The 72,089-nt window shown below is 37.9% G+C and overlaps 2 protein-coding genes across 4 annotated transcripts; both read left to right on the top strand.

The window, feature by feature from the left end:
* The first annotated feature begins 11,509 nt into the window (after positions 1-11,509).
* Positions 11,510-27,754, top strand: LOC117027254 (guanylate-binding protein 6-like). Of its 3 annotated transcripts, none has more exons than XM_033114811.1 (11): positions 11,510-11,756; positions 17,380-17,596; positions 18,257-18,384; positions 20,141-20,250; positions 20,447-20,643; positions 22,007-22,252; positions 23,031-23,311; positions 24,015-24,227; positions 25,195-25,297; positions 25,632-25,825; positions 26,842-27,754. In XM_033114811.1, the coding sequence occupies exons 2-11, from the start codon at positions 17,407-17,409 to the stop codon at positions 27,067-27,069; spliced, it is 1,890 nt and encodes a 629-aa protein (XP_032970702.1). In that variant the 5' UTR covers positions 11,510-11,756; positions 17,380-17,406; the 3' UTR covers positions 27,070-27,754. The 3 variants fall into 3 exon arrangements, with proteins under 3 accessions (XP_032970702.1, XP_032970703.1, XP_032970701.1); XM_033114812.1 differs by having other exon boundaries at positions 11,511-11,756; positions 17,401-17,596; XM_033114810.1 differs by lacking the exon at positions 11,510-11,756 and adding an exon at positions 13,333-13,365.
* An 8,682-nt stretch (positions 27,755-36,436) lies between these two features.
* Positions 36,437-69,649, top strand: LOC117027256 (guanylate-binding protein 6-like). Its single transcript, XM_033114816.1, has 11 exons — positions 36,437-36,688; positions 42,359-42,554; positions 45,564-45,691; positions 47,028-47,137; positions 47,337-47,533; positions 58,388-58,633; positions 64,877-65,157; positions 65,833-66,045; positions 67,098-67,200; positions 67,552-67,745; positions 68,760-69,649. The coding sequence occupies exons 2-11, from the start codon at positions 42,365-42,367 to the stop codon at positions 68,979-68,981; spliced, it is 1,884 nt and encodes a 627-aa protein (XP_032970707.1). The 5' UTR covers positions 36,437-36,688; positions 42,359-42,364; the 3' UTR covers positions 68,982-69,649.
* Positions 69,650-72,089: the final 2,440 nt, after the last annotated feature.

Raw genomic sequence — 72,089 nt, 5'->3', positions numbered from 1 at the left:
TAAGATCTGAAACCATAAAATTCCTAGAAGAAAATAAAGGAAGAAACTTTACAGACATTACCCAGAGTAAGATATTTACTGATATATCCCTTCGGGTAAGGGAAGTAAGAGAAAAAATAAACATGTGTGATTACATCAAACTAAAAAGTTTTTTCACAGCAAAGGAAACCAATAAAACAAAAAGGGATCCTACTGAATGGGAGAAGATATTTGCCAATGATATATCCAATAAGGGGTTAATATGCACATTTATAAAAAACTCACTCAACTCCAAAAAAACAAAGAACCCAATTGAAAAATGGGCAGAGGACATGAAGAGACATTTTTCTAAAGAGGACATACAGATGGCAAACAGACATATGAAAAAATGCTCAACCTCACTAATCATTAGAGAAATGCAAATTAAACCACAATTAGATACCACCTCACCTCAGTCAAAATGGCTAGCATCAATAAATAAACAAACAACAAGTGCTGGCGAGGATGTGGAGAAAAGGGAACCCTTGTGCACTGTTGGTGGGACTGCAGACTGGTGCAGCCACTATGGAAAACAGTATGGAGGCATCTCAAAAATCTGAAAATGGAACTACCTTGTGACCCAGCAATTCCACTCCTAGGTAGCTATCCGGAGAAATCCAAAACTCTTAATTTGAAAAAATTTATGCACCCCTATGTTTATTGGAGCACTATACATAATAGCCAAGACATGGAAACAACTGAAATGCCCATCGGTAGACGACTGGATTAAGAAACCGTGGTACATTTATACAATGGAGTATTACGCAGCCATAACGAAGAATGAAATCTTACCATTTGCAACGATATGGATGGACCTAGAGAACATTATGTTAAGTGAAATAAGGCAGACAGAGAAAGGCAAATACCATATAATCTCACTTATATGTGGAATCTAAAGAAAATAATAAATGAATGAACTAACCAGAAACAGTCTCAGAGACATAGAGGAAAAACTGAGGGTTGCTAGATGGGGAGGGTGGGTGGGAATAAGGGGGAAGATGAGGGGATTAGAAAGCACAATCGGTAACCACAAGATTGCCACAGGGATACGATAGTCAATTTGGGGAACGGAATCAATAATGTTGTAAAGATTTTGTAGGGTATCCGATGGACACTTGTCTCATTAGGGAGACCACCTCAGGGATGATGTAGATGCCTGACCACTGCACTGTACACCTGAAGCTGAAGCTGAACAATAATGAATGTCAACTACAAGTTTATATATATATATATATATATATATATATATATATATATATGTATATATATGTGTATATATAAATATGTATATATATGTGTATATATATATATGTATATAGTTAAAATATGTGGAGTACAGCGTTAGGAATAGAGACAGTGGAAATGTAATGGCTTTATGCTATGTCAGAGGGATAGTAGATAGGGGAGGGGTATTATCACTGTGTGAGGAATATGAATGATAAATGTCTAACTATTACATTTTTTTGTACACCTGAAACTAATAAAAAAACCGTTAAAAATAAAATTTTAAAAAATATGAAAAACAAGTAAAATTAATAGGAGTTTTAAAATTTATATAGAAAATATCAAAAGAGAGAGAGAGAAAAAGAGAAAGAGAAAGGAAACTCTGAACTGAAATTTAAATGCACAAGGAATAATTCCTTTTTGGGAGGGAGGGAAAAAATGGTAATTTAATAAAAAGTTATGCAAATAATCTAAGATTTCGAGTGACTACCATTTCTAGCATTAATGCTCTTTTTTACTCTCTCCAACTGTAGGAGCTCCATCAATGTCAACAGTAGTGACATTTGATATCTGATTCAGATCCAGCCCTATGGGCCTGCCTTGCTCTTCAAGGCTTATGTAAAGGCATTTTGGTTTATTCCTACACTTAAGAGAGAGAAAGGACTTTATATCAGAATTCCAACTGTATCCTTCTATCTTATGATGCACTTCCCTCAAAGACATTTAATAACTAAATTCACATTTGCAACCAGAAACTTGGTATTGCACGAACTCTGCCTAGTATATTCTCCACTCCTGACTTCCACCTACTCAGTCAGCTATTTTCCATGTGCTCTCAGTTTACGTGCTACCTCACAGAGAAATCCTGTCTACCTGTTTCAAGTCTCTGCAATTTTTCCCCTAAGAGGCTAACGGTCATGTTCAAATATGAATGTATCCTTCCATGTGCAGAAGCAGATGTGTGTATGAGAGCAATGGTGAAGAAAAAAGTGTAAAACGTGTGGGGCCATTCTGTGCAAAATTCTCCCAAATACCAGATGTGAAATTTTAAGGAGTTTGGTTGTTATATTTGTTCATCTGCATTTTCTGATTATTTTATAAATACACTGATTATGTATTAAACTGAATACTTTAAAAAAAAGAACAAGTAAAACAACTTAACTCTCCCTGATGTTAGTACTCACAAAATTCCTCCTAAAATAAGCTGTTGAAATAATTTGAATTCATTCTCCACCATGTGTGGCAAGGACTCTTCTCAATAGTAAGAACTGCATGAAGAAATGTTTCTGTGAAATTCTCCAGGATCAGAGTTAGAGGAGAGAAAGGAAAGTGATGGCCTTGGGATTCCTGAAAGCTGAGTAGTGAGAAAAATGTGCTTTTCATCCCTTTTCATTCATCTACATTCTGCAGTCCACTAATATCCACGGGACTGTCCAGAGTAGTTCAGAACAGCAAGGATTACTTTTACCTCTGGCTCTGGTATTCTCCTCAGGCTCCCTAAGTGTATGATTATAAAATCCAGGGTAGATCCTGTTTCAAGAAGCATCTAGTGCCTCTGTTGGCTTTGTCAAGTAGAGACTCAATACCAGTCCTGGATAAGTTACCACTAGATTTACATGTAAGGGGAAAGAAAAAAATATTACAAACAAAACTTTCATTTTCTTTATGCCATAGTTTGCTGGATAGGCTCTATTATCACAGATGAGTAATAGCAAACCAAACTTTAGATGAACATAGACTAGCTGTTATAGTTCCTAAGGAACTTTGAAGGCAAGGCTTATCTTATTTGTATTTGTATCCCCAGAACCGAGCACAATATCTGACCATATAATATGTGCTCATCAAACATCTGATGAGCAGTAAAGATAATAAGTAGGACCATGGATGTCACAAACTGTGAGACAAAATAAATTGCCGGATGGGACATTTAACAGAACAATGTTGAGTGTGCCCTGGAGACCCAAGAGTTAACTCATGAAAGGCCAAACCAACTCATCCTGATAAAGAAAATGTGTCTAGAAACAATTTAGTGGTTGTGGGATGAATGGTAGACACCGCAGAATAATCACATCTGTTCAGTTCATGAGAATATAAAGCTGAGGGGTGATAATCAATATAGACCACCCATACTTCATTTATAAAGGATAAAAAATTCTTGAGAAGAAAGTGAATTTCAAGTAAGTTTTTCCAGCAGGAAGTGTAGTGAGAAACAAAGACACAAGTGTTTACTTCTGGATGCCACATCTCACTACATCATCTTTGATAAATTCGTCCGCCTTACTCTACTGCATTTGCTTTATCTATAGAGGAGGAACAAATACCTTTAACATTTAGGGTTCTTGTAAGGGCCAATAAAACTTTGTAATTAAGGTATTTGGAGCAGGGCTGGATAAAGTGAGTAATTCAATAAATGGTATGCAGCAGTAGAATGTTATTACAGAAGTAAATCTTTGGAAACTGGAACTACATAATGACTTATCAGTATCGAAAGGCATGATGAAGAAAGAGCTGTGCCATCTGCCAATGCTAGATAGCCTTCTTACTGAGAAATCACATGGTATCTCATTCTCCATTATGTCGGGGTGACCCTGTGCCGAGAAGTGACTTGTGGTCTGGTAGAGTCTTGATAAGCAATTCTGGGTTTACTGGAGTCTGGACCCCTCAGGTTGGATCCCATGTTTCTGGTAAAACACTAAAATCGGCAGCTGTTAGTGAATTAGGAAGCATTAAAGAATACCTACAAGATTCTCAGCCTGTAGTGGTGCTAGTCATTGTAGGGATGTATTAGATGGGAAAATACAACCTGATGAACCAGCTGGCAGAACAGAACAATGGTGAGTGTGCCCTGGTGAACCATGAGTTAACTCATGAAGGGCCGAACCAACTTGTCTGGTAAAGAAAATTTATGTTTGCATTTTCATCTCCTCCTTCCCTCCCTCCCTTCCTCCCTTCCTCCTTTCCTCCTTTCCTCTCCTCTCTCCCTCCAAATAAAAATCCACCCTGTTAGTCCTGTGGCACCTACTCAGGAGCTCAGCACCTGAAATTATTCCCTTTATTTTTCCTGTATGATCAGTTTTACCCTCCTTCTATCATTCTTATCAGGACAGTTGTCAGTTTCTGGTAGAAGGCATGTTTTGGGTTATGCTTTTTCTATTCACTCAGCACACCGCTGTCTTTAATTGGTGTGTTTAGGAAATTTATATTTAATGCAATTATTAACATATTAGGGCTTTACTCTGTCATTTTATTTGCTGTTTTCTTCCTTTAGTGATGTAATCTTAGTCCAGCTTGTGAGCACAGTATTTATTTACGTGGCCAACCCCCAAGCCAGTTCCATTGCTTACATCTTGCATAATTCTGAAAGCCTAGTCTTTTACTGTGTCTATTTCAATGCCTGGCAATAACCAAGTGCATTTATATTTATTTATTTACTAATCCAGCATAGTGTATTTTCACAGGCATCTTAGAATTAGAATGTTGATTACAATTAGGAAAGAAGTCAAGTTCACATTAGAAATCATTTGTAATAAAATCCCAGGATTTTGAATTCGTTTAAAATTATGTAACTTGCTGAAAGATTCTTTTAATCTGTATTGAGGTTTCCTCTTCATGAAGACTATTTAAACCTCTATTACAGTAGCCTTTCTTGAGCATCTCACCAACTGCAGCACCAGCTCTAAAGCCAGGGGGTGGGGAAACAAGGATCCTAGTCAAAGACTTATGACCGACCTACGGCACTGTGAACAGGAGGGTGATAACCACGAGTCTGAGATAGTCCATCACAAAGGTCCCATGATGGAGCAGTGCTGCAATTCTTTACAGTTGATAGAATATCACTCAAAAAATCTGCACCAATCCAATTTCCCATATACAACAGTTGTCCTCGTGTATTGAATTTGAAAAAATGAAGAACAACATTCCTTGACTATATAGTGCAGTGGTTTGAATGTCCCAGTTTTGTCGTTCTTTATTCTTGAAGCAGACCTATCGGTCATCTTCTCCAATTCTAGTGTTGTAACCGTCAGGGTCAGTCCTAGGAAGGAAGAAACTGAGGGATACAACTTCCTTCTTATGCAGATACTTCACACCTTTATTTATATTTGTACTTTTATTTATTATTCTTATATGAAGTGGGAAACTGGGACAAATAGGAAATAAAAACAGGTCATTAAAGTTACAGGGAAACTCAAACTCTCCTTAAACCTACTCCCTCAAGAGAGGGTATAAGATTCATTTCTTATTTTATGCCTTGGGAAGAGGATTAATTTATAATGCTGGGACAAGGGGGAAATGAAATGATCTCGAATCTTTTTTAAAAGTACTTATTTTCTTTAGGATTCTGAAAAGAACTCAGGTATAACTTTACTAACAATTGTCACCGCAATAAACTTGCATTATAAAAAATAAAATAAATAAATAAATAAGAGCTGCTATGCAAATTAAAAAGAGAAAAGAGCTCAGGATTCTGCGAGTCTGGCTAACGAATGACAAGGAAGGAGCATTACCTTGTGCGACAATGTTTTCAATACAGATGGCTAGAGAACACCAGAGGGATAGTTCAGAAGAAAAACCCCGTATCTTACTAACAAATGACAAAAAGAAAACCCAACAATGGTTAGAAATGGGGGCGGTGATAGTGGTACCCTCCCCAAGAACAGTAGGCACCACCCCATCTCCCAGGTATATGCAAATAAAATAGAAAGTGGGACAATTTCAACAAAGTACTAACAATGAAGAATGCAAATGAATCTCTAGCCAAAGGGAAAAGAAAATGAGAGAAATAAGAAATGAGAAGTCTCCACTTGGTCAATATCAGGAGACATTACTCAAAATGATGAAATTATATGGCTTCCATTCGAAGAGAAGTTAGCGAAAATTAAGCCAACTAAACACCTGAGTGAAATACGCATGAAGTTTGGAAACCATTGCTCCAGTGTGAGTCTCACTACAGCCTAATGGGAGTAAGTTGGAAGCCATCCCACTCCTGGGTTTAGTGTTAAAAGTCTCCGAGTTGCTTTGCTTTTACTACTTCTTTAGTCTTGAGGATCTCAGCATAAAAGCACCTGTCTCTTCGACAGACAAGATCTCAACTAATAAGAAAAATGACATAGAGAAGACTATAAAATTGAACACAAGGGAAATCTACAGTAACTTCAACTTGCTACAGGCTTCTGTGGGGCTGCACTTCATTTAAGCCCATACACCTTAGCAGGCCAGATCTCTGAGCCTTAGCATCACCTTGCTTAGTGCCCTCTGTTCTGGAAGGCTTCCACTTTCTGGACCTTGAGAAGATCTGGCAGACGTAGCTTAGGAAATGACCAAAGCAGTGTGGTGATGATGGCAACTATGTCACCGCAGAAGAGGGCCCAGGCTCCTGGGACGCTGAGAGCTCACAGGGTTGGATCTGACATTCCTGATGCATCACACAAGCACCCGCATCCTGCTCATTCTGTAATCTGTGCTCATGGAGAAGGGCAGGATCGTCTTCCAGGGCACTGAGTAGGGTCGGCTCTGTATCTACTGCCTCATCTTCTTCACTTTGTGGTGGTACCAAAGGTGTTGGAAGAATGGTGGGGTAGTGGGGCTCCCCCACCTTTTTCTTCCTCTTTCTCATTCTCTTTGCCCTTATGACCTTCCTAAAATGTCTATGCTTTTGGGGGCGTGGATCTAGCTTTTTCTTCCAGACTGAAGCTATGATAGGATCTTGTGAAACATCACCCACATGACTCTCAGATGTCCCCTCCAATGGCTCTGATGATGATTCCAAACTTCTCTTCAGAGGGTCATTCTTCCATTGGTAGAATCTATCCTCTGTATCTTTAGTATCTGGTGACATGTTCAAGTCATCAGTGACATGTTTTGAAAGTGAGACGGGAGATTACCAGCCTCTCTCATTGAGGATTTTTTGTTTTTTTGACCTACTATGCTGATACCAGCCAGCTTTGCAGAACAAGGAGCTCACAACAAAAGGACCAAGAGTCAAATGCTAAAGGAAGTAGTTAGTAGACTGACTCTTTCCAATGATTTATCCTCAGTTATAATAGACACAACATTTCGGTTGTTTCCATGTCTTGGCTATTGTGTATAGTGCTGCAATAAACATAGGGGTGCATACATTTTTTTGAATTAGAGTTTTGGATTTCTCTGGATAGATACCTAGGAGTGGAATTGCTGGATCGTAAGGTAGTTCTATTTTCAGATTTTTGAGATACATCCATACTGTTTTCCATAGTGGCTGCACCAATCTGCAATCCCACCAACAGTGCACTAGCGTTCCCTTTTCTCCACATAGTTGTCAGCACTTGTGTTTGTTGATTTATTGATATTAGTCATTTTGACTGGGGTGAGGTGGTATCTCATTGTTGTTTTTATTTGGATTTCTCTAATGATTAGTGAGGTTGAGCATTTTTTCATATGTCTGTTTGCCATCTGTATGCCCTTTTTAGAAAAATGTCTCTTCATGTCCTCTGCCCATTTTTTAATTGGGTTGTTTGTTTTTTTGGAGTTGAGTTGAGTGAGTTTTTTATAAATTTGGGATATTAACCCCTTATTGGATATATCATTGGCAAATATCTTCTCCCATTCAGTAGGATCCCCTTACTTGTCTCCTTAGGGAGACCACCTCAGGGATGATGTAGATGCCTAATCACAGTACTGAACACCTGAAGCTGAAGTTGAACAATAATGAATGTCAACTGTAATTTATATATATATATATACACATACAAGAAGCGGAGTACAGCATTAGGAATAGAGACAGTGGAAATGTAATGGCTGTGTGCGATGTCAGAGGGATAGTGGATGGGGGAGGGGTGTTGTCACTATGTGCGGGATATAAATGGTAAATGTCTAACTATTACATTGTTTTGTACACCTGAAACTAATTTTAAAAAGTGAAAAATTAAAAAAAGAAAAAAATAGACACAACAGCTGTACCGATCTCAGATTCCTTCTCTGGACTTATCTAAAAAAGTTCAATGCCCTTCAAAAATAGAGTCTTCAGGTTGTTCTTGGCCTGGGAGATTTCAGATTCCCCAGTACAGCAAGGAGGAACAGGCCTCAATTTTTACAGCCTTAGAGGTGAGCACTCCAGAGATGAGCAGAAGGAGCAGAACCAGGCATGCCCAGTTCTACCCCTCCAAGGTGCTTTTGATTTTGCTTTGTTTTTACTGTTTTGTTATAGTGGGCTACTCTCTCCAATTCTAGAATTCCTCAAACCTACTTCAGGGGCCATTATTCCTTTGTACCTACATTTTCCTCAGCTGAAGAATTGTACTAAAAAAAATTTGAAGTGAAACTGCTTCAAGTTTGTGCTTCCCTGGAAAAGCTGATATATCTGCAGTTTTATGGTCTTCCACCAAGTTCTGTGCACAGCCTGTTAAAATGAAACTGCTCCTGTCTAAGAATTTTTACTGTTCCCAAAGCTGAGTATGCTTGGTGCCAAATAAACACACTTTCTACAACAAGATGGTTGGTCATCTTTTCCGGAGTTAAATTAATAGAATGTGAAAATTTCCATTTCAGTTGAATGAAGTCTCACAAACCTCCATACCTTAGGAAATCATTTTAATAATTCTTCCTTTACCAATATTACACTTCTGTGACTTAGACTTACAGAATATATATTTTAAAGATATTTCTATGCAAGAATTTCCACCATACAAGCTGAGAAAAAGACTCCAAACGTATTTTTCTCCAATAATAATAATAATAATAATAATAATAATAATAATAAATTAAAAATAAGTTAAACATTGAAATATGAAAAATAAAAATAAAATAGTAACTTAAATACTAAAAGAACTATCTAGCCTTATATTCTTCATCTCTAGCCTCACATTTTTATATTAGCCTCATGGAACAAAATAAAAAATAATAATGAGAAAGAAACAGAAGAGAGACGGGTAGGGAAGTCTTCTTTGATCCAGTTGATGAGGGAGAACTCTCCCTCTTTGCATTTGGGTCAGTGCCCAACTCTCATCCTGCATCAATCTCTGTCTCAGTAAGGATAGGATCACTACAGTAAACTCAGCTTACATTCAACTCTAGAATTAGCCAAGTTAAATTAATCTTTTAATAAAGCTGTCTCTGACACTGGTGCATATACTTTTAGAGCTATGACAGAATTTGTGGATCCAGATAGTATATTATTGTATAATATAAGATGAGCTCATGGCAACCAAGTAGTGATTATATTTTTCTACTTGCTCTTCCATCTAGGTGTGGCACTGTGCACATGGAATATGAGCAGAAGTGTATGGATGTTACCTGTGGGTCTGGGCCAGAGAGCTTTGAGCACGTTCTCCACCAGTCACTCTTTCCCATCTTACTGTCTGGATATCAGATGTAGCAACACTCAATCTTTGACCTTGCAGATGTGTAAAACACTTCAGTGTGTACAGAACAACAGAATGGAAGGAACCTCAATCTCTGAATGACTCTGTGGAACCTAGAGTGGTGGGACTGCAATATGTCTTCTGAGCTATAGCACCAGTGGTATCGCCAGTATTCTTAATTTATTCTCTTCTCCTCCTGCCTCCAGAGAAATGGATTCAAACATGGCTCTGAGCACGCCTAGTAACCTTCAAAGTCTCTACCTGAATGTGGAACATAGCCCATGATCTATGTCCCAATTGATCTTCTAATTTTATTTTCACTGGCTGCATTGGACCTGGCTCATTCTTAGGATCTAGCCCCGACTTCTCCATATTTGTCATTCCGTTCGTTTGCTTTAAATATCTTTGTCCAATCATTCTTACTTCAAAAGTAAGTCATTCTTAATGATCCAACAGAAATGGGACCTCCTCTGTGAAGCCATCTATAACCCTTCCTAACATGATTTACTGCTGCTTTTGTAGAGACTAAGAACTTTATTTGTAACATCATTTTAACACCCATTACTTCTTGCTTTATTTGATAATATTTGCCACCAACAAGGTATATATTGTCCAAAGGTGAGAACCTTGCTTTGTTCATCTTTAAATATGCAAAGGTAGTGGGCCTCAAAATTGTATTACATGTAGCAGTAAAATGTACCACCAAGTGTTGTAGGCAAACAATAGCATTGCCCAATTTAAAAAAATCCGAGGAAAGACAATTTATAAAAATTGACCAACTAATATCACAAAATAAGAATATATTTTAACTTTAAAACCAGGAAGTTTAGCCTATAAACTCACTTTAAAAGATAAACATTCTAATACAAATATGACTGGTTGATTTACACTGCATACTAAAGGAAATGAAGCATTTCAATTTTTCAGTTTTTAATGCATTTTCTGATATTGTATTCAATATAACAGGTTTCTAGAAACAAGTTTGTCATTTTAGTAGTCTATTTTTGATAACACTATGAAAACGAACCTCTATAATCTAGCTATTGGTATTTAGTTTTTAATATATTGACAGAACCTGTATCACAGAAACACACTGGTGAAAGTGGAATAAACACTTTTAATGTTTTTGAGACCAACTAGAATATTCTAGGCAGGCATAAGTAGGCAATGCAACCAACCCAAATTATTCAAGAACACAGCTCTTGGGCATCCCGAGGGCAAAAGATGTAGCGAAAGACTAATTTGATTATGCAACTTTTGGTCTATAGTTTAATATAGTGAAATGCTTTAAAATTACATATTTTTTTTCTGGAATTAATGCTCATACTAAAATTCAAATATGAAGGGAAAAGCTTAATAGAAGATAAAACCTGAAAACTGAGGGAAAATACTTGTGGCATTTGTCAGTTTTAAAAATGTGTTTTTGGTTATGATTTGTTTGACATTTTGAATATTCACTTTCGAATTTGTATTTTTATATCATTTCATTTAAAGAAAACACTCAAAATATATAAATGCCAGTCCCTCACTATCCCCCATAGATCCACCACAAAAAAATAAGTGGAAGCATATGCTACAAAATAATAACGATTATCTCTGGACTGTAAATTTAGGAGTTTTAACACTCACTTATTGTTAATGAGAAAGGACTTGTGTTAATAACAAAAGTACTTAAAGTGAGAGAGAGGAATGAAATAGCCTACGCAAAAAATGAAAACAACAATAAAAGACAACTGCCTCCCAAAAAAGCACCCCGGAGATTCAGGCTGCTGAGCTTTCAGCCTGCTGTTTCTGGCTCACAGTCAGCCTGCAGCTCTGGGGTCACTGTGGGACCAAGAACGTAAGTGAACTGAGGAGGAGGAGGGACCAGCCTGGGATTGCGAAGTCGGGTGTGGGGGAACCGTGCATCCTCCACCCCGTTTCGCACCCCCGCTCTAGGGCCTTTTGACTCAGTCAAAAGAAGATTAAAAACCCTAAACAGTAAAGCCATGGGAAGTGCATGTCCTTTCGATTTCGGTTTTGCACAACCCGACCCTATATAGCTTGACTGTAACACCCTCATGATTTTCAGCTGCCAAAGAGAACAGTCGGTGTTCAGAGGTGCCAGACGCAGGAGGAGCAGAGCAGAGGCAGCAAGGACAGCTGAGAACTTGTGCCCTCGCTGCAGCACGGAGACAAGTAAGCTCACTCCTAAACTCGGCTTTCCTTTCACATGCTCCTTAAACAACAACAACAGCAACAACAGCAACAGCAACAACAGGTGCCCAAGCGCACATCCCACTCTGGGGGTTCAGGCTCCGCACTGGCAGGCGGGAGGAAGCTGGCAGAGGGCGGCGACCCGATGGTGTTTGTCAAGCCCCATGCTTGGCTCCAGGAAGCTTAGCGTCTCAGTTTTGATCCGAAGGGGCTGCGAGTTGACAGCGGCACAAGGTGTCCCTGGGGTGCGGCTCCTCCTCAGGCACCCACCCTGGCTGCACAAAGATCCCTGCGTGGGAGAAGGGAGCACATCCTACATTGTCTGCTGGAAGGGGCTGGAGTCCATTCTCTGAGGGACCAAGCCTGGCCCCCTCGCAGAGGCGCTGGGTGGGGTTGCTTCCTCCATCCCCCTTCTGCCTGCCCCAGACTTCTTGGGGCCCTTGCTACACATTGGAGAAACAGAGAGAAAACATGGTCCTCAGCATACTATATTATCTTTAAAATTTCTTTTTGTATTTGCCATACTAATATTCAAAGAATTCCAGCAAGCTGTGTTTATATAAAATAACCCATTCTCGCTCCCTTTAATCAAATGTTAAAAGTAACTATGAAGTCTAAGCCTGTTTTTTATCCTGCACTGTTTCCAAATGTGTGGTCTCTACCAACAACAACAACAACAACAACAACAACAACAAAAGATGAATTACTTTTATTTTCAGGTTCAGATTTTTGCTTTTCTGCTCTTTCTCACTTCTTTAAAAGAGCAACAGAAGTGGGCGTTGGAAAGGAAGCAAGGAGGAATGAGAAACAACAGAGGAGCTTCTTCTTGACACAATGAGCTGAGGAGATGTGGGGCAGAAATGTTCATTCATCAACTTTCTTTGGCATGCAGCTGAGTCTTAAGCTTAAACCTCTCAATTTCTAATTCACAGAGGTCTCTGAGGAAGGGAGAGGTCTCTGAGGAAGGGACAGAGGTCTCTGAGGAAGGGACCATGTAGCCTGATAGTCTGTAGGATTCAGTTGCTGGCTTTAGTTCTGGGAAAACTCAGCTTCTCCAATTGGAGCCCTGGTAGCTGTGAGGTGATAGCGTCACAGCATGTCACATCCTGGGACAGCAGCAAGTGGAGTGGAAAAGACGCATGCATGGAGATATGAGAGATTAGCCTTCTCCTTGCTCTTTGAGGTGAGGGCAGATGTTGGAGGGAATTTCATCCGTGGGCTCAATGTTCCACGTTGTAATGTGCAATAGCCTGGACTTCTCACCTCTTCTACACCCTGGCTTCACGTTAGATTCACCCCTTAGGCAATAATAATAATAATAATAATAATAATAATAATAATAATAATAATATTGGATCAAGAGCAGACTTGGATCAGAGTGCTCTGGCTGCATTTATTTACTGGATGGGAGAGAGAGAGACACAGAGAGAGAGAGAATCAAATGGGCTGCCTAAAAATTGTGGCCTCACTCCCACCTCCAGCTGCACCCTTACAACTTGAAATACAAGCATTGCTGTCTCTGGGTCTTGGCTGGAAATTACTGCTCAGGCCCAAACTTGCTTTGGAAACGTCCTGGGCACCTTATTTCATGGTATGTTCTGAAAACTGGGAAGGACCAGCACAGCACTACCTGGAAAGTAAACTGTTCTTTCTTCTCCCTAATGAAGTCCTATGGTAGACATATTAAAGAGTTATGCCTACCCACCTGAGGGCAGAGCTTGGTTTTGGGTCTTTTCATTAGGATATTCTTCAAAATTTATTTTAAAATTATAGTTGACATACAATATTATTTAGTTTTCATTGCACAATACAGTGATTGGACGTTTATATACCTTATGAAGTAATCATCACAAGCCCATTTGGCACAATACATTGTTATTACAGTAGTATGGACTATATTGCCTATGCTATACTTTACATTCCTGTGATTGTTTTTATAACTGAAAGTTTGTACTTCTTCATCCCCTTCATCGTTTTCACCCATTCCCCACCTCCTCCCACTGGCAACCAATAGTTTGTTCTCTGTATCTATGTGTTTGTTACTGTTTTATTTTGTTTGTTCATTTATTTTGGTCTTTGATTCCACATATTATTTGATATCATACTATATTTGTGTTTCTTTGATTTATTTCATTTAGCATAATGCCCTCTCTGTCCATACGTATGGCCACATGGCAAAATTTCATTCTGTTTTATGGCTATGGAATATGGTAATATCCCATTGTATATATGTATCACATCTTCTTTATCCATTCATCTATTAATGGACACCTAAGTTGTTTACATATCTTGGCTATTGTAAGTAATGCTTCAGTGAACATCGGGGTGCTTGTATCATTTTGAATTTATGTTTTTGACTTCTTCAAATATATACCCAGAAGTAGAATTGCTGGGTCATATGGTAGTTCTATTTTTAAATTTTTGAGGTATCTCCATACTGTTTTCCATAGTGGCTGCACCAGTTTACTATCACACCAATGGTGCACAAAGGTTCCTTTTTCTCCACATCCTCACCAACATTCATTCTTTGTTGAGTGTTTGACAATATCCATTCTGACCGGTGTGATGTGATATCTCATTGTGATTTTTTTTGTTTTGTTTTTTTCCCAAATTATTTTTTGGGGAAGGTGAACAGGACTTTTATTGGGGAACAGTGTGTACTTCCAGTATGTACTTTTTCCAAGTCAAGTTGTTGTCCTTTCAATCTTAGATGTGGAGGGCACACCTCAGCTCAAGGTGCTGTGTTCAATCTTAGTTGCAGAGGGAGGAGCCCACCATCCGTTTTTGGAGTCGAGGAGTCCAACCAGCAACCCTGTGGTTGAGAGCCTGCGCTTCAACCAACTGAGCCATCTGGCACTGGCCCATGTGGGAATCGAACCAGCAGCCTTCAGCATTAGGAGCACCGAGCTCCAACCGCCTGAGCCACTGGGCCGGCCCTCATTGTAGTTTTGATATGCATTTCCCTGATGATTAGTGATGTTGAGCATTTTTTCATGTGTCTGTTGGCCACTTGGAAAAATATGTATTCAGGTCCTCTGCTCATTTTTCCATCAGATTTTTTTTTATTTTTTGAGTTGTGTGAGTTCTTTATATATTTTGGATATCAACCCCTTATCAGATATATCATTTGCAAATATCTCCTCCCATTTAGTAGGTTGCCTTTTTCTTTTGTTGATGGCTTTTTTCTTTTTGTGGTGTAAAGCTTTTTAGTTAGCCGTAATCCCATTTGTTTATTTTGGCTTTTGTTTTTGCTCTAGGAGAAATATTCCAAGAAATATTGCTAAGATCAATGTCAAAGAGTTTATTGCCTATGTTTTCTTCTGGCAGTTTTATGGTTTCAGGACTTACATTTTGAGTTCACTTTTGTATATGGTATAAGAAAGTGGTCTAGTTTCATTTTTTTGCATGCATCTGTTCAGTTTTCCCAACATCATTTATTAAAAAGACTTTCTTTACTCCATTCTATATTCTTGCTTCCTTTGTCACAGCTTAATTGACCATATACGAGATCTGACAATTAAGTTCGCGAACTTATTGCAACAACTTTGTTAACCTTTTTTGATATCAGAGGGATTATTCATTATGAATTGGTACCAACTGGACAAAGAGGTAGCCAAGTTTACTATTTCAAAGTGCTGAATTGGCTACGTGAAAAAGTTAGACGACCTAAACTTTTCGCCAACAATTCATGGCTCTTGCATCATGACAATGCACTAGCTCACACGGCACTGTCTGTGAGGGAGCTTTTAGCCAGTATACAAATAACCGTATTGGAACACCCTCTCTACTCACATGATCTGGCCCCCAGTGACTTCTTTCTTTACCCAAAGAGAAAGGAAATATTGAAAGGAAAATATTTTGATGACATTCAGAACATCAAGGGTAATACGATGACAGCTCTGATGGTCATTCCAGGAAAAGAGTTCCAAAATTGCTTTGAAGGGTGGTATAGGTGCTGGCACTGGTGCATAGCTTTCCAAGGGGAGTACTTCGAAGGTGACTATATTGATATTCAGCAATGAGGTAGTGGCACTTTTTCTATGATGAGTTCGTGAGCATAATTGTCAGACCTGCAAGTGTGGGTTTATTTCTGCGCTCTCTATTCTGTTCCGTTGATCTATGTATATGTTTGTGTGCTGATATCGTACTATTTTAATTACTATAGCCTTATAGTATAGTTTGAAATAAAATAGTATGATACCTTCAACTTTGTTCTTTGTAAGATTGCTTTGGCTGTTTGTGGTCTTTTGTGGTTCCCTATAAATTTTAGAAATATTTGTTCTAGTTTGGTAAAAATTCCATTTGTATTTTGATAGGGATTGCATTGAATATGTATATTGCTTCGGTCATGTGGACATTATAATGATATTAATTCTTCCAATCCATGAATACTGTATTTTCTGCCATTTATTTGTATCTACTTCAATTTCTGTCATCAACGTCTTACAGTTTTCAGAGTACAGGTCTTTTACTTCTTTAGTTAAATTTGTTCCTAGGTATTTTATTCTTCCTGATGCAATTGTAAATGGAATTGTTTTCTTAATTTCTCTTTCTGATAGTTTGATATTGGTGTATAAAGATGCAACTGATTTCTGAATATTAATTTTGTGTCCTACTATTTTACTAAATTCATTTATTAGTGTTAATAGTTTTTTTGTGGAATCTTTAAGGTTTTCTATATATAGTATGTCATATGCAAAAGGTGGCAACATGGATATTTTTGAACACTTATGTGGAGGGTGCATAAATTTGGAGGTCTTCTTGTTATTCTTCATTGAATTTTATTAATATACAGTTTTTGTTGGCTTAAATATACATCCATTTCTTAATATTGATGCACATTTCTAGTTTGAAAAACAAATCAATCTCTCAGTGATTCAATTTTCCTTCACATGGGATGATTCTCCCACTTTGTGGTCAAAGGATTTTGATGATTTTTAAAAAAGGAGAAAAATCAAAAACTCATTCCCTTCTGGGACCTACAACTTCTTCTGTCCCTTGAATATCATAAATGTTTTATAGATATTGCATTTCATTTGTGTCTCGTATGTGAAACCGAATTAACAATTTAAAAATCTCAGGTTTTGATGAACATTTGTCATATTTATCACTAGTTCTATAGCTGTTCTCAACAACTAGGACCATGAAAGAAGAGATTCATGAAATCTGTGGCTTAACAATTCATGGCTTGTGTTCCTGTGGTCATTCTAGTCCCAGGTCATCCCTCATCATCAGTCTCACTGCACACTTAATAGCTGGTTAAGCCTTAGGACTTGGGAGAGGACTCGGGTGAGGTGACGACTTTGCTTCTCAGTGATGATAACCCCTGCATTGGGTAGAGCCACGCTACTGCATTATATGACGTGAGTGTGCTGTGGCGGCAACAACATCCAGTCTGAGTTCCTCACACAGCATTGGGGGCACTTTGGCCCTCGTAGACATTCACTGTAAGGACAGAACCAAAAATACATGAATTTTTCATTGCAGGGCTTAGCCTATGCATACTGTGCCAAAAACAAAGCAGGAAACTCACAGTACCCTAAGATGATGGGTGCTTTGGATAACTCTGAGCCAGAGAATAAATTTGCCATCTTATTTCTACTAGGAGGCTCTTCTATGTTGGCAGGTTGCCATGGCATCTGGACACAACATGATGGCCCCCATTTGTCTGGTGGAAAACAACAATGAGCAGCTGTCAGTGAACCAGAAAGCTCTACAGATTCTTGACAAGATTTCTCAGCCAGTGGTGGTCGTGGCCATTGTAGGACTCTATCGTACAGGCAAATCCTACTTGATGAACCGTCTTGCAGGACAGAACCATGGTAGGTGTTGTTTCAGCAAGGGCCAATCTTTGACTCTAGCTATATCACAGCTTTTGGTTTTCTTTCCTGGTCACATGAAGGGAGAACCAAACTCCTCTCAATAAACCAACCTTCTAATTCTAATTCTCACCACTAAATTATTAACAATGTAGCTTGTTTCCATATTTTTTGTTTTATTCCTGTTAAGAAAAGTGTCTCCTACTAATGCTCGGATTCCTATCGTCTTTTATGTACATAAGCACTGGGCTCTTGGAATTGTGTCTCCTCTTTCTCTCTCATAAAATATTTTGCTTTCTCTATGGAATATTCCCAGCAACATATAAAGATGTTTAACTATCTATCATCTCAAAAATTATTTGTGAGTTCCCAAAGAATGTCATTCTTTCAAAATGCTGTTATTATGATTTTCAGTGACTTACATTATATCTGGTTCATGGATGCCTCTTGCCTCCATCTTAAGCCCATGCTGGGTATCATTTTCACAGTTAATATTCCCTCATCCATCAATAGGCAACACACAAAGTAGGGCATTCTTACAAAGTAGAGAAAACACCATCTTGTATGCTGGAGTACTTATATTCCAACAATCTGACTTTGCAGCTCCTTGGTTGCTTAGATTATCTGCTATCACTCTATGTTGTGTCTCTCCTTTCTTTACAGGCTTCTCTCTGGGCTCCACCGTGCAGTCTGAAACCAAGGGCATCTGGATGTGGTGTGTGCCTCACCCTTCTAAGCCTAACCACACCCTAGTCCTTCTGGACACCGAGGGCCTGGGTGATGTGGAAAAGGTAAGGCCGAAAGTCACAGATAAGTCCTTTTAAATCTGGATATTCTCTTCATGATACTTTTAAACTTAACTACTTGGTTTATTTGTGAAATCTAGAAATCCAAGTATATATATGAGGCAAATTTTGATTTGTTTGAATCTCACTTCTAGGTAAGGTGTCATGGTATATTGAGTAAACTTTTCTTTTATTTCTTGGCACTGGGTGAATGAGTTGACTCAGTTAAATTAATTACTGAGCACCTGATCCCCAGGTCTCTGGATTAGTACTGTAGATATAAATGACCAAAGTAAAAGCCCTGCCATCAAAGAGATGGTGAAGTTCATCAAGTACCCAAAGCGCATTCTGAAAGGCTTTGACACACTTCCGAATGTACTGATTCTATAAAAGTATGTGTTTGTCCTACAACATCATTTTAAGATAGATTTTTGATACTTTAGATATCTACTAATGTGTGAAATGAATTATTTCTCCTTTCCTGACTTATTTGAGTTTTATTTGCAAATAGTGCCTAAATTTCTATATCTGTCTATTTCTACCAAAAAATGACTCAGAAATTCTGTTCATTTTTAGATACATATATCAAACAATGGTACAGTCTTGCTGTCTAAATAATTTATTATTTGTCATAAGTGCTAATTCTTCTTATCTTAATCAATTATTTTTTTAAAAATTGGGGTTTGGAAGCTAAATTAATGAATCGGCATTTCTCCCCAAAACTTTTTTATTGAGTTGTGTGAATATAAATCCCAGTTTTGTACATTTACTCTAAGTAAGAGCTTTAGACACTGTTTATAAGAGAAATAGTTTCTGGATCATGCCATTATTTAGACAATGCTGTAATTTATACTAACAAATTAGCTTGGCCTTTAAGGTCTTTTCATCTGGTTGTACTAGGCTCAATATCTAGCCTTAACTTGTTGACCTACCATCTGCTCACATGAAATCAAATCACTCTACTTTTATTGCAAAGACCCCTGTATCCTGCCATTTCTACTTTTGCTCCTGTGGGTCTTTCTACCTGTGGATTTCTTTACCAATTCTACCAATTCTTTACCAATCAGCTCAAGACATTGAGGAAGACTTCATATCATGTACTCTTTCAACCAACTCTCAGAGCTTGGTTCTTCCTTAATGGACTTCTAAGTTTAATTTAATGTTACAGCTATATATTCCACAGATTATAAACATTTTGCAGATGTAAGTTCCTTATAGATGTTGTCATCTTTGCTTCATTTATTGTCATAGATGTTTGTCATTACTTTAAAAGAGTCACCTTTAAAGTGATATTTGTCATTTTAAACTGTTTTTTATTTTAAGAACAGTGGAAACAGTCAGTAGCTTCCCATAAACATTTGTTGAATACATCCCCATTATGTCAATCACAGTACATTTTACATAGCACATGACCAAACAAATGTGTGTAGAATGAATATGTGTATTAACACCCTTCATTGAACCCAATTGCACACGAGGTACTGCACTGTTTTTCTAAATATATTATTTTATTTCATCCAACTGAATAAAAAGAAAGCCCCTGTGAAGATTATAATTTCTTTATATATGAAAAAAATCGGTTGTAAGAAATGTCTTTGTAATTGTCAAAGCTGGTATCTGTATTTAGGTCTGTCTTCAAACTTATTTCTTTGCATGGTAAATATTTGAGCTGAAATAATAAATGGAAGACTGATAGACTTACTGTCTAAATGAATTTCTGCAAGGTAAACTCCTAAATGTCTTACTCGAATGTTCTTTCTAGGGCGACCCCAAGAATGACTCGTGGATCTTCGCGCTGGCCGTGCTTCTGAGCAGCAGCTTTGTCTACAACAGCATGAGCACCATCAACCACCAGGCCCTGGAGCAGCTGCAGTATCCTTCCAGGACCCGAACCCCTGGGTCGTTGAGTCTATAGGATTGGAGATCGACGCAGGTTCTCCTTCTGTCACTTAGTTGCTTTTGCTGAAACAGAAGAACCTGTGGCAAAAGGGAGTGTTTATAGTAACTTTTTGTTAGAGAAATGTGGGATTTGTGGGGAGGAAGTTCCTTGTCCTTAGCCAAATTGTAGATATGTGACAGAGCTGACAGAACTCATCAGGGCAAAGTCTTCTCCTTCCCCGGAAGAAGTAGAAGATTCTTCAGAGTTTGTGAGTTTCTTTCCAGACTTTATCTGGACTGTACGGGATTTCACCCTGGAGCTGAAGTTAAACGGTCGCCCCATCACAGAAGATGAGTACCTGGAGAATGCATTGAAGCTGGTTCCAGGTATCAGAGCACGGCCTGGGCAATGGATGGTCCAATAGGGGGTGGGAGGTACCAAACACTGTCCATTATCTCTGGGGTTGCATTGTATTTGAGGTTAGATTGAAGTCTGTAGAAATGGTGACTGGAAGGTGGGTTGAAAAGCTGTAGGGTCTGGAATGCAGGTAAGAAAAGCAGAACCTAAAGTAGAGTATAACTATTCAATACCAATTTGTTCTTGACACAATTTAGCATCTAATTGTAACTTAGAATACAGTGGGTGCTAAAAACCTTCTAAAGACCAGACTCTTGTGTTCCCTATTTTGGCTTCTGCTTTGCTGTGTTGAGGGAAAGAACTGAGCAGATACTTGTTATGCATGAAATTGCAATGAAAAGCCTATCTAACAAAAACATATATGTTGCATACAGATAGATATTATTCTTTAAAAATAGGGATATAACTCTCTATTGATTGCATAGATACATTGCCTACAGCCTTGACTATCTTTTAAATGAACCTAAAGAAGTATGTGTCTTTTCAATCTATGCTTTTGCAATATTTCTAATAATTATGAGAACATTCATTTATTTCCTATATTATAGCTTTCTAATAATTTCCCCATGCTACAATTTCAAAATAATAAATTATTTTAATACTTTAGATTTATGTGGGTGTGTATCTGATGAAAATTTGAGAGAAATATCAATTCCATTTATTCCTTCTTGTCTTCATGTTTCTATTTATGCTTTCTCATAACAATTAATGAGAAATTGGTGAGGCAAAAGAGAAACAAACACTGTCAAATTGAATATAGTTCTTTACTTGAAAGAACAGAGAGATTAGTGGTGACATCTTAAAATTACATTTTAATTTTATTTACTCTTTAGAGGTTTTTGCTAAAAACAAAAGCTAATGCTTACACATGATTTTTACCATCAAAACAGTTTTCCTTAAATAATCAGGGTGTCATTCTTAATATTGTTCCATTATCCATTGTTTGTGGATGTTCCTTTTGTCCCACAACTCAATGGGATCAAGTAGACCAAAATTTTACATTTGAACTTTTCTGTTATTCAGTCATTCAGCATACAATATAGACGATATAGACAATAGTCTACCATGTTTAGGCCTGAGGATAACAGCAATAGGTTTCTTATTACCACGTTAGATCTCTCCTCAAATTTCTACCCAGAGTTGTATCATTGGTAAGTTTGATGCTTTATGAAGCATTGGGTCATTATACTACAAGGGTTATAAATAGAACTTCTATTTATAAATAGCAAAGATACAATAGGTGGCAAAGATACAAAAATCCCTGTCATAAAAGTCTTTACGTTCCTTGCCCTCAGACTGTTCCTACTGTAATTATCTTTTTTTTTTCTTTAGGCAGAAATCCCAAAGTTCAAATGTCCAATCTTCCCAGAGAGTGCATCCGACATTTCTTCCCAAAACGGAAGTGTTTTGTCTTTGATCGGCCTACAAATGACAAAGAACTCCTAGCCAATATTGAGAATGTGACAGAAACACAGCTGGATCCTAAATTCCAAGAACAGATAAAGAATTTCTGTTCTTATGTCTTTAGCCAGGCGAGAACCAAGACCCTGAGAGAGGGAATCATGGTCACTGGGAAACGTGAGTCTCCTTTTCACATTTCTGTGAGGCCTAATACATGTTGAATATATTATATGATGTGTTTTCCAAGATTTCTGTTGATTCTATATAGAATTATGGGTCTACAGGTATTCATAGTGCATGAAGAAAAGTGTATATTTTTACACTTTGGGAGGTTTAGAAATCCTTCTCCAAAATTTCAAACTTTATCAGCAACATCTGAAGCTTCCATATATCTGAAAAAATCCTCTGATAATAAATCACTATCTGGATATAAAAACAGAATGTAATATTTTCTCAAGGGAAGTCCTTTATAATGAGTGTGACTTGCAAGGAGAATACAAAAGATATTTTGAGAATTTAAGCAGTCTAATAATAAATATTAGTCCATAAATCCCTGAAAATTCACTGGCAGCCTCGGCATTAGAAATGAATATATCTCATTTGCCATGTCTCATGTAAACAGTTTGCTTCTAATATTTTTAATGTGACATTATGTCTTCTAGATTCCCTATAATATATTACATGAAGGTAGATATTTAATTTTTTAGACTTGTGGCCTAAAGAACCGTAGAAATGTCAGTAGGAAAATGAAGGTGATGTTGGTAGAAGGAGGTTGTGTGTGTGTTTGTGTGTGTGTGTGTGTGTGTGTGTGTGTGTGTGAACATGCATGAGGGAGAGACAGAGAGACAGAGAGAGAGATAGAAAGAGAGAAATATTCAGTAATGTAGTCTTAGAATCTTGGATCCTCTTGAGTGATAACTTTAAATTCATTCTCTGAATTTCCTGGCTTATTCAGGGCTGGGGACTCTGGTGGTGACCTATGTGGATGCCATCAATAGTGGAGCAGTACCTTGTTTGGAAAATGCAGTGACAACTCTGGCCCAGCTTGAGAACTCAGCGGCTGTGCAGAAGGCAGCCGACCACTACAGTGAGCAGATGGCCCAGCGAGTCAGGTTCCCCACAGACACGCTCCAGGAGCTGCTGGACCTGCACGCAGCCTGTGAGAGGGAAGCCACTGAAATCTTCATGGAGAACTCCTTCAAGGATGAAAACCAGGAGTTCCAGAAGAAGCTTGTGGTACTTTGTCTTAGTACTTCTTTACCCTGTTAACCTTCACCTTGAAGAATTAAAGCTTAGCAGTGCTTTTATTGACCCCGTGGCTCCTCTCTCACTCATGGATCAAGTAGTCTGTATCTCAAGGGGATGAAGTTTCAAAGGACTACATCCCCCACCCCCACCCTTGCCACATACAAATTCAGGTTCTTTATCCGGAAATCTCTGTGATCTCTGATACATAATCAGTATAGAGAGCCTCCTGAAGTGAATACTTCTATTGATTTCAAGCTTACCCAGAACACCCAAAAGTCAGTCTTGAGCTGGTCGATTTTTGAGAACACTCTCCCATTTCCAGGAACCAAGTATTTTATCAGACCCTAATTCCAGGCCCTTTTCAACTCTATTGCCCTTTGTTATGTCATTGAAGATAGAATCACTGAATGCTACAGCTGCAACTCACCATAGAAAGTTGGTAATGCAACTCTACTTTCTCAGATAAAGAACCTGAAACCCAGGGTAGTTAAGAAACTTCCATAGTCTTGTAGAGAGTTTTCATGTCTCAGAGTAAATCAAGTCTGGTGATTCCTACTTTATTCCATGTCTTTCTCCAACAGAATGCTTTTCTCATAAGGACCACAGTTAAACTTCTTTCTATCAGATTCTTTGGAATTTAATCTTCTCTGTTCGTTTCTTCCGGTGACATCCCTCTACATTTCCCTTGCAGGAAATCCTAAAAAATAAGAAAGAGAATTTCTTGCTGCAGAATGAAGAGGCATCTGCTAAATACTGCCAGGCTAAACTTGATCAACTTTCAACGGCCCTAGAGCAAAGTATTTCAGCAGGAATATTCTCTGTTTCTGGCGGTCACAAGCTTTACATGGAAACAAAGGAAAGGATTGAACGGGACTATTGGCAAGTGCCCAGGAAAGGAGTGAAGGTGAGGAAGAAGGGGAGCTTGAGGATCTTATAGATTAAAATCAAGGTGGGGGGCGGGGGTTCTCCTGAAAATCTGAGAGGAAAGCACCAGTTGTATGTCATAAGAGAGCAAGGGGATATCATGACAGATTTAGCTTTTAAGGTCCACTATTTGTTCTTTGTTCCTAAGTAGAGTAGAAATGTTAAAAAATGAGTATACATTTCTGAAACCCACAAGAGACAGTAGAGAAGTTATTAATTTCTTCATTCAACAACATGACATTCAATTTGCCAAGTGTTGTCAATTTACAAATTAAAGTCAGAGTCTGTGAACTCAAGGCTCATCAAGTGAAAAAGGAAGTCCAATACATAGGTAATACATGCAGAGCTATAACAATTATGAACTTGAGAAACGGACTATGTAAGTGACGATACCACGTTATAATAATGAAGAAAATAATGATGATAACAGTGCAACTAATATATATCGAACTGTTATTGTTATAGGCATAATGTTAAGTTCTTTACCTAGACAATTGAATTTAATCTTTCAAATAGCATTAAGCATCTACACTATTGTCAACATTTTCCACATCTTAACCGAGAGGCAGAGATGGGTTAAAACAGCTTGCCTAAAGTCATAGCCAGCAAGTGGCAGAGGGGAACAGTAGCACTAGAGAGAACATTTCACATTGGGAAGGCGAATATTAAAAAGCACCTGAGATTGTGGGTTTATAGAATGGAACAGGGTTCTCACTGGCTAGAACCTGGAGTGGGTAGAGGAAGTGGCACTGGGAGAGAGACAGGAGGGAGGCAGGAAGCAAGGGATATGGACAACCTGTGGTGACTCTACAGAGCTTGCACACACTTTGTTTGGAGCCACTGTAGAGTTTTAAGCACAAAGGAAAAGATACGTGGACATTCTAGTTTTTGCAGCAGCATTCTCCCCACTGGAGATGGAAGTTCTTTGCTCTTTCTTGTTTCCTCAGGCGAATGAGGTATTTCACAGGTTCCTGCAGTCACAGGCAGCCATAGAGAAATCCATCCTGCAGTCAGACAAAGTGCTCACTGATGGGGAGAAGGCCATAGCAGGTAAGGGGCTCGTCTGGGCTCACAATGGGCAGGCAGGTTCCTGCAATGCCCTTCGGCAGGTGTGAGAGCAAAACCTTCCTGCAACAAGGAACTTCCTCTTCTGTGGAACAGAGTCTGCTAAATCTGAAAACCACAAGGGAGTTGTAGTTGTATCACAGCCAGGCTGGGCCTTTCCCATCACATTCTGCAGTGTGCTCATGCTTGTGTGGACACGGAGGGAATTCAGGGATTTCTCACCTGCCCTTCCAATTTGGTTTGGTCTCCTTCTCCTTCAGGAGGGTAAAGGTCCATCCTGACTTAATTTTCCTCCCTCTCTAAAACCTTCCTGGGGCAGAGGAGCGAGCCAGGAAGCAGGCAGCTGAGAAGGAACAGGAGCTGCTGCGGCAGCAACTTCAGGAGCAGCAGCTGCGGATGGAGGCACAAGAGAGGAGTCTCCAGGAAAACATCATCCAACTGAAGGAGAAGCTGGAGAGGGAAAGAGAAAACGCAATAAGAGAGCGGAATATGATGCTGGACCATAAACTGAAGGTAAATCTAGCAGCGGCCTCAGCTATGTTCCATGGTCATTGTCCTGGTACCTCGGTGGGAGGGATGAAGGTTTCAGCAAGGCCATGGAGGGAAGTACCGTTGCCATTTACTGCTTGTGATTTATTAAAACCCTGAATCCTTTGACCGCTTCTCCTTCTCCTTCCTTTCCTCCTCCTCCTCCTCCTCCTCATACTCCTCATACTCCTCCTCGTTTTAAAAGAAGTCTTTGAATTCTACTCTATATGTAAACTCTGGAGTGATCCAGAGAAGCACGGTATCTCTAAGTGCTTGGAGAAAATAAGTAGGGTTTGAACTGTTATTTTGGGGATCTTTAAAAGTTCTCATGAGGCCTGATTAAATAGGTATTCCAAACACTTGTGTTCCTTATAACCAGCTTCATTACTTTACCAAGATCACTGCCAATTATTAGGACCCTACTGCCACCCAAAGACCCTGAGGTAGATCTATGAGGACATAAAACTATCCAAAATGTCCAGACTTAAAAACAAAAAGAAATGACCGTTTCTAACCTTGATGCATTGTCCCCAGGTGTGGGTAGTCTACCTACGTTATCATATGGCAAAGGGAATTCTCTGATTGTCCATCTGGACATGTTTGTAATAGAGTTCTAGAACAATATATAAGTTCCCATTATTTGTACACTTTGGTTTACCATATTATCCCAAGTGGAACTGAGACGTCGTGCCAGCAGGCCAAGGTCACCTCTCAACTGCTATTCAACTGGAACATATTACATTTGCCCTCATGTCAGGCATAGCGTTCTAGCCAAACCCTAATGGTGTGTGAATATTAGGAAGGCTATAAACAATACTTTCTTTCAACGTTCAGGCCCAAGACAGGAGATATTCTTTGTTGCAAAATTGTGTAAGTGAGAACAAATTTAGGAGTAAAAGAAAGACAATTTGACCAAATTCTTAAATACAAAATGTAATTCTCAAAAAAATGGTATTTAAAAAATTTTACTTCCCTCTTCACTTCTTCTTTTTTTTTTTTAGGTCCAAGAAGAGCTGCTTAAAGATGGATTTAAAAAGAAATCTGAAGAGATGAATGCAGAGATAAATCATTTGAAAAATATTATTGATAGTACTAGAAATGATGATACTCCTTGGTTAGCAAAAACCTTAGACAAAATTGGCAATGAGCTCACTTCAATATTGTGTGCTCCTGCTAAACTTGTTGATACTGTTGTGAGAGGTGTGAGCTCACTATTCAAAAAGAAATAGCTCTCCTTTTAAAGAAATTATAGCATGTGGATATATGCATTGGCCTGTTTTGGATGTGTATCTTTTTTTTATTTCATTCAGCCAAGTTTTAAATATAAAAAATGCCTACTAGAGGATATCAATGCCTGGTCCACATTAGATAGAATAAATATACATACACAATGATATAGCACATTCACTTTTAGGAAATATACATTTTTAAAATAATATATATACAAAAAAATGCATTGAGACATTGCTCTAAATGACAAAAGATTGGAAACTACTTAAATATTCATTTATATAAACTGGTAATATAAATTTAGCATGTACATATACTGGAATACTATGTAGCCAGTAAATAAATTGAGAGTGCAACTCCATTTTTAGAAATATAGGAAATCTTGAAAATACATTGCAAAGTGAAAAAATGAGGTACACAAGCTGTGTATAATGTGTTCACTGTAAAAAATGTAATTATAGTGTGCAATCATATATATGTACACATAAAATATCTCTGGAAAACCCCATTAGAAGCTAGACACATTGGTACCTTTGCGGGAGAAGGGGGTGGGCTCCAGGTGAATGAGTCACATGCTTTTCATTATATACTCATTGTTTTGAATCCTGTAAAGAAAGGTTGTATTACCACTTTATAAAGAAAATGTAAACTGTAATACTGGCTATGATAATAAAAGAATGCAAAATTGGCTCTTAAATGATGGAATTGCTCATTGCTTCTAGAAATGGCATCAGCCTGCACAATGAGGGGTATAGGACTGAGATTAGAATACTAGAAAGCATAAACTTTGCATCCTAATCTTGTTTTTGCTTTGGCCTCAGTTCTTAATCCCTTAATTTGCTTCAAAACCAAGATATAAACTTTCATATCACCCTTGGAAATTTCAGCTAACACAGGCTCTTTTTCTTATCTTTGAACTACACTTTTAAGGTGTTACAATTAAATTACCAAACATAAGAATATGCACTGGTGAAAGGGATTCAATCATTCCTAAAAGTTCAGTGGTGACCTCTCTGCTGTAGGCAAGAGCTGAGGGCACATGTGCCATTGTAGAACTGGATGTCCCCGGTAGGGTTATGGATGATAAACCCTGACACATTGAGGCCAGGTGTTGGCACTTGAGTATCAGAAGCCGAATACATACAATGACAGTAATGAGCATCATGGTTTGTCCTAGTCAGCTCACTGCTACAACAAACTACCAGATATTGGATAGCTTATAGAACGAACATTTATTTCTCCCAGTGCTGGTGGCTGTTAGTCCATGATAAGTGTGCCAGCATTGGTGGTTGTTGGTAAGAGCCCTCTTTCAGCTTTACAGAGGGCTGCTTTCTTGCTGTGTCCTCACAAAGTGGAAAGGGTGGAGGGAGCTCTCATGACTCTCTGTTATAAGGGCACTAACTGGATTCATGAGGGCCCCACCCTCATTACCTAATTATCTCTAAAAGCCCTAATTCTAAATACCATCCCACTGGGACATTGTGGGGTAGGGTTTCATCAGATTAATATTGGAAAACACAAACATTCAGATTATAGCATGGTTGGAGTGACAGCCACCTGGGCCTGATCATAAAGAATTTTGATGATGGTGAATACAACAGGGAATCTGTAGCATCAAAAGAGATGGGGAGAAAACAATCAAATGGAATCTACGACATTATTAGGAGGCTGAGAAGAAGCCCCCATAAAATGTCACAATCTCTAGCTATGATCTGAGCCAGTTTGAGACCCTGAACCTATCTCCTGGAGGGGAGGACAGGATCTCAAGACAAAAGACATTTCAACTCTCAGACAAGAAATAATGATAATGATTTCCTCAGTCCTCCTCTTAGAGAACCTCTGCCCATTGACCTGTTACCTGGGGAACTGGGAATGCCAAAACAATTTGAAGACTTTGGGAATCAGAATTGAAGTTGGCAGTGATACCAGACACCGGAAAGACATCACAGTCTCCTTGTTACAGTAGGGGTACATGGGATCCAGGTAATAAATCCAGTCCACACCCAGGTGCAAATAATTGGAATCTAGTATTTGTTTTCAAATAAAAGTAAAGTTCATCTGAGGACAGGAACCATTACCTATTTTTCTGTACATCTCCTTGGAGTGTGTTTAGGCACAGAACGTATAAATAAGCATCTGCTGGGAAAACAAAAATTTGAAACATGCATGATGTCAGTTTCTGGTAAACATCACATTTTGGGCCTTGCTTATTCCATTCACTCAGCACATTTCTATCTTTAATTGATGTGCATAGAAAATTTATATTTAATGCAATTATTGATATAGTAAGGCTTAAGTCTATCATTTTCTTTACTGTTTTGTGTTCATCTTTTTTCTCCATTTTCTTTTTCCTATGTCACTGAATTACTTTTGAACTTTTATTTTTTTCTATTTCTATTTTTAAAATTTCACACTTTTCATTATTCTCTGTCCCCTCCTGGTATTCCAAGATTCCTTCATTTATCATTTTATTCTTTTCTGATAACTTTCTTTAGCCTTTCTTTTAGTATAGGTCTGTTAGCAATGAATTCTCTTAATTCTCCTTTATATTAGAATGTCTTGATTTCCCCTCTATTCCCAAATGGATCCTTTCATTGACAGAGAATTCTGGGTTGAAAGTTCTTTTTTTTTCAGCACATGAATAATATTGTGTCACATCTTTCTGAACTTCATTGTTAGTGATGAGAATTTTTTTCTCTTTCTCAAAGCAATATTTTGCTAACTTACATCCCCTTCCTTCTGTTTTTATTTTTTTTGCTACATTGTGAAATATGACACAGAAAATAGCATAAATTATAAAATGTACAACATACACTATAACTGATCATTATAAAATTAACCCCTAACTCACTGTCCAGGTACAGAATAGAACTTGTCAGTAACCTAACGGTGCTTATTACAGCCCTGAGAAAACTTTTAGAACCAATGATTATAACAACTTTGACAAATCTGTTTTAGGATTTTATCAATTGTAAGTGCATCCATCAATAATGTAATTTAGTTTGACCTGCTTTCAAACTTTATCTAAATGGAATTATGTTTTGTATATTTTTTGTGTCTTGCTTCTTTTGTTTTTAGATATTGATAAGATTCATCCATTTTGTTTGCAGTAGTAAGCCTCTATGTTCTATTGTATGAAGATATAACACTTTTCTACTATGGAGACGTGTCTGGGTTTTCAGTTTTTATCTATTGTGAAAAATGTTCTCAAAAATTTTTCAGACATATAATGGGGGTGCCAAAAAAAGTATACATACATCTTAAGAGATGTTATCAATACTCAAGCAGTAGTTCCCCATAATCAGAAGAGTCTGGACACTGATGGTAACCACTTTGAGCACCTCTTGTTATTGCAGAAGTCGAACGTGACTTGTATTCGTTTTTTGTTATCGGTATATATTGAGTGTTATAATTAATACAGATTTTTCCTTTCTTAAAATGTGTATACATATTTTTGGCACCCTCTGCATATACTGGCGAGCATGTATATCAGATCACCTTGTGTAATGTACTCAGAGTGGAATTCCTGAGTCATAGGGTATGTGAATTCTCAGTCTTTCTATATAAGGTTAAACTGCATTTCTAAGTTGCTGTAACAGCTTACACAGTAATCAGCAGATTAATTGTCCTTGACAGCAGAATTTTTAATTTTAAAATATGCTAGCTGTATTTCACTGGGACATTAATTTGTATTTTCTTCACTGAAAATGTGACTTAGCACCTTTTTATATTTATTTGCTCTTTTGTTTTCCTGTGAACATCCCTGTACATATATTTTTTCTATTGAATTGTCTCTTTTATTCATCTTGGTTTGTCAGAATTTTCTTATGTGTAATTTGGATATGAGTTTTTTGTTGGTTAGAGGATTCGAAAATGTTATGTATTCTGTGACTGCCTTTTCACACTTTTAATGGTGTTTTTGGCAAAAGACATTTAGTTTTGAAGAAATCAAACTTAACACATTTTACTTTATGGAGATGGTGGTGGTGCTTGTGATTGTGTGTGTGTGTGTGTGTGTGTGTGTGTTCTGTAAGAATTCATTTTCTCATTGAAGTCATGGCATTATTCATATATACTAGGTAGTCTTTTGTCCCATCCATACAATAAAATTATTTTGGAAAAATTGGTACCCACCTCCAAAAATATACTTTGCATCTGTATTTCACTTCACATGAAAAATCTATTCTCAGTCAATTATAGGTCTAAAAGATAAAGGTAAAATGATAAATATTATAGAAAATAACATTGCTAAATAATACAATGACCTTGTGTGAGAGAAAAGTTCTTACAGAACAAACACATCAATACCACTATCACCACCACCATATGACTTTACAAATAACGACAGTTTTATTTCGTTCTTTCCAATTTTTATACTTTTTCCCTCATTTTACTTTCAAACTGCAATGGACAGACCATCCTAGAATGTAAAGAATAGCAGTAATAAACGATGGCATTTCTGTCTTCTTCCTAGTTACAAAACAATGACTTAACCTCTAAATAAGTTTCCATGTAGTTTTTTTTTTTTTTTTTTTTTATTTTTTAATTTATTGGGGTGACAATTGTTAGTAGAATTACATAGATTTCAGTTGTGCAATTCTGAATCACATCATCCATAAATCACACTGTGTGTTCACCACCCAGAGTCAGCTCCCCTTCCATCACCGTACATTTGATCCCCCTCACCCTCATCCCCCACCCCCCAACCCCCTTACGCTCTGGTAACCACCAAATTACGTTCCCCAGATTAATTTTCAAACCCCGTGGCCATCCTGTGGTCACCGACTGCCCTCCAATCCCCTCACCCTCCCCCCCACCCCCCACTCCCCCCGCCCATCTAGCAACCCTCAGTTTTTCCTCATTGTCTCCCAAACAGTTTCTGATTAGTTCATTCACTTATTCTTTTCTTTAGAATCCGCAAATAAGTGAGATCATATGGAACTTATCTTTCTCTGTCTGACTTATTTCACTTAACATAATGTTCTCTAGATCCATCCATGTTGTTGCAAATGGTAAGATTTCTTTCTTCCTTATGGCTGCATAATACTCCATTGTATAAATGTACCACAGTTTCTTAATCCAGTCATCTACCGATGGGCATTTTGGTTGTTTCCATGTCTTAGCTATTGTGTATAGTGCTGCAATAAACATAGAAGAAATGCTCAACCTCGCTAACCATCAGAGAAACGCAAATAAAAACCACAATGAGATACCACCTCACCCCAGTCAGAATGGCTATCATCAATAAATCAACAAACAACAAGTGCTGGCGCGGATGTGGAGAAAAGGGAACGCTTGTGCACTGTTGGTGGGATTGCAGACTGGTGCAGCCGCTATGGAGAACAGTATGGAGGTATCTCAAAATTCTGAAAATGGAACTACCTTATGATCCAGTAATTCCACTCCTAGGTATCTATCCGGAGAAATCCAGAACTTCAATTCAAAAATCTCTATGCACTCCATGTAGTTTTTATTCATATGCTTTATTAGATTCAGGAAGCTTCCTTTATTCTCAGTTTGATGGAATTTTATAGAATAATAATTGGATGTTAAGATTTGTCACAATTTTGTTTTGTATCCTTTAAGATGGTCATAGAATTTACTTCTCTTTACTGAGATCATTTATGTGAATCATTATTTAAAAGTTTAACTAAAATAGCCTTCAGAGAACAAACCAAACTAGGCCATGATATTTTATCCTTTCTTTATACTACTGAAATTTGTTAATACTTGGTTTAGAATTTTTGCCTCTATATTCATAAATGGTATAAGTATTTTAATTTTTGTATACCATTTGGTCATATTTTGATATTAATCATCCCCAATTCTTAAGTAATGTGTAGGATAATGTATCTTGGTGTTTTGTTTTTTGGTGCTCTGAAAGTATTTGTATAAAATTAAAATAATTTTAATGTCAATATTTGTAGAAATTACAATAGAAATTTCTAGGTCTTATGGTTTCTTTATAGAAAGACTTCTCACTGATTTCATTTTGATAGTAGTCATTAGAAGTTTCAAGATGTTTATTTCTCCCTTGTGTCATGATGGTAATTTACATTTCTCAGACTTCGTTTATTTTACTGAACTTTTAAATTATTTACATAAAATTGTTTATACCTTCTTACATTTTTTTCTCTTTGCTGCGTTTGCAATAAAAAGTCTCCTTTTTAATTTTTGATATAGATTTATTTATGCACTCTATTTATATTTACGGACACTTTTACCATTTCAGCAAGCAACCCACCAGGCAAGTTTCATCGCTTATGTTTTGTGTAATTCTGAAGCCTAATACTTTATTCCATTTCTATGCCTAGCAACATCCAAGGTGCTTTTAGTTTTGCTTTGTTTTCACCATTTTGTCACAGTGGGTTACTCTTTCTGATTCTAGGATTTTCCAAGCTTACGAATATTGTCTTTTAAGGGCCATTGCTCCTGTGAGCGTCAAAAATATAATTTTCCTCCCATTTTTCTAAGTTCTTCTGGATGGGCTATAATAAAATTAACATAAGATAGATTAATAGGAGAAAATGTACAAAATTGTGGATGTATGTGTGAGGGTGCCATAAGAATATGAGACCTCACTGAGGATGCTTTGGGCTCTTGAAACCATTCAAGGAGAAAAGGGGCAGGGATCTGGAATTTAGGCAATTTATAGGTAGATGAGAAAGACCAAACATGTGGTAAACAAATTCTTGCTGGGCCACCCAGAAAAAATGGGACACAGTGGCTATAATTCCCAATTTGCTAGATTTCTCCCAGTCTGCCACATTTAGTTTATTTTATGATGCTAAGGTGATGCTCCCTTCCTTTAAGAGGGTTTTCTACCTGAATCTGTTTAGGCAGGTAGGAAGGAGAGTCCAAGATGCTTTCAGAGTCTTTTGTTTCTTAATAAAAAGCTTAAATCAATATCCCAAAAGGCGTATACATATTCGGATGGAAAAAACTTTGGTCTCCTTCGTTCCTTTGTACCTACATTTTTCGCAATAGAAGAATTGCACTCAATAGAATTTTGAATTGAAACTGTTTCAAGTGTTTGCTTCTCCCCAACAGCTGCTATGTCTGCAGCTTTGTATACATGATGTTAAAACAAGATTCCTGCCTGAAATTTCTATCAGGCCCCAGAGTCCCGTGCGCTTGGTGCCAGATAAACACACTTTCCAAAACAAGATGCTAGGTCATCTTTACTGGAGTTAAATTAATAGAACATGAAATAGCTTCATTTCAGTAAAATCAAATCTTACTAACTTACATAAGCTTAGAAAATAATTTTAATATTTCTTCTTTTACCAATATCGTGCTTTTGAGACTTAGACTTAAAGAATATATATTTGAGATATTTTTTTATTTCCACTATTTCCCATCATGGAAGCTGGAAATATTTCAAATGCATTTTTAAAATAATAATAATAAATTTAAAATAATAAAATAATAATAAAATAAATCAATAATTAAAATATGAGAAACAATGATAACATTGATTTAAGGCTAAAAGAACTAAATAGCCTTATACTCTTCACTTCTAGAGTCACATTTTTACAGTATACCCTCATAAAACAAAATAAAAAACAATAATGAGAGAGACAGAGAAAAAGAGAGAGAGAGAGAAGGGGAGGTAAGGCTTTTTTGATCCAGTTGGTGAGGGTGAACTCTTTCTTAGGATTGGATAAGTGTCCAACCCTCATCCTACATAAATCTCTGTGTCTCGGTAACTATATGGTCACTATCTCAACTCAGCTTATATTTGACGCTAGAGATCACTAAGTTAGATTAAAGAACTTTTTTTAAAGTGCTATCTCTGATACAGGTGCATACACTTTTAGAGCTATGACAAATTTTCAGCTCTAAACATTATATGATTGGATTGTAAAAGATGATCTCATGGCAACCCAGGTAGACATTACAGCTTTCCAGCTGCTCTTGCCTCTAGGTATGGCCATGTGCACATGGAATACTATGAGCAGAAGTATATGTATGTTACCTGTGGGTCTGGACCAGAGAGCTTTGAGCACGTTCTCCACCAGTCATTCTTTCCCATCTTACTGTCTGGATATCAGATGTGGCAACACTAAACCTTTGACCTTGCAGATGTGTACAACACCTCAGTGTGTACAGAACAACAGAATGGAAGGAACCTCAATCCCTGAATGACTCTGTGGTGGGACTGCAATATGTCTTCTAAGCTATAGCACCAGTCTTCTGAATGATCTGTATCACCAGCGTTCTTAATTTATTCTCTTCTCCTCCTGCCTCCAGAGAAATGGATTCAAACATGGCTCTGAGCACGCCTAGTAAACTTCCAAGTCTCTAGCTGAATGTGGAACACAGCCCATGATCTATGTCCCAATTGATCTTCTAATTTTATTTTCACTGGTTGCATTGGACCTGGCTCATTCTTAGGATCTAGCCCCGACTTCTCCATATTTGTCATTCCCTTCGTTTGCTTTAAAATATCTTTGTCCAATCATTCTTACTTCAAAAGTAAGTCATTCTTAGTGATTCAACAGAAATGGGACCTCCTCTGTGAAGCCATTTATAACCCTTCCTAAAATGACTTACTGTTGCTTTTGTAGAGAGTAAGAACTTTATTTGTAACATCATTTTAATACCCATCACTTCTTGCTTTATTTGATAATATTTGCCAGCTCTTGGGCATCCCGAGTGCAAAAGATGTAGCAAAAGACTAATTTGATTATGCAACGTTTGGTCTATAGTTAATACAGTGAAATGCTTTAAAATTACATATTTTTTTCCTGAGTTAATGTTCATACTAAAATTCAAATATGAAGGGAAAAGCTTAATAGAAGATAAAACCTGAAAACTGAGGGAAAATACTTGTGGCATTTGTCAGTTTTAAAAATGTGTTTATGGTTATGATTTGTTTGACATTTTGAATATTCACTTTCGAATTTGTATTTTTATATCATTTCATTTAAAGAAAACACTCAAAATATATAAATGTCAGTCCCTCACTATCCCCCATAGATCCACCACAAAAAAATAAGTGGAAGCATATGCTACAAAATAATAACGATTATCTCTGGACTGTAAATTTAGGAGTTTTAACACTCACTTATTGTTAATGAGAAAGGACTTGTGTTAATAACAAAAGTACTTAAAGTGAGAGAGAGGAATGAAATAGCCTACGCAAAAATGAAAACAACAATAAAAGACAACTGCCTCCCAAAAAAGCACCCCGGAGATTCAGGCTGCTGAGCTTTCAGCCTGCTGTTTCTGGCTCACAGTCAGCCTGCAGCTCTGGGGTCACTGTGGGACCAAGAACCTAAGTGAACTGAGGAGGAGGAGGGACCAGCCTGGGATTGCGAAGTCGGGTGTGGGGGAACCGTGCATCCTCCACCCCGTTTCGCACCCCCGCTCTAGGGCCTTTTGACTTCGTCAAAAGAAGATTAAAAATCCTAAACAGTAAAGCCATGGGAAGTGCATGTCCTTTCGATTTCGGTTTTCCACAACCCGACCCTATATAGCTTGACTGTAACACCCTCATGATTTTCAGCTGCCAAAGAGAACAGTCGGTGTTCAGAGGTGCCAGACGCAGGAGGAGCAGAGCAGAGGCAGCAAGGACAGCTGAGAACTTGTGCCCTCGCTGCAGCACGGAGACAAGTAAGCTCACTCCTAAACTCGGCTTTCCTTTCACATGCTCCTTAAACAACAACAACAGCAACAACAACAACAACAGGTGCCCAAGCGCACATCCCACTCTGGGGGTTCAGGCTCCGCACTGGCAGGCGGGAGGAAGCTGGCAGAGGGTGGCGACCCGATGGTGTTTGTCAAGCCCCATGCTTGGCTCCAGGCAGCTTAGCGTCTCGGTTTTGATCCGAAGGGGCTGCGAGTTGACAGCGGCACAAGGTGTCCCTGGGGTGCGGCTCCTCCTCAGGCACCCACCCTGGCTGCACAAAGATCCCTGCGTGGGAGAAGGGAGCTACATTGTCTGCTGGAAGGGGCTGGAGTCCATTCTCTGAGGGACCAAGCCTGGCCCCCTCGCAGAGGCGCTGGGTGGGGTTGCTTCCTCCATCCCCCTTCTGCCTGCCCCAGACTTCTTGGGGCCCTTGCTACACATTGGAGAAACAGAGAGAAAACATGGTCCTCAGCATACTATATTATCTTTAAAATTTCTTTTTGTATTTGCCATACTAATATTCAAAGAATTCCAGCAAGCTGTGTTTATATAAAATAACCCATTCTCACTCCCTTTAATCAAATGTTAAAAGTAACTATGAAGTCTAAGCCTGTTTTTTATCCTGCACTGTTTCCAAATGTGTGGTCTCTACCAACAACAACAACAATAACAACAAAAGACGAATTACTTTTATTTTCAGGTTCAGATTTTTGCTCTTCTGCTCTTTCTCACTTCTTTAAAAGAGCAACAGAAGTGGGCGTTGGAAAGGAAGCAAGGAGGAGTGAGAAACAACAGAGGAGCTTCTTCTTGACACAATGAGCTGAGGAGATGTGGGGCAGAAATGTTCATTCATCAACTTTCTTTGGCATGCAGCTGAGTCTTAAGCTTAAACCTCTCGATTTCTAATTCACAGAGGTCTCTGAGGAAGGGAGAGGTCTCTGAGGAAGGGACAGAGGTCTCTGAGGAAGGGACCATGTAGCCTGATAGTCTGTAGGATTCAGTTGCTGGCTTTAGTTCTGGGAAAACTCAGCTTCTCCAATTGGAGCAGTTGTATCTGTGAGGTGACAGCGTCACAGCATGTCACATCCTGGGACAGCAGCAAGTGGCGTGGAGAAGACCAGCGTGCATGGAGACATGAGAGATTAGTCTTCTCCTGGCTCTTTGAAGGGGACATAATGGGTGGTAGAAGCAGTTGCTTCATCCATGAGCTCAGTGTTCCTCATTACAATGTGCACTAGAATTGTTTCATCACTGATTCTCAACTCTGGATCCACACTGGGTTAGATTCACCTGTTACACAGCTTTTTTTTTTTTTTTTTTTTTTTTTTTTTTTTTTTTTTTTTTTAATAACGTTAACAGCAGACTTGGCTCTGAGAGAGAGCCCTGGCTGCATTTATTTGTTGGAGGAGAAAAAATAAATGACAACCAGAAACAAATGGACTGCCTAAAGATTGCAGCCTTACTTCTAACCCCAGTTACACCCTCAAAGGTTGGCTGTAAACCACTGCTCAGGCACAAGCTTCCTTCAGATGCCTGGGGAAGCTTCTTTCTTGGTACGTTCTGAAAATTGGGAAGGAGCAATTCAGCACTTCCCAGAAAAATAAGTTGGTTTTTCTTCTACCTGATGAAGTTTTGCAGGCCCACTTGAGGGCAGTTTTGTTCTGGGTCTTTCCACATGGATATTTTAGAACATGGAGAGGACAGAAGTTGAGAGATTTTCTTGTTATTCTTCACTGACATGTTTATTAATATATACTTTTTACTAGCTCAAAATGCACTCCATTTCTTGATTTTGATGCACATTTCAAGCTTGGAATAGCTAAGATTTTCCTCAGGCCCTTTGCTGTCCATTTGCTTCATAGCAGGAACACCAGAAGAATAAATAAATATCTCGTAAAGATAAATATATGGCCAATTATAACAGCTGGTATTATTGTGACAACAGTCTGTCACTTTCTGTTTTCAACTATATTTAAGAGACCACCTTAAAAAACAGCCTAAAATATAGTATTATTTTAGCTTTGATTTATAAATTCACATTTTGTTTTCTACATAATTTAAGAGATTAATGCTTTAAAAATGATTAGTTTATGTTTTTGGACAATGTATAAGGATGGCATTTTGTGCCAACAACAACTGAAAGGGGTGAGAACAGAGCTGTAAAAGAGCAGAGTTTTTATGCTATCCAAGTTAAATTGGTATAAATTCAAATTAGAGTGATAATTTTAGGATGTTAAATATAATCCCCATGGTAACCACAAAGAAAATAGATCTAAAATATATACAAAAGGAAATGATGGGAGAATTAAAACCTTTTAGTATAAAAAAAAGTCAATTAAACATGAAAGAAGACAGTAATGCAGGAAATGAAGGATAAAAAACTATAAGGCATATAGAAAACAAATAGCAAAATGATAGACGTAATCCCTCTTTATCAGTAATTACTCTAATGTAAATGGATTAAATTCTACAATCAAATGATAGAGATTGGCAGAATTTATTAAAAAAACAAACAAACAAATAACCCATGATCCACCTATATGCTGTCTACAAGAGATTTACTTTAAATCCAAAGACACAAATAGGCTGTAAGAAAATGATGGATAAAAATATTTCATTAAAATAGCAACAAAAAGAGAGCATGGGTGGCTATACTAATATCATATAAACTTTAAAATCAAAAAGTTACAAGAGACACAGAAGGACGTTACATATTATGAAAAGGTTCAACATAGATATAGAGAAAACTATAATAATTATAAGCATTTACGTACCTAATAACAGACCATGAAAACTTACAAAGCAAAAACTGACAGAACTGAAATGGAAATAAACAGTTCTACTATAATAGTTAGAGAGTTCAATATCCCATTCTCAATAATAGATAGAAAAATCAGACAGAAGATAAGTAAAGTGATGGAAAATGGAACAATGAAGTAAGCCAACTAGATCTAACAGAACCCTCAGCAAATAACGGCAGCATACACGTTCTTCTCAAGGGCACACATGGGACATTTTCCAGGATAGACCATATGTTAACCACAAATTAAGTCTTAATCAATATAAAAAGATAGATATCATACAAACTGCTTTCTCTGACCACAATGGAGGAAGTTAGAACTAAATAACAGAAGTAAAACTGGAAAATTAACTAACTTGTGGAAATTAAACAACACACTCTTAAATGATCAATAGATCAAGGAAGAAATCACAAGGGAAATTGAAAAATACTTAGAGACAAATGATAATGATAACACAACATACCAAAACTTAAGAGACGCAGCAAAAGCAGTGCTAAGAAGAAATTTATAGGTATTAAATGCTTACATGAAAAAAGAGGAAAAATCTCAAATTAAAAATATAACTTCTTTTCTAATCTAAAGAACTACAAGAAGGTGAACAAACTGAACCTAAAGATAGTAAAAGGAAGTAAATAATAAAGATTAGAGTAGAAATAAATGAAATAGAGCATAGAAAAACAATAGAGGAAACCAATGAAACTAGAAGTTGGTTATTTGAAATGATCAACCAAATTAACAAAGCTTTAGCTAGATTGATTAACAAAAAAGAGAGAGAAGATACAAATATTGAAATCAGAAACGAGAGTGGGGCGATTACTACCGATTTTTTTTTTTTTAGAAAGAAAAGGATTGTAAGAGAGTGCTATGAACAGTTGCACACCAACAAATTAGATAACCTAGATGAAATGGACACTTCCTAGAAAGACGAAATCTACCAAGACTAAATCACAGAGAAAATTATTATTGACCTACAATTGGTAATAAGATTTAATCAATAATTAAAATTTTCCTGGCAGAAAATAAACAGACAGATGGCTTTACTGGTGAGCTCTACAGCATTTGAAGAACACCAATGCTTCTCAAAATTTTAAAACAATTGAAGAGGAAGAAACACTTCCTAACTCATCTTATGAACCCAGTATTACGCTGACACCAAAGCCACTACAAGAAAGGAAAACTACAGACCAATATCCCTGATGAATATTGATCACCAAAATTCATCAACAAAATACTAGCAAACTGCATTCAGCAGCACATTAAAAGAATTATACTCCATGACCCTCCATCACCAAGTGGAGTTTGTCATCTTCCTACTTTGAGGTGGTTACTGGTAAATACTGGTAGCTGTTCCCTCATATCTATTCTTCCCTTCTCTTATACTAATAGAATAACTGCTTATTTTCTGTGTACATATTTTCCCAGACTACTCATGGTAATTCCAGCTTCCCCTTTGGCTGGATATGGTAATGAGATAACTTAAAATCTATTGTTTGTAAGTAGAAGTGATGAGTTCTTTTATTATTATTATTATTATTATTATTATTATTAATTAAAGTTTACTGGGGTGACGATGTTCAGTAAAGTTACGTAGGTTTCAAGTGTACAGTACTATAATTCATCATCCATATATCACATTTGTGTGTTTACCACCCAGAGTCTGTTCTTAAAGTAGGGGCCTGTCATTCTCCAATCTGCTCTTACTACAAATAGGATGGCACAGCCTCTAACACCTTGGGCTGCCACTTACAGCTGACTGAGCATATGATATCAGTAAGGCTGCTGAGTACCAATCCTTTATGACAAATCTACCCTGCCAGTTGTGGACTACTAATCCTGGAATTTATGAAAGAGAGTAATGTATTTGAATTGTTTATGAGCCATTTTGTTCTATTTCTCACAACTAAACCTAATTCTAACCAAACAATTACTTTAGTATTACTTTGAGGGCAGGGGCCATAGTTTGTAAATAATTTTATCCCAGGAAACAAGCACAGTTTCAGGTACATAATAGATGCTCATCCAATGCTTTTAAATAAATTAAGGATAGTATTGATAGAACTGGATGTCAAGGAGTGAAAACAGAATGCATATCATTCAAAAAATACTGGGTGACCTGGAGCCACTGATGAAAAACTCATCATGCGAGGAAAGACCCTGGTCTAGAGACTGCTGAATGGTATGTGGGATGAGGGCCTGACTCTGCAGAATTAAGAGGAAGCCATCTCGTCATAATAATACATTAGAGAATGTATTGTTGGTATAGAAGAGTCAATAGAAAGCTCCTATACATTACTGATCTAGGAGTATATGAGGTAATCAATGTTGTTGAGAAAGATTATTCTGCCAGATAAGTGATTGCAAAGCAAGACATGGTGACACAAACTTCCCTGGTTTCAACTCCAGGATGTACTACTTTTTCATATATAAATTTGAGCACATCCCTCAGTCTTTCTGAACTTTATCTACTACATATGCAAAGTGGGTATAATAACCCCAAACTTGCAAGGTTCTTATACATACCCGTAAGGTCAATTATGTAATGCGTGTGTCACAGAGCTCGGCACAATATAGACTCTCAATACATGATAAGCATTGATTAAATTTTATTTTTGTTAGGGAGGTAAAACTTTGGAGGCTGGTAATATCTGCTGTTTCATCACTACCATCACTATCATCAGAGATTAGTGTGGAGGAAGCCCTCTTGTTCTGCTAATGCAGTCCTACATTTTGTGCCATAGATAAGTACGGAGTACTTTTATATAAAAGTGCTGATGTACACATGGTTTGATTAACTTTGAGACAGAGAATGAATTTGTAATCTTATTCTACAGAAAGATTCCTTTGGGTTTGCAGGTTGCCATGGCGTCTGGACCCATCATGTTGGTTCCCATGTGTTTGGTGGAAAACAAGAATGAGCAGTTTTCGGTGAACCAGAAAGCCTTAAAGATTCTTAACAAGATTTCTCAACCTGTGGTGGTTGTGGCCATTGTCGGGCTGTATCGTACAGGAAAATCCTACTTGATGAACTGTCTTGCGAGAGAAAAGCTTGGTGAGTGAAGTCCTGGGACAGAAGCTATTTGCCTGACTCCAGCTAAATCTCAATTTCTTACCACTCCTCCAGGGTCACATGAAGGGAGATTCCAAATTTCCTATTAAACACATCTTCTAATTGTAATTCTCACCAGAAAAATTGCAACTTGACTTTTTCTGTTTCTAATTCTTACTCCTATTGTTTCCACTTCCTGTAAAAGGAAAATCTCCCATACCAGTGCTCTCAAAGCCATTTTTTCTAACTGGCCAGACATTGAGCTCTTACAGTTAATGTCTCCCACATCATATTTTGCTTTCTCTACTCTTGTATTCTTATTAACTAACAAGCTTGAATATCTTTCATCCTAAAAATTCTCCCTGGACTCCAGATCTCATTGAACTATCTCTCCCCGTCCCCTTTTTCTTTTTACTCCTCTTCAAGCTAAAATATTTTGTCTTAATTTCCTTTTCCCACTTCTCCTCCCACCTCTCATTTCAATGGACTCATCTCTGGTTTTAATACCAACAGTCCACCGAATGCTCTTGTTATATTTACTAATCACCTCCATTTTGTATGGTTCAATGGATGTTTCTTTGTGTCCATCTTAGTCCCCTGTTTGGCATCATATCTCATAGTTGACTTCTCCCTGCTCCGAAAAATTCTGTTCTTTCTTGGCTTCTGAGGCACCACACTCTTCTGGGTTTCTTTCTAGTTCTGTATTTAGTTCTCTTCAGTCTCTCTACCAGCCTCCAACTTTTCATGCTGTCAGCTGAATTTCAGGTCATTCCAGGAGTTGGCCCTAGAATATTTTCTCTCCTCTATTTGTACCCTGTCAAAGTGATCTCATCCAATCTCTGGACTTTAAATGTCACTTTTATTCTCATAGCTCTCTAACTGATATTTCTTGCCATAATATCTCTTCTGATATTCAGACTCATTAATCAAATAACCACCTAAGTTTTTTCTTTTTGAAAGTTGTCCAGTTTAAGTTATCATGTTTATAATAAAAGTCTTGATCAATCCCCAGTCCTAAACCCAAATGAAACCAATCTAAACACAGCAAAATAAAACTTCACTTTCTGCTTTCTCAAACATTTTCTTCCCAATTATGTAGCCTAAAAACTTATATCCCTTACTTAGTTTATCTCCTACATCTAATTCACACATCAGGCCTTTTGTTACTCTTATTAAATACATCTCAAATCTGTTTCTTTCTCTCCATTTTCATTTAACCTTTTTTATTTATGAGGCTAAGTCAGCCTCATCTTTTGCCTGAAATAATTTTTTTCCTGAAGTGTCTCCCTTGATTCTACTTTGACCCTCTTTAGTAAATTATCTTCAAAGCAGTCAAGCCAAATTTAATCTAGTTGCTTTTAAGACCCTCCTTAAGCTTGCATTATACTTACATAAAATCCATACTCCTCGGAGGCCCACTATGACCTAGTCTTTCCTATTTCTCCAAACTCATCTTCTATATTTTCTCCATCACTGGTTATGCTACAGCCATACTAATCTCCTACTTGCCCTTGCAAATTGCAAGCCCTTTCTTATCTCCAGATCTTTGCACTTGTGGTTCACTCTGCCTGCAGTGCTTGCTGCTTCTCCACCCAGCTAGCTCATTTTATTCAAGGTTCTGCACAAATGGCAGTTCTCAAAGAGGTCTTCCCTGACTGTCCTGACTCATGCCGCTCCTCTGCTTAAACTTAACACAATGTGAACATATTTTATATATTTATACCTTTAGTTATTTATTATTTTTCTTCTTGTATTAAAATTAAAATCAGTGGAGGGAAAATCCTTACCTGGATTCTTTGCTGATGAATTTCCAGCAACGAGGACAGTGTGTAAAACATAGTAAGCATACAATAAATGCTTCTTTAATTGAATAAGAGAAAAATAAAGCAGCATGTTTACCTTTTAGCTCACTATTATTTTTATGTGGCTTTAGTTAGCCTTCATGAAAATTCTGATTAGAGCACTGTACCTTGATGTTTTAGAATATCTTGTAGACTAGTATATCCAAATCCTACAAAGCACGTGAGTATAGTTTAATGTAATAAGAATCTGACACTGGGTATATTTAAAATGTCATAATAAATACAGAGGACAACTTACTGAGTTTCATGGGTAGCAAGTGAGAATATAGAAGTAACATCAACCACATATCAACACTTTTTCTTATTTTGGTTCTATGGAGGACTTTCAGAAGTTCTGTTCTCCCTTAACACAGGAAAAAATGTACTAGGAATACAATGTGATAATATTTCTCTTAGAAAATGTTTTAACTGTTGCTGGGATGCCTTGAGTCAGTTGTGGTTCATAGCATCTTCTAAACAAGTGAGAAGTGAGATGTAGCCACAATCTTCTGAGGGTTTAGAAAAGTATGTTTAGTTTTGCCCATTCCTGTCTCCCCATACTCCTCTCCATTAAGACCAGATTTCACCTGGCTGGCTTATAAACTGGTTATAAGTTTCCAGAGTCTTAGCACTCATTGGCTCCAAGACTCCAAAGGGCAGGTATTTCTGTCTCTATTAGCCACTGTTGTATCTCCTGAGCCTTGATTATATCCTCAATACCTAGAACATAATGGGTACTTAGTAAGTAACTATTGCATAGATTGCCTTGTTTATTCTTCAGACTATTGAAAAGTCTTGATCTAATTACAATACATTCAGCTAGCTTAACTTCTCTAGGAAGTCATTGTTGAACAGTTAAAAATCAAAGCTTCTTTTGTGCAGCATGCCCTTTCTCTCATTGAATGAGTTGGTAGGCCACATAGACATGAACAGAGTTTTTTTACATTGGGAAATGGAATGAGCATTATGAATAAACTAGATGTATGTGAAAGACTATGACAGCTAAACATATGAGTGGTTAGATGATACACGAAGTTGGACATCCTTAAAATGGAGAAAGCACCATGCTGTATCGGAGGGCATTTATAACCCTCTAAGTCTAATTTTGTAGCCCATGGGCTTCTTGGACTATGCGTTGTCACTTTACGTTGCTTTCTCCCTTTCCCTTCAGGTTTCCCTCTGGGCTCCACGGTGCAGTCTGAAACCAAGGGCATCTGGATGTGGTGTGTGCCTCACCCTTCTAAGCCAAGTCACACCCTGGTCCTTCTGGACACCGAGGGCCTGGGTGATGTGGAAAAGGTAAGGCAGGGAGTCACAAACAGGTTCTGTTCATTCTGGATTTTCTCCTAATGTCTTCATGATCATTTGCAGTTTAAGTGCTGTGATAGATTCCTGAAATATTGAAGTCCAGCTATATCAAATGAGGCATACTTTGGTATCTTTGAAATTCATTTCTAGGTTACATCAGATAATGTGGTTTATTAGATAAGATCTTTTATTTCTGAATACTGACGAGAATAATTTCATCCATTTTAATAAACCTTTATCAAGAAGTTGAATTAAAGGGTCTTAAGCTGAGTTATACACAGTTGACTATGACTATGACTAAACGCTGGTGTCTGCAATAACTTAAACAACAGAAAAACAATTTTTCCTGTCTTCAAGGCTCTTCATCGTCCTGCACAGACCTTGCTTTGAGCTTTATTTTCTGTACCTACCTTCTGCTCTGTCAGTCAGACCACTTAACTCTACTTATTGCCTTCTAATTCTCATTTTGCTTCAGTACATCTTTCTACTTTGTACGCTTCTTTCATTTCTTCAAGTCCACATTTTAGAAATCCTTTCATATCCAGCACTAAATTTGTAGGGATGTTTCTTCTCTCTCTCTCTGTCTCTCTTTCTCTCTCTCTCTCTCTCTCTCTCTCTCTCTCTCTCTCTCTCTCTCTCACACACACACACACACACACACACACTCTTTCTCTAACGCCAGTATCTTTTGTTCCCCTCTGATTCGATATTTTTATTGGATATATTGACTATTGTTTTCACTACTAAGATTCACTATTAATATGTAACCTTTTAAACATATTGTTGTCTTCCTTGCATTTGTTTTTAAAATGTTTGTAAACACCATGAGATAGTCATCTTAAGTGTAACAATTATCACATTTATAATTGCTTCTCTATAACTAAGAAAAATATATCTAACATTTAGTAGTCGTCTATAAATATTGAATTGGCTTTATTTTGAGTATTCAATTGTGACTAGCCTAGTATATATTCTATAGCTCACTTTCTGTTAAATGAACATAGAGTGTCGCTTATGAACAACGAATTGCTCAAAGAGCACGCTACTTTTTTCTTATACGTATTATCTTACTTAATCCCATTTAGAAAAAAGGACACTTTGAGGAAAGTATTATTACAATTCTGTCATACATGAAGAAACCGATGTTACAAGAAATGTCAATGTAATTGCCAAAGCTGAGATTTTCTTTAATTTTGCTTTCAATGTTGTGGTGTTTTTTTTTTGTACCGACATTATACAATCTGAAATAGCAAATGAAAATGATTGAACAAGTAACTGAGTGAGTTTCTGAAGAGAAGACTGGTGCTTTCTCTAATACGTTTTCTAGGGGGATCCTAAGAATGACTCGTGGATCTTCGCGCTGGCCGTGCTTCTGAGCAGCATGTTTGTCTACAACAGCATGAACACCATCAACCACGATGCCTTGGAGAAACTGCAGTATCCTTCCCAGTTTTATTCAGAAATTGATGGGACTGGAGACCAAATCGCATTCTCCTCCCCTGTGGCTGCACTCAGGAGTGGCCTTTCGTGGAGCAGTGGGGACTCAGGGCAAAACATAATGTTTATAATAATTTTTTTTTATGAGAGACATGTAGGAATATGGGGAGGAAGTTCCTTTTCCTTAGCTAGGTCCTAGTTATGTGGCAGAGCTCACTGAACTCATCAGGGCAAAGTCTTCCCCTGTGTCGAATGGAGTAGAAGACTCCACAGAGTTTGTGAGTTTCTTTCCAGACTTTATCTGGACTGTACGGGATTTCACCCTGGAGCTGAAGTTAAACGGTCGCCCCATCACAGAAGATGAGTACCTGGAGAATGCCTTGAAGCTGATTCCAGGTATCAGAGCACGGCCTGGGCAGTGGATGGTCCAGTAGGGGGTGGGAGGTACCAAACGCTGTCCATCATCTCTGGGGTTGCATTGTATTTGAGGTTAGATTGAGTCCCATAGAAATGGTTACTGAGACTTAGGTTATTCCTTGATAAGTTTTAGTGACTATAGTTAAGATCACCCAATGAGAGTGGGGCTTAATGTACAGTGGAGTTATTCAAAACTAAATTTCACCTAAGATAATTTGTACCTTAACATCCAAATACAATGGATGCTAAAACTGATGAAAGAACAGACACTTGTTTTCCTTATTATGTTTCTCCTGTTTTGTGTTGAGAAAAACAATGATAAGTCTGTATAATTTTTAGGCATAAAGTCACAATGAAGTACGTATTTCCCTCAGTTCTTACTCTTCTCATAGAGCGAAATAAATTTCTAGTGTGTGGATAGTTGGATCTTCTACAAAAAGTGAAATTTACACCCTAAATAGACCTGATAATCTACTATCAGTGCATATGTTTTCATTATTTTTTAATTGAGGTATAATTGACATACATTATATGAGTTTCACGTGTACAACATAATAATTATATACAGAGGGTGCCAAAAAAATGTATACACATTTTAAGAAAGGAAAAAAAAACCATTAAAATTGTAATTCTCAATATATACTGATAACAAAAGACGAATACAGTTGACTTCTGCAATTACAAGAGGTGCTCAAAGTGGTTCCCATCAGCATCCAGACACTTCGGATTACGGCGAACTACTGCTTGAGCAACGTTGAGCAATGTGTATGTGTCTACTTGTATACATTTTTTTGGCACCCCTGGTATATACATATATACATACATACATATATAGTGAAATGATAATGATAAGTCTAGTTAACGTTTATCATTATACATAGTTACAGAATTTTTTTCCTTATAATGAAAACTTGTAAGATCTACTCTTTTAACAACTTTGAAATATGCAATATAGTATTATTAATGATGTCCTAATTCTGTATATTATATCCCCATGACTTATTAATTTTATAACTGGAAGTTTGTACCTTTTGTTCCCTTTTCCCATTTCATAGTCTCCCTTCCCCCAAATATGAGTTTAGCTTTTTTTTTTTTTCACATTCCACATATAAGTGAGATCATACAGTATTTGCCTTTCTCTGTCTGCCTTATTGAACTTAGCATAATGGCCTCTAGGTCAATCCATGTTGTCACAAAGGCAAGATTTCATTATTTCTTATGGCTGAATAATATTCCACATTTTCTTTATCCATTCATCCAACAGTAGACACTTGAGTTGTTTCCATGTCCTTGGTATTGTAAATAATGCTGCAATGATTTTTTTTGAGTAACGTCCATACTGTTTGTCATAGTGGCTGTACCAATTTACCAACCAACAATGCACAAGTGTTCCCTTTTCTCCACATCCTTACCAACACTTGTTATTTCTTGTGTTTTTGATAATAACCTTTCTAACAGGTGTGAGGTGATATCTCATTGTGGTTTTGCTTTGCATATCCCCAGTGATTATTTACATTGAGCATATTTTTATATACCTGTTAAGCCATCTGTAAGTCTTCTTTGGAAAAAAATGTCTATTCAGATTTTCTGCTCATTTTTTAAAATCACATTGTTTTTCATTATTGAATTGTATGAGTTCTTTTTATTTTTTTGGATATTAACATCTGATCAGATATATGGTTTGCAAATATTTTCTCCCATTTCATAGGCTGCAGTTTTATTTTGTTGGTGGTTTCCTTTGCTATTCAGAAGTGTTTTAGATGGATGTAGGCCCCTCACCCTCAACCCCCCAGTTTATTTTTTCTTTTGTTGCCTTTGCTTTTGGTGTCAAATCCAAAAATCTTTGTCAAGACCCATGTCAAGGAACATACAGTCTATTTTTCTTCTTGGAATTTTATGGTTTCAGCTCTTACACTCAAATCTTTAATTCATTTTGAGTTAATTTTTGTGTATAGTGTAAGATATTGATCCAGTTTTATTCTTTTTGTGTGAACCGGCAACCTTGTTGTTAAGAGCTTGCGCTCTAACCAACTGAGCCATCTGGCTGCCCTCTGAATTCATTTTTTAATTGTTAGTTTTTTGGTGGGTTCTTTAGGGTTTTATATATATTAATATACTATTTGTAGGATAAATATAATCTTGCCAGGTAGTGATCATATATATATATATACCATGTCATCTACAAATAGTGATAGTTTTACTTCTCTCTTTTAATTTATATGCTTTTTATTATTTTTCTTGTCTGATTGCTGTGGCTAATACATCCAATGCTAATTTGAAAAATAGTGGTGAGAGTAGGCATCCTTGTCTTCTTCCTGATCTTAGAAGAAAAGCATTCAGCTTTTCACCACTGAGTATGTTAACAGTGGTCTTTTCATATATAGCCTTTATCATGTTGAGGTAAATTTCTTCTATATCCATTTTGTTGAGAGGTGTGTTTTTTTTGTTGTTGTTTTAATCATAAATGGATGTTGAATTTTTGGCTTTTTCTGTGTCTATGATGTGATCATATAATTTTTATCCTTGGTTTTGCTGATGTGATGAATCAGATTGTTTTATAGATGTTAAAGCAGCTTTGCCTCCCTGTTATAAATTCTACCTGATCATGTGTATGCTTTTAATATGTTATTGAATTTGATTTGCTAGTATTTTGTAGAGAATTTTTGCATCTATGTTCATCAGGATTAATGGCCTGTAATATTTTAATTTATTATTATTATTATTATTATTATTATTATTATTATTATTACTAAGTATCTTTGGTTTTGATATCAGGGTAATGCTGGCCTCATAGAATAAGTTGGGAAGCATTCCTTCCTCTTCAATGTTTTGGAATAGCTTGAGAAGGATAGGTGCTAATTCTTCTTTGAATGTTTGGTAAAATTTACCTGTGAAGCCATCTGGTCCTGGGCTTTTGTTTATTTGGAGTTTTGTTCTGTTTTTTTTTCTGCTTCAATTTCATTGCTAAGAATCAATCTGTTCAGATTTTCTGTTTCTTCTAGATTTTAGTCTTGGAATATTGTACATTTCTATAAATTTATTCATTTCTTTTACATTGTCCAATTTGTTGGCACATAATTGTTCATAGTATTCTTTAATGATCTTTTATATTTCTGTATTATTGGTGATAATCTTTACTCCTTCATTTCTGATTTTATATATTTGGGCTCTGTCTTTTTTTTTTTTCTTGATGAGTCTTGCTAGAGGTTTGTCAATTTTATATATCATTTCAAAGAATCAGCTCTTAGTTTCATTGTTATTTTCTATGTCTTTTTAGTCTCTGTTTCATTTATTTCTGCTCTGATAGTTGTTATTTCCTTCCTGATGCAAATCTGGGCTTCATTTGTCCATCTTCTAGTTCCTTAAGGTATAAAGTTAAGTTGTTTATTTGAGGTTTTTCTTATTTATTGAGGTACGCCTGTATAGCTATGAACTTTTCTCTTAGAACTGCTTTTGCTGCATCCCATAAATTTTGCAAACTTGTGTTTTCATTTTCATTTGTCTTAAGGTAGTTTTTGATTTCCCTTGTGATTTCCTCTTTGATCCATTGGTGGTTTATTAGCTTGTTGTTTAATCTCCACGTATTTGTGTTTTTTCCAGTATTCTTTCTGTAGCTGACTTTTACTTTCATTCTATCATGGTCAGAAAACACGCTTGATATAATTTAAACCTTCTTGAATTTATTGAGTCTTGTTTTGTGGTTCTCTTGTGACTCTCCATAACTCCTTGCAGTCTCTCTTCCAATACTACTTCTTTACGCATGCGCTTGGTTTCAGCCAGTCAGAATTATGTGCAGTTGTATAAACCCACAATCTCCTGGTGCTTTGATGTATTTGCATGTTTACATGGGCTCTTCCTTTCAGATACCATCTCAACCTGGACAGCACGTACAAATACTTCAAAATTTATATCACCCTCCTCTTCTGCAAATTATCCTAGACTATATGCCCAATGTGAAATGCAGACTTTATGCTGCTGATCTCCCTTGCCACTTATTAGATGTGTAACGTTAAGCAAGTTGTATAACCTGCTATGCCTCCTAGTATAACCTGCTAGGCCTCTTAAAGTGAGCCTCTGGAAGGCAGAATATAGATAGGTTTTGGTTTTTTATTCATTCTGCCACCCATTTCTTTTGCTTGGAACATTTAGTCCATTTACATTTAAAGTGATAATTGGTAAGTATGTGCTTATTGACATTTTGTTAATTGTTTGGGGGTGTTTTGTTGTTCTTTTCTGTTCCTTTCTTCTTTTCTTGATTTCTTTTGTTTTGATTTGCTGGTTTTCTTTAGTGTTTTGTTTGGATTCCTTTCTCTTTATTTTTTTGTTTATTGCTTATAGATTTTTGGTATGTGGTTACCATATATATCGACTTACATCTAAAGCAGTCTATTTTAAGCTTGTAGGCATTTACATTCAGATGCATTCTAAAAGTACTACACTTTTACTCCCCCTTCCACTATGTTTTTGACCTCATGTATTATATTTTTTTGTTCCGTGTTTCTCCTATTTATTGTAGTTATAGTTAATTTTGTCTTTTAAACTTCACATTAGCTTTTTAAGTAGTAGATTGATTCACTGTGTTTTTTATGTATCTGCCTTTACTAGCGATATTTTTTTCCCTTCATTTTCTTATTTCTGGTCATGGCCTTTTTTTTTTTTTTTTTTTTTTTTTTGCATAAAGAAGACCCTTTAACATTTCTGGTAAAGCTGGTTTAGTGGTGGTGAACTCTTTTAATATTTGCTAGCCTGGAAATCTCTTTATCTTTCCTTCAATCCAGAAGGATAGTCTTGCCAGATAGAGTATTCTGAATTGTAGGTTCTTTCCTTTCAGCAGCTTAAATATATCTGACCACACCTTTCTAGCCCTTGGAGTTGCTGCTAAGAAATCAGCTAATAGCTATATGGGGGTTTCCTTGTGTGTGACTAGTTTCCTTCTTGCTGCCTACAAGATTGTTCTTAAGATTGTCCTTTATTCTTAACATTTGCCATTTCAACTATAATGTCTTAGTGTGGGTTCTTTTGGTTCATCTTGTTTGGAACTCTGTGCTTCCTGGACTTGGATGTCCGCTTCCTTCCCCATGTCAGGAAAGTTTTCAGATATTACATTTTCAAATAAGCTTTCTGTCCCTTTCTCTCCTATCAAGAATCCCTATAGTATGAATATTAGTGCACTTGACATTGTCCCAGAGGTCCTATAAATTATCTTCATTTTTAAAAATTCTTTATTATTTTGCTTCTCATTGGTTGATTTCCACAATTCTGTCTTCTGGGTCACTAATTAGTTCTTCTATATTGTCTAATATGCTTTTAATTCCCTCTAGTGTATTCTGCATTTCATTTATTGTATTCTTCAGCTCTGAATGGTTCTTTACTATATTTTCTAACTCTTTGTTGAAATTGTCACTGAGTTCCTCTATTCTTCTCCCAAGTTCAGTGAGCATCCTTATGGCCATTAATTTGAATTTATTATCAGGCAAATTAATTATCTCTATTTTTTTCTTGTTCTTTTATTTGAAACATATTCTTATATCATTTTGCTTGACTTTCTGTGTTTGTTTATATGAATTAGACAAAACAGCTCTCTCTCCCAATCTTGAAGGAACAACATTTGTGTAGACTACATGAGCTGCGTGGTTTGAATAGGCCAACTGAAGTGGAACTGTGCCGTGCCTAAGGTCCCGTGGGAGTCTGGCTGGCTGGTGCTGAGCAGATACTGGCTGTGGCAGCCTGGTATACAGGGCTTCACGGGTGTCCTGAGATAGCAGCAGATAGTGCCTGAGGCAGCCTGGGACGTGAGGCTCTAGGGGCAATTTGGGAAGTTGGCTGACTTGGGCTGCAGTGGGTGTTGGCTAAGTTCACTCAGGGAGTGATTACTTTGGGAAGCTGAGGTGTTCCAGGGTACATGACCCTGGGTGTGCCCTGGGGGGCTGCTGGCCAGGTCTGTAGCCAGTGCTGGCTGAGGTGGTCCTGGGGTATGTTGTGTAGGCCTTGCTGACTGGCTAGAGCACTTGTACCAAATTCTGCCTCCACTATTCACAAGAGAGTGAATATAAACAATGAATATAAACAATGCTTGATGGCATTGCTGACCCCGGAAAGTTGCCACATATCCTGGAGAGTTCCTACAGTTCCTCAAACATTTGGTAGGCTCCTTGTCATCACTATTTTTTTTTTTTAATGTACAGTCTAGCTGCTCTTTAAATCATTGTTATTTTCTGTGCCCCAGAGCAGACAGGTCTGCCTGTGCAGACCCCTCAGTGATATCCTTCCCTACTGCAGGTCACCCTGTCTGGGAAGGGTTCACATGGGTACCACATCTCCATCTCTCCTACCCTTCTCTGTATGATCCTTCTCTATTTGTTGTTCAGAAGCTGTTCAATCAGCCCTCAGTTCTTCAAAAGGATTTGCTCTACGATGTCTGACAATTAAGTTCGTGAACTCATCCTAGAAAAAGTGCTACATAATTCATTGCTAAATATCACCACAGTCACCTTTGAAGTACTCCCTTGGGAAGCGATGCTCTGATGCTAGCATCTAGTCCCCCTTCAAAGCAATTTTGGAACTCTTTTTCTGGAATGGCCATCAGAGCTGTCATCGTATTACCCTTGATGTCCTGAATGTCATCAAAATGTCTTCCTTTTAATATTTCCTGTATCTTCCAGTAAAGAAAGAAGTCATTGGGGGCCAGATCAGTTGAGTAGGGAGGGTGTTCCAATACAGTTATTTGTTTACTGCCTAAAAACTCCCTCACAGACAGTGCCATATGAACTGGTGCATTGTCGTGATGCAAAAGCTCTTCCAGGACCTTTTTTGCACATAGCTTCCTCATGGCAGATTTTCAGTTAAGATTTTCCTAACTGTTTTTCTATAGATGTTTATTTGGTCTGCTATGCTTCTTACAGTCAGCCGAAGATTTTGATGCACAGTTTGATGAATTTTTGCATTATTTTCTTCAGTTCTGCTCGTTACTGGCCGCCCTGGCCTTTCTTCATCAGTGACGTGTTCTCTCCCCTCAGAAAAACGTTCAATCCGTTTGCTTTTCTTCATGGCATTATCTCCATAAACCTAGACTAACATGCCCCTGATTTTACGACCATTATTGCCAAGTTCAACAAGAAATTTAATGTTTGTTGCTCTAATTCAAGCTCAGACATTCTCGCGATAGCACACAAAAATATGCAACAACAATAATGAATAACGCTCATTATTCAAGACACTACCACATGTCAACATGAATACAGCTGTGAAACACTGATATACCAAGGTTACGGAACCTTACTGATCTATTTGTACAATGCTGCCAATGTAAGTGCACAGTGGCAAGTTCGCGAACTTCAATGTCAGACTTCATATATGTAGGTATATATATGGTGTATCCATGGGAGGAGGTGTGTTAAGGGTCTCCCTACGCCATCATGTTGGACCATTCTCTATTTTCTTTTTGCTTCTCTGAGTGGGTGAGTTCCTCTGCCCTGTCTTCAAAATTCACTCAACCTTTCTTCTGCTTCATCTAGTCTGCTGTTAAATATTTCTAGTATGTTTTTCTAGTTTAGTGATAATATTCTTCAGCTCTGTGAATTCTGATTGACACTTTCTTATTTTTTCTATCGCTTTGTTGAAGTTCTCAGTGTTCATCCATTTTTCTGTCATTTGGTGAGCATTTTTATGACCATTACTTTGAACTCTTTATTGGGTAAATTACTTATTTCCAGCTCATTAGGTTTCTTTTTTCCTGAAGTTTTATCTTGTTATCACATTTGGAACATATTCCTATTTTCTTCATTTTGCTTGACGCTCTGTGTTGTTTTCTGTACTTTAGATGAAACCACCACCTCTCCTGTCCTTGAAGTATTGGTCTCATGTAGAAGATGAACCTTATCATTCAACCCTGCCCTAGCTGTTGGTTGTCTCTCAAATCTTTGTGATTGTCCAAGCAGCTTATTTTTGTTTTTAATAGTGTTCCAAAGGGGAGATCTCTGTCAATACCTAGATTCAGGGTGATTGGAAGTCAGACCCTCAGACAGCAGTCTTTAAAGATGCAAATATATACAGTCTCATGAGACTGCAAACATAAGCCCTACAAGCCACCAGAGCCAGGTGATCTGTAGGTGTCTCCTGGACAGCAGTCACAAAAGCTGGGATCCCAGACTAATGGATAAGCTCTTTCCTTGGAGATGCTGGTAAGCTTTAGCCAAGCAGAGCAAGACCACAAAGATGGTGACCCCCAGCCTATGTTCCCTGAGAGCACTCAATAACCACTAGATGTGTGCCAAACCTGAAGCCTACCCCTATGGCCAAAGCTCCAAACAAGCAAGTAGGACTCTTATTTCATAAAGACTGGGGTGTGTTTCAATCTGCTGTCCATACAGTGTCTTGGGTGTGGTAGCCTGCCACAAACTGTCTCTCTGATTTCTATAGTCCCATGGTATCCAGGAACACCAAGCCTTCGGCCACGGGGTCCAGGCAATTAATGAGTATCCCCAGGGTGGCAGCCACAAAAATCAGGGCACCAAATGTAAAAACTGAGGCAGCCGACATATAAGAACTCACTTCCATGAGATGCTAGCACTCTGGGGTGTGGCATAGAAAGAGCGTGTATATAGTGGCTGCCCTCTGAGGTCTCTGTGGAAGATTACAGTCAGCCCTTAGATGTTTGTTTAATTAGAAACCTGCCCCTCAGACTGCAGCTATGAAGGTAAGCTAAGAGGCCTTTTTCTCAGAAAGACTGAGCTCCTGGCCTGTGCCTCTTGCTGTGCCGTGGGGGTGGTAGTTGTTTAAAAACTCTTTCTCCATTAGTTACAGTCCAATGGAACCCACAAGTGTAAGCCCCACTGGCCACCAGACCCCGGAGATGTAGACATGTCCCCTGGCATCAGCCACAGAATTCAGGGCACCAGACAAGGTTGTAAGTTCCTTTCTGGAAGCTACCAGTGAACTGGAATAAGGCAGAGGAATTGTGCAAAGATTGTGTCCACCAGCTCTCATTCCTTGAAAGCACCTCCATAGTCCCCTAAAAGTGTACCAAACCAGAAGCCTGCCCCTAAGGCCAAAGATCCTGAACAAGCAACTAAGACTCTTTTTTTCAGAAAGACTGGGAGTGTGTTTCAGTCTATCTGTGCAGTGTCCCAGGAGTGGTAGTCTGCCTAGAACTGTCTCTGATTATTACAGCCCTGTGGGACACAGTAACATAAGCCCTGCCCCACCCCCCCAGCCTCCAAAGTCAGGCAATCATGGGGAGTCTCCTGGATGTATGCCACAAAAAGTGGGTCACCAAACATGGAAACCAGGATATCAGACACGTTGAGAAGTTGCCCTCCTGGAAATAATAGTGCTCTAGAGCACGGCAGAGGGAGAATGCAAAGATAGTGTCCACTGGCTGGAGAGAGGCAGAGGAGTGCAAAGATGGCATCAACTGGAAAAAGAACAAATGAAAAGAAAAGAAAGGAAAAAAAAAGAGGAAAGGAAAATAAATGAAAAAAAAAATAAAAAGAAATAAAAAGAGAAAAAATAAAAAGTGATGGCACCCACTACGTTTAGCAAAGTAGAGGGAGAGTGGGAAGATGTCACCCACCAGCTTCCATCCCCAGAGACTACCTTAGCAGACCCCTCAGACCAATGCTGTGAAATCAGCAAATAATTCTTTGGTCACATAAACTCTTTCCCAAGGGTTGTTTTTGCACTGAGCCCTGGGGCAGGGAGTCTGCATGCAAGTCCTTTAAGAGCCATTTCTCAGCTCACCACAGCCCCACGGGTCTCCTGGGTGTGAGACCCATTGGTTTTCAAAGCCAGATGTTTTGGGGCTCATTTCTCAAGTGCCAATCTTAAAATTTGGGGTTCCTGATGTGGGGTACAAACCATTCATTCTTCAAGAGAAGCTCTGGGTTTTGAGTTCCCTTCCAACTGTGGGTTGCTGTGCCGAAGATGAGGTTTATGGCAAGATTGTTTGTGTCTCAGCTTTCCTACCCAATTCAGTGTGGATTCCCTCTCATTTGCCTGATGTGAATAGATCGCTCTACCAGTTTTTAGGGATTTTTTTTTGTTGTTTTTTTTCCTAAAGGAAATTATTCCTTACATAGCTATAGATTCAGTGTATCTGTGGGAGGTGAGTTGAGGATCTTCCCACATCACCATCTTGAACTGGAATAACTTTTTATTATTTCTGATAATAGCCAGATTCTTCATTTTTCTTCCCTCGTCATATCATCCTTTTAATTCTAACACATTTATTCAGTGTTTTCATATTTTATGCCAAAAAAATTATGTTAATGAATTGCATTTAGGTTGGTGAGTATTTGACAAAATCAATGTGTTTATGGAGTAGTGGTGAGTTTTTCAAATTATATTTAGGTACCATCTAGTCTTCAGAATTTCTACGAAAAACAGCTAGTCTTATTTGTAACATGTGAATTTAATCAATGAAGTTTTCCTTAACTGAACAAGGTATCATATATCCTATATTAATCATTATTCCATTATCTTTGTTCATCGTACCTCTTTATTTTTTTCCTACAGTTTATTTCCAATAGGGGTCAGAGTAGACCACAAATTGATATTTGATCATCACTTGTTAAATCATTCATTTGATAAACATCTAATAAAGCAGGCACCATATTTGTTTCTGTGGATAAGTTTCTTTTCCTGGGACAGATGTTTTTCTAAAATTTTCCTAAAATTTCTCTCCAATAATATGTCATTCATTCAATGTATATGAAAATGTTAAAGGGGGTTCTATGAACATAGAAGACTCCAAAGATTGAAAATCCCCAGTCATAAAAATCTTCAGTCTTGTCCCAAGACTGTGCTGACTATAACTGTATTTTTCCTCTTCCCCAGGTGTAAATCCCAAACTTAAAAACTCCAACATACTCAGGGAATGTATCAGACATTTTTTTCCCAAACGGAAGTGTTTTGTCTTTGACCGGCCAACAAACGATAAGGAGCTCCTAGCCCATGTTGAGGATATTTTGGAAAGCCAACTGGATCCTAAATTCCGGAAACAATCAGATAATTTCTGTTCTTATATCTACACCCATGCGAAGACCAAGACCCTCAGGGAAGGAGTCAAGGTCACTGGGAATCGTGAGTCTTCTTTTCTAAAACCATATTTCTGAGTTGTCTAATATGTGTTGGCTATTTAATTATGTGTTCTTCAGTAGTTTTGTTTCACTTGATATAAAAATGTGTATTTATATCATGCCCCAAAAAGAAATATTTATGTATGTTAGTACTTTTCTCATGTCATGGGATTAACAAATTCTTTCCCAAACTCCAAATATTATCATTGACATCTTGTGTTCCCACATTTAAGAAGAAAACCCAATTAATGATAAAACCACTAAAAACAGAGTATGTTATCACTTCGGGGGAAGACTTACACAATAAGTGTTTTTCTCAAAAAGACTTGTTGGTAGTTTAAACCAGTCCAAAATAAATATTACTTTTTGAGTCCTGAGAATCCATTGAAAGCTTAAGAATCGGGAATGATTTTTATCTGAATTATGCTGCTTAATCTTTCTACCTTTGTAGTCTATTTTTCTCTTAATTTGTGTAATGTGAAATAATTTTTCACAGACACATCTGATTATATTAGATGATGGTAGGTATTTAACATTTTTTTAAAAAAATGTAATGGAGGAGATGATGTCATAGGAATGGTGGCAGCGGGGCACACTTTCTGAGTTCTCCTCCGGATCTTATTACAAACGGGACCTATAACCCATCAAAGAACTCTTTGCTCATCACACAGAACAGCTAAGAGACTCGTGGAAGGATTACTTGAAGGTGCGCTAATTGGGCGAGCAGGGGAAGGAAGGAAGGGAGTGGAGTGAAAACGCATGGGCCTGCTCCGGGGTCCTGGCCGGCGGCGGCAGCGGCGGTGGTGGCGGCGGCGGCGGCGGTGGTGGCGGCGGTGGCGGCGGCGGTGGCGGCAGCGAAAACCGCGGTGGCACCTGCAGTTCCAGACACGCACGGGATCCCAGGGCGGAACGGAGAGCACAGAGACCAGGAGGGCCCAGCTTAAGAGGCACAAGATTCAACATATCCAGAGGCCAACTCCAGACCAAACCAGAGTACTACTGGGTTTGACCTACAAGTCACACACCCAGAGGGAATTCTCTGCAGGCACTAGAGCCCACAGAGGCCAAACCACATTTAAGTGGTCAACCCTCACGCAGCAGAAAGCCCTGCGGTGGGCAGAGCCAAGTCTCACAACGAGTCAGCCTAGGAGTTAACCCCACCTACTCACAAGCAAAAAGCAATTAAAGATCTTCTTGAACAGGACAACATACACAACACAAGAGTCACCTTTGGAGCACACGCAGAGGAGAAGAACGAAGTAGTGCAAGTCAAATATAAAGGACACATACTACATAAGATAACCTAGCAAGAACTAAGAACTCTAGAGGATCTACCTAATACATCAAAACAAACACAGAGAGTCAGCCAGAATGGGGAAACAAAGATACACGTCCCAAATAAAAGAACAGAAGAAACCTCCACAACTGGAACCAAATGAAGCAGACGTAACCAACCTTTCAGAGACAGAGTTCAGAACACTGGTGATAAGAATGTTTAAGGAGCTTAGAGAAGACATAAAGAAGGATGTAGAAATCATAACGAACAACCAGTTAGAACTAAAGAACACAATTACCGAAATAAAGAACTCACTTGAAGGAATTACCAGCAGGTTAGATGAAGCAGAAGATCGAATCAGCGATTTAGAAGACAAGGTAGCAGAGATCACCCAAACAGAATAACAGAAAGAAAAAAGAATAAAAAACAATGAGGATGTCTTAAGAGACCTCTGGGATAACATCAAGCGCAACAACATGCGCATCATAGGAATACCAGAAGGTGAAGAGAGGAAGCAAGGGATTGAGAACATATTTGAAGTAATAATGTCCGAAAACTTCCCCAACCTGATGAAGGAAACCAACATACAAGCCCAGGAAGTGCAGAGAATTCCAACCAGGATAAACCCAAACAGGTCCACACCAAGACACATTATAGTTAAAATGGCAAAGCTTAAAGACAAAGAGAGAATCCTAAAAGCAGCAAGAGAAAGACAGAGGGTTACATACAAGGGAACTCCCATAAGACTATCAAATGACTTTTCTACAGAAACATTGAAGGCCAGGAGGGAGTGGCAGGAGATACTCAAAGTGATGGAAAACAAAGGCCTACAACCTAGATTGCTTTATCCAGCAAGGCTATCATTTAAAGTTGATGGAGAGATAAAGAGCTTTCCAGAAAAAAATAAACTAAAGGAATTTATTACCACCAAGCCAGCATTGCAAGAAATACTAAAAGGACTTCTGTAAATAGAAGAAAGATCAAAACAACCTAACTACAAATTTAAAAATGGCAATAACTATGTACCTATCAATAATCACTTTAAATGTAAATGGATTAAATGCTCCAATCAAGAGACATAGGGTGGCTGACTGGATAAGAAAGCAAGACCCTTGTATATGCTGTATACAAGACACTCACCTCAGAACAAAAGACACACACAGGCTAAAAGTGAAGGGTTGGAGTAAGATATTTCATGCAAATAGAAATGAGAAAAAAGCTGGAGTTGCAATACTTATATCTGACAAAATAGACTTTAAAATGAAGAACATATTAAAAGACAAAGATGGGCACTATATAATAATAAAGGGATCAATCCGACAAGAGGACATAACCCTAGTAAACATCTATGCACCCAACATAGGAGCACCTAAATATATAAAACAGGTACTGACTGACATAAAGACAGAGATCAACAGTAACACTATCATAGTAGGGGACTTCAACACACCTCTGACAACAAGGGACAGGTCTTCCAGACAGAAAATCACTATGGAAACAACAGCCTTAAATGATACATTGGACCACTTGGATCTAATCGATATTTTCAGAACATTTCACCCCAATGCTGCAAAATACACGTTTTTCTGAAGCGCACATGGAACATTTTCCAAGAAAGTGGGAATAGAGGAATCATATCTCAACATAATAAAGGCCATATATGACAAACCCACAGCTAACATCATACTCAATGGGGAAAAGCTAAAACCATTCCCCCTAAGATCAGGAACAAGGCAAGGTTGCCCACTATCTCTGCTTCTATTCAACATAGTGCTGGAAGTTCTAGCCACAGCAATCAGACAAGAAAAAGAAATAAAAGGCATCCAAATTGGTAAGGAGGAAGTAAAATTGTCATTATATGCAGATGATATGATACTATATAGAGAGAACCCTAAAGACTCCACCAAGAAGCTATTAGAGCTGATAGATGAATTTAGTAAAGTAGAAGGATACAAAATTAATATTCAGAAATCAGTTGCATTTGTATATACCAATAATAAAACATCAGAAGGAGAAATTAAAAAAACAATCCCATTTACAATCGCTCCAAAGACTATAAAATACCTGGGAATAAATTTAACCAAAGAAGTAAAAGATCTGTACTCAGAAAATTATAAGACACTGAAGAAAGGAATGAAGGAAGATATAAATAGATGGAAACACATATCATGTTCATGGATAGGAAGAATTAATATAGTTAAAATGTCCATACTGCCTAAGGCAATATACATATTCAACGCAATTCCTACCAAACTACCAACGACGTTTTTCACAGAAATAGAACATATAATCCTAAAATTTATATGGGACCATAAAAGACCCCGGATAGCCTCAGCAATCTTGAGAAATAAGAACAAAGTGGGAGGTATAACAATACCTGACTTCAAATTATGCTACAAAACTACAGTAATCAAAACAGCATGGTACTGGCATAAAAACAGACACATAGATCAATGGAACAGAATAGAGAGTCCAGAAATAAATCCATGCCTATATGGCCATTTAATCTACTACAATGGAAGCAAGAATGTATGATGGGGTAAAGACAGTCTATTCAATAAATGGTGCTGGGAAACCTGGACAGACACATGCAAAAATATGAAGCTGGACCACCTCCTTACACCATATACAAAAATAAATTCAAAATGGCTTAAAGACTTAAATGTAAGATCTGAAACCATAAAATACCTAGAAGAAAATATAGGAAGAAACTTCACAGACATTACCCAGCATAAGATTTTTACTAATATATCCCCTCGCACAAGGGAAGTAAGAGAAAAAATAAACATGTGGGATTATATCAAACTAAAAAGTTTTTTCACAGCAAAGGAAACCATCAATAAAACAAAAAGGGATCCTACTGAATGGGAAAAGATATTTGCCAATGATATATCTGATAAGGGATTAATATCACAAATCTATAAAAAACTCACTCAACTCAACTCCAAAAAAACAAACGACCCAATTAAAAAATGGGCAGAGGACTTGAAGAGACATTTTGCTAAAAAGGACATACAGATGGCAAACAGACATATGAAGAAATGCTCAACCTCACTAACCATCAGAGAAATGCAAATAAAAACCACAATGAGATACCACCTCACCCCAGTCAAAATAGCTATCATCAATAAATCAACAAACAAGTGCTGGTGTGGATGTGGAGAAAAGGGAACGCTTGTGCACTGTTGGGGGGATTGCAGATTGGTACAGCCACTATGGAAAACAGTATGGAGGTATCTCAAAAATCTGAAAATGGAACTACCTTATGATCCAGTAATTCCACTCCTAGGTATCTATCCAGAGAAATCCAAAACTCCAATTCAAAAATCTTTATGCACTCCTATGTTTATTGCAGCAACATAGAAACAACCGAAATGCCCATCGGTAGATGACTGGATTAAGAAACTGTGGTACATTTATACAATGGAGTATTATGCAGCCATAAAGAAGAAAGAAATCTTACCATTTGCAACAACATGGATGGACCTAGAGAACATTATGTTAAGTGAAATAAGTCAGACAGAGAAAGATAAGTACCATATGATCTCACTTATATGCGGAATCTAAAGAAAAGAATAAGTGAATGAACTAATCAGAAACAGTTTTGGAGACAAAGAGGAAAAACTGAGGGTTGCTAGATGGGCGGGGGGGGTGGGGATAAGGGGGAAGGTGAGGGGATTAGAAAACAATCAGTAACCACAAGATGGCCACGGGGTTTTGAAAATTAATCTGGGGAACGTAATTTAGTGGTTACCAGAGGGTAAGGGGATTGGGGGGCGGGAGATGAGGGTAAGGGGGATCAAATATATGGTGATGGAAGGAGAACTGACTCTGGGTGGTGAACACACAATGTAATTTATAGATGATGTGATACAGAATTGCACACCTGAAATCTATGTAATTTTACTAACAGTTGTCACCCCAATATATTAAAAAAAAAAGGGGGGAAAAAGGAAAAAAAAAGAAAATAGTAAAAAAAAACCAAAAACAAACAAAAAAAAACCATAATGAGATATCACCTCACCCCAGTCAGAATGGCTATCATCAACAAGACAAATAGTAGCAAGTGTTGGAGAGGCTGTGGAGAAAAAGGAACCCTCATACACTGTTGGTGGGAATGCAGACTGGTGCAGCCGTTATGGAATCCAGTGTGGAGGTTCCTCAAAACATTACGAATAAAATTACCATTTGATCCAGTAATCCCTCTCCTGGGTATGTACCCAAAAAATCTGAAAACATTTATACATAAAGACACGTGTGCTCCAATGTTCATTGCAGCTTTATTTACGGTGGCCAAGACATGGAAACAACCAAAATGTCCTTCGCTAGATGAATGGATAAAGAAGTTGTGGTATATATACACAATGGAATACTATTCGGCAGTAAGAAAAGATGATATAGGGACATTTGTGACAACATGGATGGATCTTGAGAGTATAATGCTAAGCGAAATAAGTCAGACAGAAAAAGAAGAGAACCATATGATTTCACTGATATGTGGTATATAAACCAAAAACAACAAAAGAACAAGATAAACAAATGAGAAACAAGAACTCATAGACACAAACAACAGTTTAGTGGTTACCAGAGGGTAAGGGGGTGAGGGTGGGAGATGAGGGTAAAGGGGGATCAAATATATGGTGATGGAAGGACAACTGACTCTGGGTGGTGAACACACAATGGGATTTATAGATGATGTAATACAGAATTGTACACCTGAAATCTATGTAATTTTACTAACAATTGTCACACCAATAAAAAAAAAAAATCTTACCAATGTTAAAAAAAAATGTAATGGCCTGGAGAACAGAATAATGAGTAATTATGAAAAAGAAGGTGATGATAGAAGTGAGTGTGTGTGTGTGTGTGTGTGTGTGTGTGTGTGTGTGTGGTTTCAGAATTGTAATCTCAGAATCTTGGATCTCATTGAGTGTTAAATTGATATTTACCCCTAGTTCCTGCTTTATTCAGGGCTGGGGCCTCTGGTGGTGACCTATGTAGATACCATCAACAAAGGGTCGGTTCCTTGTTTGGAGAACGCAGTGACAACTCTGGCCCAGCTTGAGAACTCAGCAGCCATGCAGAAGGCAGCCGACCACTACAGTGAGCAGATGGCCCAGCGAGTGAGGTTCCCCACAGACACGCTCCAGGAGCTGCTGGACATGCACGCAACCTGTGAGAGGAAAGCCATTGAAATCTTCATGGAGAACTCCTTCAAGGATGAAAACCAGGAGTTCCAGAAGAAGCTTCTGGTACTTTGTCTTAGCATTTGTCTTTCCTAATTTGTAGCCTGCGGAATGATGCCTAAAGTTCTACATATTCATTTCACAGCTCATCTCATATTCAGGGTTAAGTAGTCTGGATTCCCATAAGAGGGAAAACTCTGGAGGACTATATTGCCTTCTTTTTCCTCAAAGCTGAAAGAAGCTTTTCAGGATCTGTCTCATCTCTCAAGCAAAAATCATCATTGATTTCGCCTTTAGTGGATTATGGCATGATTCCAGAACTCCTCCATGTCATTTCTGAGCTTGTTGCTCTCTAGGTATATGCACTCCTAATCCTAGACACTTGATTTCCTTAGACAGAATCTCTTAAAAGGTCACTATTTGTATTCTTTTAGTTGTGTCATTATATTATCGAAGATAGAATCTTAGTATGCACACTTATTAGGAGCTAGAAAGAATATATAACGTAACCTCAACATTTCACAGATGAAGATGTGGCCCAGGGAGGTTAAGAAGATTTAGCAGGGTCTTGCAGAGAGTTTTCAGAGTTGGGAGAATCTCTTGATTCCTGCTACATTGCTTGTACCACTCCACTAGAATGCTTTTTCTTAATGGGACAGACCTCCCAGCTAATAGATTCTTTGAAATTTGGTTTCCTCCGTTCCTTAATTCTGATGACATCCCTCTACTTTTCCCTTGCAGGAAATCCTAAAGAATAAGAAGGAGAGTATTTTGCTGCAGAATGAAGAGGCATCTGCTAAATACTGTCAGGCTAAACTTGATCAACTTTCAACGGACCTAATGGAAAGTATTTCAGCAGGAACTTTCTCTGTTTCTGGAGGGCACAAGCTCTACAGGAAAGAAAAGGATAGGATTGAACGACACTATTGGCAAATGCCCGGGAAAGGAGTGAAGGTGAGGAAGAAGGGGAAGTGGTTCTCCTACACAGCAGTCAAGTGGGTCTTCTGAAAATCTGAGAGGACAGCACCAATCGTGGATAATAAGAGAGCATGGGGATAGCATGACAGCTTTAGCTTTTAAGGTCCACTATATTTCTTTCTTCCTAAGTAGAATAGAAATGTCTAGTCTCAAAAATGAGTATGAATTTCTGAAATCCACGAGAGACAGAAGTTATGCATTTCTCCATCTAACAACATGACACACAGTGTACCAAGTCTTGAGGATTTATGATGGAAAGTCAGAATCTTTTCATTCAAGGCTGATCAAAGTGAGAGAGGTTCAAATAAACAGACAGTTGCATATGGAGTGATAACACTTATGAACCTCTGACCCCTAGGCTGCACTGGTGATGGTAACAAATATAATAATAGTAATGATAATAATAATAATAATAATAATAATAATAATAATAATACAAACATATTGAACTCTTATTGCCTATAGGCATAGTGTTAAGCTCTTTCTCTTAACATTTTAACTTAATTCCCCCAAAATGTTATAAAACATTTACTTTTATTATGTGCATTTTATAGATGTGATCTAGGCGGCATAAGGAGGTTATATAATTTGCGTAAAGTTACACATCTAGCAAGCGGCAAGGGAGATCAGCAGCATAAAGTCTGCATTTCACACTGGGCTTATAGCCTAGGGTAACTTCCAGAAGAGCAGGGGGATGTAAATTTTGAAGTATTTGTACATGTTGTCCAGGTTGTTCAGATGGTCTCTGAAAGGAAGAGCCCCATGTAAACATGCAAACACATAAAACACCAGGAGATTGTGCACATAATTCTGACTGGCTGACCCCTAGAGCATGCGTAAAGAAGTAGTGCTAGAAGAGGGACTGGAAGGAGATATGGAGAGTACCTGATCACAGTAAGGAGCTTGGACACCTTTTATGGGATCCTGGAGCATTTTAAGCAGAAAGTAAAACTAACACAAATGGACTTATTTGCACAGAACAAATCTCAGTGGAAATCTAAGTTCTTTGTTCCTTCTTGATTCCTCAGGCAAAAGAAATCTTCCAGAAATTTCTTGAGTCACAGGTGACAATAGAGAAATCCATCCTGCAGACAGATAAAGCCCTCACCCAAAGGGAGAAGGCCCTCGCAGGTACGGGGCAGGACCCAACTCTCAGCGGGGTGGGGAGGTTCCTGCACTGCCCTCTGACAGATCGAATGAAGAGATTTCCAAAACAACGAGTTTCCCCTTCTTCTGTGGAATGCACACTCTGCCAAATCTGAAAATAACAAGCAGAGTTGTGGTTGTACATCAGCCAGACAGTCAAGGCCTTTTCCATCACACTCTCAAGACTGCTCTTGATGGTGTAGCTACTGGGTGAATTCTGAGATACCCCATCCTCTCTTTCAAATTTTATTTATTCTCTAATCTCAAGGTGGTACAGTTTAGGTCTGATCTGTTACTTTCTTCTCTTTTTTTTTTTTTTAAACCTTCCTGGGGCAGCGGAGCAGGCCATGAAGGAGGCAGCTGAGAAGGAACAGGCGTGGCTAAGACAGAAATACCAGGAACAGCAACAGCAGATAGAGGCACAACATAGGAGTATCCAGGAAAACATCGTCCAACTGAGAGAAAAGCTGGAGAGGGAAAGAGAGGATGTTCTGAGAGAACAAACAAGGATACTAGAACACAAGATAAAAGTAAGTCTGGCCACAGCCTCAGTAGTTGCTTGCCCTCAGGGTGATTGCCCTGGTAAATCAGGAAGGAATGGGTGCAAGTTAAAGCAAAATTAAAGAGAACCACTACTGCCATTTACTGCATTTGACTCATCCAAAGTCCTGAATCCTGGCTTTGCAAAAGGTCTTTGAGTTTTGTTCCACACTCAGACTCTGGAGAGTCCAAGATAACCTGGCCCCTTCAAGCCTGTAGAGAATATAAATAACCTTTCCAAGGTTTGAGTTGCTATGTTAGTGTGACTCTAAGATGTTCTCATGGAGCCCAAATTAAACAGGATTTCAAAGACTATCTAGCACATATTCCAACCAGGTGTTTTTGATATAAGCAGCAACTGGATGCTTGGCCAAGATCACTGTCAATTATCGGGAGCCCCCCTAACAGCAAATACTCTGATTTGGATCTATGCTGGCCTAAAACCATCAGATATGTCCAGATATAGAAATATGGGAACTGACACCTTCAAAACTTGTCGCAGTTATCTCCAGGTATGCACATAGCTTGTTCAGGTCACCACATAGCATTGGGGGAATTCTTTTTTCCCCATCTAGAAGTGTTTACATCAGATTCCTTGATCAGCTTATAAGTTTCCTATTATTTCCACAATATGGGTGATCATGCCATCCCAAGTGGGACTGAAAATTTGTGCAAGTGGACTACTAGCTCCCTCCCAACCCTCACTTTTGGTTGGAACGCATTATTGCATTTGTCCTCATGCCTGGCTTTGTAACCTAGCATGACCCTAACGGTGCATGACTATTAGCAAGGTTGAAAACTATCCTTTCTCTCATTGTCCAGGGCTAACCCAGAAGATATTCTCTGCTTCAATTATTATGCTTTGATGATCTAAAAAGAGACAATACTTTTGTGTGTAACATAAAGGCAATTTAATAACGTTCTTCTATACGAAATCTGACTCTTGAGAAAAATGGGGATTTTCAAAACTTTACTTTTCCCTCTTTCCACACCCTTTGTTTTAGATCCAAGAGGATTTGCTTAATGAAGGCTTTAAGAAGAAATCTGAAGAGATGGAGGCAGAGATAAATCGTCTGAGAAATTTGATTGAGACTACTGAAAAGGAGAAAACTCCCTGGATTTCACGAACCCTGGACCATCTTGCCACTGAAGCATCTGCAATCCTATCTGTACCTGCTAAGCTAGTTGATAAGGGTCTGAGGTGGCTTGGCTCACTGTTTAAATAGGATTAGCTTTTTTTTTAAGGAAATTATAGAACGTGGATATATGCTGTGCCTTATTTTTGGTGTGCATGTTTTTTTAATTTCACTCAGAAAAATTGTAAACATAAAAAGTGCCTACTAGAGTATATCAGTGCCTGACACACATTAGATAGGTTAAGTGTTGGTTTTATTATTTTAAAGAGAAAAACAAGCAACTATTTATAGCAGCAGTTGGCAAACTTTAAATCTGTCCTGATGCCTGTTTTTGTAAATAAAGTTTTATTGGAACACCACCACACCCCTTCATTTACATATTGTCTATGGCTACTTTCATATCACAACAATAGAGTGAAGTCGTTGCAACAATCACTGTACAACCCACAAAACCTAAAATTTTTCCTTTGGGGCACTTTATAGAAAAAGCTTACCTTACTCATAATTAGAAAATGAAACTAAAACTACCAGGTATTACCTTTCACTTCTCAGATGGACAAGGATGAATAAGTTTGATAGAAAATTGTGTTAGAAAGGTATGGAAAAAGAGTCTGTCTTGTATGGGAGTGTAAGTTGGACAATTTCTGTCAAGAAGTTATCCTAATATTTCTTACATGTTAATATATTTATGCCTTGATATACCATCTTCACTTTTAGGAAAATACATGTGCAAAATTACACACACATGCACACACACACACACACACACACACACATAAATGAGATCCACTGTAGCTTTGTTTTTAATGGAAAGAGTGGTAATACAAAGTTTAGTATGTACATGTAGTGGAATTCCAGGTAGCTGCTAAATAATTTGACAATGGCGTTTATATATACTAATATAGAACAACCTTCAAAATATATTTCAAGGTAAAAAAAATGACATGCAAAACAGTGTGTGTAATGTGGTTTCTGTGGAAATAAAAAGAATTCATGAAAACTACTAACATGGGTGGGATCAGGAGTAGAAGGGACATGCCATTTTCATTATATATTCTGTCTTTTGAATATTGTAAAGAAATCTTGTATTACTTATTCGTAAAAAGGTATAAAATGTAACACTAATAACAGATACTAATAAGAATGCAAATTTGACCACTAGATGATAAATTGTTCATTGATTCTCAAAATGACATCAGCCAGTTCAATAAGGGCTTTAAGGCTAAGAATCAGAGTACTGGAAAACACAAAATTTGCATGCTAATTTAGTTTTAATTTTGGCTTTGGTTTTTCGCATCCCTGTATTTACTTCAAACCTAAGGTATAAAGTTTCTGGTGATCCTTTGAAATCTCAGCTAGAGTGCGTTCTATTTTCTGTCTCTGAATTACACCTTTAAGATATTAGAAGCAGAATTACCAAAAAACAAGAACATGTACTTTTAAGAAGGATCCCTTTATCCTTAAAACATTGACTCGTGGCCTCTCTGTTGTATGCCAGGGTGGGTGGGACAACGTGCCATTGCAGAATCAGAAGCATCAGGAGTCAATCTGATGCAGTGATAGTTCAGCGGCATGGTTAGAGTGACTGCCAGCTAGACCTGATCATGGAGAATTCAGAAGATGATGAATAGAATATGATCAAGGGGGATAGGGAGAAAACAATCAATGAGTCAAAAATGGTTTATGAGGAGGCTATTGCTTTATAGCCCCAATAAATTGTTACAATCCCTAGCCTTGACCTGAGCCAATTTCAGACCTCAAACTCATCACCTGGAGGAGTGGGTTCCTTAAGAATGAGAAGCTGGGTCCTCAGGAAGGACGACACTGAAACTCCAGGACAAGAATAATGAAACTTATTCTTCCTGCTCTTCCCTGACTCCCAGGGTACACTGACCATTTACTCAGGTATATATGCACTGGAGAAATAGGAATATCCAAACATTTAAAAAACCTTAACTAAGATCCAACTTGGCATTGATACCCAGATACTGGAGATAGATTCATAAACACCTCCCCCTTCCCCCTTCAATCCCTCACCCCTCCCACCCCCCCACCCCCACCCCGCCGAAGTAGGGATACACGAGTCCAGGTAACTGAATCTTTGCCCTGGTACAGCTAACAGGGGTCTAATATTTGTTTCTAATCAGATAGTAAAGTTCATCTGAGGACAGTGTGTGATTTTCCTGTGTATCCCCTCAGAGTATGCTTAGGCATGGAATTCGCTAAAAAGCTTCCGCTTTAAAGACAGAAGTATGGTGCATCACAATTGTCTTCAATTGCAAGAATTACATGAACTCTTCAACTGTCCGAGGAGGTAATAGGTAGTTTGCATTTTAGAAACCAGAGTAAGATCTCTAAGGTCGTTTAAAAGCTAGCAGAATAAAAGAAACATTTCTGGCGAAGTCTCCTCCTCTGTGACCTTGGGTGTCATAGTATCTGCCTCTGTGAGGTTGTTAACATGTCAGTACTGAAGATTTTAAACTGCTTTATCCAGCGGTGATTTTAAGTGTTCAGAACAAAGACTGGCTATACCCTTTTAAAAGAGAAACCATACAGTAACGAATATGTGGCCAATAAATTGTAAGGTTCAATGGAAAAGCAAGCTATTTTACAGAAATATCTGTTCCCATTGAGAGCTCAAATTAAACAGATGTTCTAATCCCTTAGATTAGAGACATCCTATGTGGTAGGCTGAGTAATGCTTCCCCAAAGATGTCCACATACAATCACCAGAACCTGTGAATATGTTTCCTTGTATGGTAAAAGGATTTTGCAGATGTGATCTTGAGATGGGTGCACGATTCATGCAGGTCTTTGTAATCTGAGGGATCCTTATAAAAAAGGAGGCAGGAGGGTAAATATCAGGAAAAAAGTGAGGTGACTACAGAAAGAGAGAAAGATACTACACTGTTGTCTTTGAAAATGCAGGAGGACCAAAAAATGTAATGTACCTTCAGAAGCTAGAAAAGTCAGGAAAGATTCTTCCTAAGAGCTTCTAGAAGGAAAGCATCCCTGCCAACCCATTTTTGACTTCTGATTTCCACCACCATAAAAGAAATTAGTGTTGCCTTAAGAGACTAAATTTGTGGTAATTTGTTATAGCAACAATGGGAAACTAATACACTATGAATTTAAAAACAAAAAGAAAAAATGTTTTTTATTTAATTAATTTTATATGTCTATTTTATATGTATTAAG

This window comes from Rhinolophus ferrumequinum, chromosome 9 (assembly GCF_004115265.2).
Source record: "Rhinolophus ferrumequinum isolate MPI-CBG mRhiFer1 chromosome 9, mRhiFer1_v1.p, whole genome shotgun sequence".
Classification (NCBI taxonomy): domain Eukaryota; kingdom Metazoa; phylum Chordata; class Mammalia; order Chiroptera; family Rhinolophidae; genus Rhinolophus; species Rhinolophus ferrumequinum.
The sequence above is the reverse complement of the archived record's forward strand: the minus strand, read 5'-3'. Positions and strand labels throughout refer to the sequence as shown.

What these genes read in the sequence shown, in the direction of transcription:
- LOC117027256 (XM_033114816.1), top strand. Translation starts at nt 42,365, where the DNA reads ATGGCGTCTGGACCCATCATGTTGGTTCCCATGTGTTTGGTGGAAAAC. An exon ending in GCCTGGGTGATGTGGAAAAG is followed by an intron (nt 45,692 to 47,027) that starts GTAAGGCAGGGA and finishes TACGTTTTCTAG; the next exon opens with GGGGATCCTAAGAATGACTC. An exon ending in TACTAGAACACAAGATAAAA is followed by an intron (nt 67,746 to 68,759) that starts GTAAGTCTGGCC and finishes CCTTTGTTTTAG; the next exon opens with ATCCAAGAGGATTTGCTTAA.
- LOC117027254 (XM_033114810.1), top strand. An exon ending in GCCTGGGTGATGTGGAAAAG is followed by an intron (nt 18,385 to 20,140) that starts GTAAGGCCGAAA and finishes TGTTCTTTCTAG; the next exon opens with GGCGACCCCAAGAATGACTC. An exon ending in TGGGGAGAAGGCCATAGCAG is followed by an intron (nt 25,298 to 25,631) that starts GTAAGGGGCTCG and finishes TTCCTGGGGCAG; the next exon opens with AGGAGCGAGCCAGGAAGCAG.